This window comes from Hemiscyllium ocellatum, chromosome 4 (assembly GCF_020745735.1).
Source record: "Hemiscyllium ocellatum isolate sHemOce1 chromosome 4, sHemOce1.pat.X.cur, whole genome shotgun sequence".
In the NCBI taxonomy this organism is placed as follows: domain Eukaryota; kingdom Metazoa; phylum Chordata; class Chondrichthyes; order Orectolobiformes; family Hemiscylliidae; genus Hemiscyllium; species Hemiscyllium ocellatum.
The window spans coordinates 86,826,807-86,896,636 of NC_083404.1; the positions used below are offsets into that span (position 1 = coordinate 86,826,807).

At 39.2% G+C, this 69,830-nt stretch overlaps 1 protein-coding gene across 1 annotated transcript; it reads right to left on the reverse strand.

Moving 5' to 3' along the window:
• Window positions 1–680: 680 nt before the first annotated feature.
• On the reverse strand, window positions 681–57,994 carry usp14 (ubiquitin specific peptidase 14 (tRNA-guanine transglycosylase)). Its single transcript, XM_060824375.1, has 16 exons — window positions 57,888–57,994; window positions 52,522–52,667; window positions 50,817–50,849; window positions 43,766–43,870; window positions 38,888–38,991; window positions 35,378–35,436; window positions 28,174–28,304; window positions 23,978–24,052; window positions 22,777–22,856; window positions 19,535–19,649; window positions 19,187–19,252; window positions 16,692–16,784; window positions 9,942–10,070; window positions 7,324–7,390; window positions 3,294–3,401; window positions 681–1,091 (listed from the first exon to the last, which is right to left on the reverse strand). The coding sequence occupies exons 1-16, from the start codon at window positions 57,901–57,903 to the stop codon at window positions 940–942; spliced, it is 1,479 nt and encodes a 492-aa protein (XP_060680358.1). The 5' UTR covers window positions 57,904–57,994; the 3' UTR covers window positions 681–939.
• Window positions 57,995–69,830: the final 11,836 nt, after the last annotated feature.

Consider the following 69,830-nt stretch of genomic DNA (forward strand, 5'->3'; position numbering starts at 1 on the left):
ATTTTGCTATAGTTTTATTACAAAAATTAGAACCTGATGACAACAAGTTTGGGGAACACCCAATGGCCTACCTGAAGCTTGAAAGGGTTTAGAAAAAGATTTACAAAGGATGTTGCCAGGGTTGGAGGCTTTCAGCCATAAGGAGAGGCTAAGTAGACTATTTTCCCTCGAGCGTGGGAGGCTAAGGGGTGACCTTATAGAGACTTATAAAATCTGAGGGGAATGGATAGGGTGACTCGCCACAATCTTATCTCACTGGACCAAAGTGGTCTGTTTCCATGCTGTACCGCTCTGTGACTCTTACAACAAAAAAAAGTAGACAGGAGTAAATCGAACAAGACCATGCTATTTTAGACTTGAGAGAAAAAACAATTTAAATTCAACTCATTCCCCTACTGTCCATGACATTCAACCACTATGTTTTAGTGAAAAGTTTTAAAATTTATATTATGTAGTACAATATGGTCTCAGGCAAAATGGTTTTGTGTGAGGCAGCAATATGGACTATTAGAACTTGGCACAGTGTAAAATTTACAAATGGAAGGTTTACATTTAAGTGTTTTTTAATACATTATGAAAAAAAGTGTTAATTGTGGTTTATGCAACTGTAGTTGTGATGCTGTACAAAAGAGAAGCAGTCATGATTGAAAACATTTAACAAAAGGGAAAGCACAAAAGAATTATGGATCACCTTTTTATTCCACATTGAGAAATGTCAGAAATAAGACTAGATCAACTCCACAGGCTTTCCTCAATGAACACCCAATTTGTTTGCAAAAGGTATGGTAGATGATGTGAAGCAGTATCAGAAACACAGTTGAGGCAATACCTTCCTTTTTCAGTTTTACTTAACGTCAGCTACAAAAAGTGAAGGTATCATAAAACATTAATAGCCATGCAGGTTAACAAAAATTAAGCTAGTTGTGCTCAATCATGACATCATTGTGGGGTTTCATCTTCAATTATTTCTAGTCTACGAGGACCATATAGTAGAACATAGGCTATGTGCCAGTCGCCTCCACCAGACAACTTCAGAATATCTTCAGGTGCCACAACACTGACTTTATCATCATCGAATTTGATCCACTCATCTAAAAAATAACAAGAAATGGAAACCTTCATATGCAGGTATACACGACATATAATCCCTTCTTGTGATGTATATTTGTATGTAACAGGGCAAGGCTTTGAAAACCTTTGGCAGTTCTCCTGCACGTCTACTCAAATTGACTAAGTAAAGAGAGATAGCTATAGACAAAAAAAGCCTGCCAAAAGATCACCTATAGTGTGGAGGTATTATGCTGAGTTTTTTAATTAGTACTGGAGAGGAACAAAAATAGTATCTGTTTACTTAGTTTTTTCTTTAAAAAAAAGAGTAGGAAGGTTACGAGTCTGACATAATGCTCCACCTGTAGCTGCATTTATGGGAGGATATGATACCACCCTACAAAGGAAGAAAAGCAAGTGGAAATGCTGTGCCAGGAGAACATTACTGCTAACCAAAGGAGGTACTGAATAAGATCTAGAAGCAAGATTTCAGAAAACAAGTACAGTAGAAATGTAGTATGAGCTTGTTTTTCTTTAAGAAAGATTTAACACAATGCCCTTATGACAAGTTTTCTCCTTCCTGAAGATGCCAAATTGTAATCAAGTTTGTTTCCACAAGCATGGTAGCTATCTCGCACTTTGTCCACATTTGTATTATAAATGGTGGCCGATGAACAACTGAGGGCTGTTCAGCAATATGCAATACAGACACATCATGAGTAGCCTCAACTCTACTCCCTGTTCCCAAAGGTTTTCAGGATTAAGTGTTTAAGTATTCAATGTTAGATTTCTGCATTAGAAGAACAATATTTCAGAACAGTGTAAAGCTTTTAGATTTAAATGTTTGTTTTGTTTCTTTCTAAAAATAAAAGCACTTAGCATCAATTCATTGAAGCATGTTTCATCTCTTGACTGAGCATGTACCAAAACCTATAAATTACAGACACTGAGAAACTTGAGAATGTCATTGCAAATTATTTTTGAATCATTGATTATGACCAACATGAAATCATTTGGAACAGTGCTAGAAATCTCCATCCTGTATACAGCTCTTTTCAATTAATGTTTTGCAGTCTAAATTTCTATTTCACTGGAGTAGAGAATAACTTAAGATTTTCATTTTCACTTAGCAATATTAAACCAGTGACAAACAAAGAAAGGGGAATATATGATGGCAAATTCATCAGAGAGGCTGTCAAAGGCGAGCCTTGGAATAGATTTAGAACATCTAAGGGAAAAAGGCAAGACGTTATATTTTGTAGGAATGAAACTGCAGTTTATTGGTTCAGCAGCAGACTTGCAGAAAGACTCTCTAATCCCCCAAACAAAGTTTCTCAAAAAGGCTGTGGATGCAGAATCCTGAAGCTGAGGGAAATGGGCTGAGTAGCAGAGACAGAGTAACTAGCAGCAGCTGCTGATTGCATGGATGTGATATCGAAACATAATTACATGCCTCTTATTATTTTCTTGATTGGATAGGCTGGTGAGGTAAGTGTGGAATGGCAAAAGGTTTTATTATGAAAAAGCTTTTGTCAATTTGAGAGTTCCTTATCGAAGTGAAATTGATCTAACCTTTGTATACAGCCAAACTAGTTTTCAATCCCAAGGTAGAACAATGACTCTGCTACTGAGGATTCTGTGCCAAGAGCTCTCCATTCTATAAAAGCTGTTTGTTTCATAAATCTGCTGCTTCCTCACTTTGACCTATGCACTAATGACAGCTTTCTGGAAATAAAACAGATTCAAAAGTGCTACCAGAATTCTATTCACTAGGTCATCTCATATGTAACTTGAATAAGACAATGAGCAGGCAGATACTCACCCAATTTCTCCATGGATTAGTTGCTAAGTAATGCAACTCTACTCATTATATTTAATAGTTTCTCATTTAATGAAAGCACCTTTGTTTTATTAATCATTTGGTAGTAAAGAACTTGAGCATTGTTGAAAGATGACATTTTAGTGCAGTCTCTCATCTTGATATCATCAGGATTGCCCATTAATTGTCAGTCAATAGCATTAATGGGTGTATTCACCATGGCAATACCTCTATCAATCAATTGGAATCCACTTGCCAATCAGTACTCCCCCTCATGCAGTATAAATATTGGTTTTTCCCTTAAATTTTCATTCGCAAAATGTCCCAATGAGTGCAAGACAAAATGTGTCAACAAAATGTGTCATTTTCAGCGAAACTTTATTCAATTAGTTTTGATGAGAAGGGAGTGTATAAAACAAGAAAGTACCTGATTTTCTTCTCACCCAAGCTACATAATGACCAGATGAACTCGACCTGCCTTGATGTGTTAGCACCGCCATTAGATCATAATATCCACTGTTGTTGGAGCCTAAATCTGTGAAAACAAAACCAGAATTTATTTCGCTGTAAAGGTCTTAAGCAGCATATGTGTCACAACTCTACAGTGCTAAGTTAACCATCTCTGTGTAGAAAGTCACAAGGCATAGACTAAGTATTATGTTAGTTAACTGTCAACTGAAAAGAATATTTTAAGGATGGGGAAATCTATCAGCCAGGTTGCAGACAATAGGTTTGGAAGCAGAGGGATTCTAGAAGTAACAAAGATTATAAACATAAGTTCTCTTTTTAAAAAGCATTGCAACCCCACAATTGAGGGGTGACAAAATCATCCACTTGTAGCATTATTCTTAAATAACTGATGGTATAGAAATTAAGCAAAATACAAAAGGATCCTGTATCAGCTTGCTCAGTTGGTCAGTGTGGCTAACTGGAGTGTAATTTCAAGCATCCCAGCATGGCCACAGCTTTCTACTTAAGATGAAAAGAAATTCAATGGCTAAAAAAAATTAGCTATTTGCATACTAAAACTGTTATATATTTGGACATCAAGCCAAATCTGACACATCAATATCAACAAGTTTACAAGTCCCTCAGGCAGAAGCAAAAATAATTGGACCAATACCATGATAGTGGAAAAACCTACTAAAAGGTATAACTTACAAAAATTATATGCATCTTTTACAGTCTGTTGAAGTCCAACATAGAGTGGTTAATTGTTATTTGGATGCATGGCATACCAGAACAAACCAACCAATCATTAGGTTGCAAAGACTTAATACATCACGTGATCTTCTCCTAGCCTACTGTGTGATCCCCAAAGGCCTATCAATCCCCAAATCCCCACTACTTCCAGTTGATCTGCGCTTATTTGAAACTATACATTAATCTTATGCTCAAAACTCATGGCTTAGTGGATGAGATTTTATTACAAGCAATATTGTAAAATGCAGGTAATCTACATTTGTTCATTTATCATCTACATATTATAGGACGGCAAAGTCATATAATTAGTAGTAGACCTCTGACAGATGATCAGCCACCCAAATGGATTTGTCTTGAACGCAAATCTAAATGATAGTATTATTAAAAGGGAGATCAACAGATAGTACAAACTGGAATCAGGATTAGCTGTAACCTCTAACATGACAGTTGATTTAAAATAAAAACTCTTTCATGGGAAATGGGCATTGCTGGCAATGCCAGTGTATGTAACTCATCTAACCAACTTTGAAATGGGTGGCTAGCTAGGCTATTTTAGAGTTAAGAATTAACCACATTGCTGTGGATTCAGTCACAAGCCAGCCAGACCAGGGAAACACTCCAAAATTACTCTGCTAAAGGACATGAATGATCCTGATGGGTTTTTACTAACAATTGATGATAGCTCATTACCGTTACTGAAGCTAGCTTTCAATTCCATATTCATTCGTTCAAATTCAAGCATGTTTCTTCTTGCCAAATGGCGAAAATACAAAATGCACTCAATCATCCACTTGGCTATCTGTTACTTGGTTTCTAGTTTGCCTAGGATTATTATATCACCAGAAGCATAGCTTTGGTAATTTAAAAAAAAAATGCTCTTTTAAATACCCAAGTAATTTAGATTTCTGCTAACAGCAGTTGAAAATGTGTTGCTGGTTAAAGCACAGCTGGTCAGGCAGCATCCAAGGAATAGGAAATTCGACGTTTCGGGCATAAGCCCTTCTTCAGTCCATTTTTGACTTAACTTATGAAAGGGTTAAGCACCATTTGCTACTAGTTCCAGGTTAATTAGACATACTACCTGGTCAGAAAGCCAAATCAAAAAATCTCAAATGATATGGTTTTCCATTTCAAAGAATTCCACAAATTAAAATTAAAGGCAGAACTGCAATTTTATATGCAAGAAACCGAATCACAAGCTAAATTCAAACCATAAATATATGTTTTTTAAAAATTTCATGGTATTTCCACTGATCACAGACTAAATATTTTTTCTCAAAACTACATCATACTCCTCTTTGACAAGATGTATAGATTTTTTTATTAGATTCCCCACAGTATGGAAACAGGCCCTTCGGCCCAACAGGTCCACACTGACCCTCCAAAGAGTATCCCACCCAGACCCAATCCTCTACATTTACCACAGACAAATACACCTAATACTATGGGCAACTTAGCATGGGCCAATTCACCTGGCCTGCTCATTTTTTGGATTGTGGGAGGAAATTGGAGCACCCAGAGGAAACCCACGCAGACACAGAGAATGTGCAAGCTTCACACAGAAAGTCACTTAAGGTAGGAATCAAACTGGAGTCCTTGGCACTGTGAGGCAGCACAGTGAGCCACCATGCCATCTTTAGTGACCAATAGTCTAGTTAGGCATAGCAAGATCCAAGATCAAAAATTGACAACCTCTTGTGATTCACAGGTTACTGAAAAACATCATATGCTATTTCACAATTTTCTCTGAAAAAGAAACTCAATGTTTACTCAATCATACAGTGATAGAGATCTACAGTATAGAAAAAAAAACATCTTTTGGCTTCTAGCCTCCAGTCAGAAAACATCTCTTAATTATTCTAACTCCATTTTCCAGCACTCAGTTCATTTGCCTTTGCACTGCAAGAGTGCATCTAAATACTTAAACGTTATGAGGGTGTCAGTCTCTGCCACCCTTATAAGCAGAGAGTTCTAGAATTTCATCAATCTGAATGAAAAAGATTTTCCTCACACCTCCTCAAAACATGCCTTAACTAACATGTAATACAGCTCCAGCAGATACTCCTTGCTCTTAAATTCTATGTCTCAGTTAATAAAGGCAAATGTACCCTTTGCCTTCTTAAACATGTTATACATCTATCCTGATATCTTAAGGGATTGGTGTACATGCACATCAAAGTCCCTCTGATCCTCAGTACTCCACCACATATGTATTGCCTTGCTTTGTTTGTCCTGCCCAAGTGCATCCCCTCACATCTGTCAGGATTGAATTCCATTTGCCAACGATTAGCCCATTTGACTAGCCTGTCTATATCCTCCTGTAATCTAAGGCTATCCTCCCCATTTCTTTCCACTCCACCAATTTTGGCATCATCTGCAAGCTTGCTCCTACGGTCAAGTCTAAATCATTTACATAAATCACAAAATAGCAAAAGCCCCCAACCTGACCCTGTGGGAGCCCACTAGAATAAGGCTACCAGTCAGAAAAACATCCCTCAACTGTCACCTTTTGCTTCCTGCCATTCAGCCAATTCTGGAACTGTTTGTTAAATTTCCTTGGATCCCACGAGATCTTACCTTTCATCAGTGTCTCATGTGGGGCCTCAGCAAAAGCCATGCTGAAGGCTATGTATACTACATCAAAAGCACTGTCCTCATCTGTACACCTGGTACCCTTATTAAAAAAGTCATAATTTGGCGAGACGTGGCCTTCCCTTAAATAAAAACCATGCTGATTGTTCTTGATTAATCCCTGCTTCTCCAAATGCAGATTAATTGTGACTCTCAGATCTACTTCAGTAGTTTCCCCACCACTGATGTGAAGACTGCCTGCCTACAGCTTCCTGGTTTACCCTTTGCTTCCTTCGTGAACAATAGTACCTAGTCTACCCAGCCTCAGTTCCTGAAATAATTTTTTTAAAAAAAAGAAAATCAGAAGACTGAATAATATATGATATAAAAGTGAATCATACATACCATTTTCTTTCTCAAACTATTACATAATTAAGATCTTTCTTCCTTTTTAAAAAGTATACTTTAAACAGGGAAAAAAAGCACCAGTAAGAGACAATGCTGATAGTTAAGACATCTAATTAGCAGACACCTCATCAGTAGCCCTTTCAGATAGCTTTTTGAAACAGAAGTTACTTAAATATACCCTAACAAAAATTTATTTAACTTCAGTAATGATTGTTTTATTCATTCTACAGGATACATGAACCTGTTGCATATTGCAAACCAGATTATCTACTCACCATCAGGGAAATAAAATGGTGCGTATTTGACCTCTTTGGGTTCTCCACTTCCATTCTTATTGTCAGCCTAACAACAAAAATGAATGTGATGTTATCCAAAAAAAATTAAGTCAACCTTCATGATTAAAGTGACCAAGGTCCAAAGCGGGGAAACAGAAAGCAACAGGTCATAATTCTGGTAAATGGTCATCAACCAGAAATGTTAACTTAGTTTCTCTCCATGGATATTACTTGATCTATTCAGAGTATTAATTTTAAAGAAAAGAATAACAAATGTTTTCCAACAATAATTTTAATGTTCACATAGACTGAATGAATCAAACTGGCAAATGGAGTCTGTGGCACCAGCTCAAAGAATGCACTTCAGAACATTTCCCAGAATAATGTGTTGTTGAGTCAAACAGAGAGACGGCTAATAAAAAGTAACAACATACAGTCAGAGATGTACAGCATCGAAACAGACCCTTCGGGCCATCCTGTCCATGCCAACCAGATATCCCAACCCAATCTAGTCCCACCTGCCAGTACCCCGCCCATATCCCTCCAAACCCATCCAAATGCCTCTTAAAATGTTCCAATTGTACCAGCCTCCAACACTTCCTCTGGCAGCTCATTCCATACAAGTACCATCCACTGTGTGAAAAGGTTGCCCCTTAGGTCTCTTTTATATCTTTCCTCTCTCACCCTAAACCTATGCCCTCTAGTTCTGGATGCCCTGACCCCATACGCTTATTTACCCTATACATGCCTCACACAATTTTGTAAACCACAAGAAAGTCACCCCTCAACTTCCGACGGTTCAGGGAAAACAGCCCCAGCAAGTTCATCTTCTCCCTATAGCTCAAATCCTCCAAGCCTGGCAACATCCTTGTAAATCTTTTCTGAACCTTTTCAAGTTTCACAACATCTTTCCGATAGGAAGGAGACCAGAATTGCACGCAATATTCCAAGTGGCCTAACTAATGTCCAGTAATGCTGTAACATGATCTCCCAACTCCTGGATTCCATACTCTGACCAATAAAAGAAAGCATACCAAATGTCACTATGCTTCCTTCTTTTTCTTAACCAAACTTTCAATTTCTTTCATCATCCAGCATTCCCTACACCTACCAGCCTTTCCTTTCACCCTGACAGGAATATACTTTTTCTGGAGTCTTGTTATCTCATTTCTGAAGGCTTCCCATTTTCTAGCCATCCCTTTACCTGCGAACATCTGCCCCCAATCAGCTTTCAAAAGTTCTTGCCAAATACCGTCAAAAATACCCTTTCTCCTATTTGGAACTTCAACTTTTTGATCTGGTCTATCCTTTTCCATCACTATTTTAAACCTAATAAAATTATGGTCACTGGGCCCAAAGTGTTCCCCCACTGACACCTCAGTCACCTGCCCTGCCTTATTTCCCAAGAGTAGGTCAAGTTTTGCACCTACTCTAGTAGGTACATCCATGTACTGAATCGGAAAATTGTCCTGGACACACTTAGCAAATTCCTCTCCATCCAACCCTTAACACTATGGCAGTCCCAGTCTATGTTGTTTGGAAATTTAAGATCCCCTACCATAACCACCCTATTATTCTTACAGAGAGCTGAGCTTAGTGGGCGGCACAGTGGCACAGTGGTTAGCACTGCTGCCTCACAGCGCCTGGAGACCCGGGTTCAATTCCCGACTCAGGCGACTGACTGTGTGGAGTTTGCACGTTCTCCCAGTGTCTGCGTGGGTTTCCTCCGGGTGCTCCGGTTTCCTCCCACAGTCCAAAGATGTGCGGGTCAGGTGAATTGGCCATTCTAAATTGCCCATAGGGGTGGGGGGTAAATGTAGGGGTATGGGTGGGTTGCGCTTCGGCGGGTCGGTGTGGGCTTGTTGGGCCGAAGGGCCTGTTTCCACACTGTAAGTAATCTAATCTAATCTAATTCTATGTTCTATGTCCTTACAAGTTTGTTTCTCAATTTCCCTCTGACTATTAGGGGCTGAAAAAAACAAAAAAGGCTGAAAAAGTTCAGCAGCCTTAACATCTATTTAGGGATTGAAACAGATCATGTTTCAGGTCTATCACCACACAAAGGTTATTTTACTGGATAGTATTGTTTAATGAGAAAGGGACAATCAATCAGCAATCTCAAAGTTAAGGGTCCTATAGAGCAGAGTGATCAAAATGATAGTTTCACATCAAGTTTGAAACTTACATTAATTCTGAAAGCCCAAAACAAGACTTGAATGCAAATAAAGGCAATGAAATATATATGGATGAGAATCAGTGAAGGTTAATTGAAATAATATCTTGAGTATAACTTCAGATACTCCGTGCAAACCTTTGAAGAAGTAAATCAATTCTACAACTAAACAGCACTCAACAATTTGGAAAATATTAAAAATGTATTCTCGTCATGAATATTTATGGTGGCATCCCACATTATAGTACAGAAATGCTTTACTTTTATAACAGATATTCATCAAAGCCATATAATATTTTGCACTAAATAATCTCTTTCAACACACTGAATATTAAGTGCACTGCAAAATATTTTGACAGATGAATTTTAAGTCACTTATTTTCTCAATCAAGTAGCAGCAACAAAAGCTATTGGCCAATCACAGGAGAGGTCCCTTCAAAATTACCTTCATTGTCTGCATATTGACTTTCCGGTCTTCTTGTTCCTTGAATTTTGATCTGTGTGGAATCATTTTTTCTTGTAGCTCTGGTACACATAGCTCATACACATCCAGCATTAGAGGAAACTTGACATCCTGAAGAGAAAAAATAAAATCAACTTGTTCAAGGGCTGTTGCAAAAACTATATGAAGTTGTTTCTTTTAAAGGCCTTCTGCTAGAAAAATCACAATATGATCTGTAATGCTGGAGGTCCCAAGTTACTTTAGTAAACAGCAAATTACAAAGATGGTGACAACTGGTCAAAGATTACAGACACAGACACAGACACATTAAAACTAACTCCTCTTAACAACTGGCACCCAAATGGCAGGTGGTTTTTTAAGAGACATTTGCAAATAAAAATAGTTACAAGCAGATAGCTTTTCATGGCGCAAAAGCACTGTAAAGAGAGAGAGAGAGAGAGAGAGAGCGAGAGAGAGAGAGCGGGAGAGAGAGAGCGAGAGAGAGAGAGAGAGGAGTATGAGGCAAATTCAGCACTGGCAGTATGGCTGCTGAAATTTAAAATTTCATTCATGGAATTAGGGTATCGCTGGCTAGGCCTGCATTTATTACCCAACAGCAGGTTAGAGTCAAACACATTGCTGTGGCTCTGGAGTCATACATAGGCCAGAACAGGCAAGGATGGCAGTTTCCTTCCCTAAAGGACATTAGTGAACCAGATGTGATTTTTTTGACAAATCAACAATGGATTCATGGTCATCAGTAGACCCTTTAATTCTAGATTTTTATTGAATTCACATTCCACCAACGGCCAAGGCAAGATATAAATCCGGGTCCCCAACATTAAGTGGGTCTCTGGCTTAACAGTTCGGTGATAACATCACTAGACTATCACCTCACCTTAAAATAAGCAAGTTTAATTGAAATAGCAATTCAATTGTAACAAAACATTTATTTTTAAGTCTTGAGAGGTGAAAACACCATGCAGGTTCCCCTCCAAGTCACAGATCATCCTGATTCAGAACAATATATCGCCAACCCTTCACGGCCAGTGGATCAAAATCCTGGAACTCACTTTCTCACAGCATTGTGGATATCCCTCTGCCACAAGGACTGTGCAGTTCAAGGTGACATCTCACCACCATCAAATCAGGAATCAGGTATAAATGTTACCCAAGCCAGTAACACACACATCTCATGGATGATTAGCAAAAACACAAGGATAGAGTTAGGGTTATGATTCCTGGTGAGCCTTTTGAATTGGAGTTTATTTAGAGACACACAGACCACTCCAGGTCAGGACAGCAGGATTTCTTACCTGAAGCACAATCGTTAAGTTGGTTAGGCTTTAATAATATTCTAGGAGAAAGTGAGGACTGCAGGTATTGGAAATCAGAGTCGAATAGTATGGTGCTGGAAAACACAGCTAGTCAGGCAGCATCGAGAAGGAGAATCAACATTGAGCATAAGCTGATGCATTCCTTAAGAATGGCTTAGGCTAAAACGTCGATTCTCCTGCTCCACAGATACTGCCTCATGGGCTGTGCTTTTCTAGTACCACACTCTTTAATAATATTCGAACAACATAATAAGTTGCTTTAGGCTAACTTTTTAATTTCTATTTTTAAAGACAGAAAATTAAATTAAAACCACAGTAAAATTTAAATTTGAAATCTCTAGATTATCGTACATGTGCCTGGACTAGTCCAGGACTAAATAATACAGTGCAGTATGCATAGGAACAAGAAAAGAAACAATACTGAATTTTAAGTTGAAGCGGTGGCATGCACTGGAAGTGTACATTTAGATTCACTAAGGTGTTACCCTGGATAAGAAACTATAGTTATCAGAAGATGCTCAACCAAACTCTCAATTTACTTTCCATTCTCTATTCATTTTCACTGAGGCAGAGGTTGAAAGGATTTGGATTTTGTTTTTATAAGTGCTCATGCTTTTGTACAATGCACAACCACAACTGGATCACTTTTCCCAAGGAGACTAAAATTACACGTTCAAAGCTCTGCACATTTGTAATAGGACTTAGTTATTTTTGGACTACAACCCTCTCACAATTACTTCAGAATAATCATACCAGAAATAGTGGGGGGGAATCATGGTGCAACGGCAGTGAGGAACTAAAAATAATTAATGTTAACAAGAGAAGGTCTTGGAAAAACAATGTGACCAAAACCATAGGCTAAAATCTAGGGTTTCAAATGAAATGACTGCAGAGATATGGATTCATTTTGACCTTAACAAACTGACAGACTCTGGAACAACCCTGGTGATTTGGAAAATACGAAATGGAAAACTACTATTAAAGAAAAGGTGAGAGAAAATAGACTAACTAACTGACAGTTCCCTGTCATCAGTTAATGGGAAAATGCAAGAATTGCTTATCAAGTATTATATTGTTAGTAAAAGAGTACATAATATGATTAAGGAGAGTTAGTATGGTTTGTCGAAGAGAAATAGTGCTACAGTATTTTTAGAGAATGTAACTAACATGGTAAAGAGAAATCCACAGTTGCAGTATATTTACATTTTCAAAAGGCATTTAAAATGTGCCATAGAGGCTGTGACATAGTTCAAGGACTCCTGGGGTAAAAGATAACAAGTTAGCATGTACAGAGTTCGGTTAAAATACATTAAATAGAGAATGGAAATAAATGAATCATCTCCAGATTGGCCGGCTGTTTCTATACGAATGCTGAAAGGATCAATACTGGAGCCCAGTAATTTGCAAACAATTACATGAGGGAACCAGTTTAATTTATCTAAGTTTATGAATAAGACATCATGGTTGGAAAGTAAACTTAAGAATATAGTATGATTGTGAGATGACAAGAAAACAACAGAGCATAAATATGGGAAAATGAAGTTATGCACTTTAGTAGAAAGAACAGAAACAAAAGAAGTGTGCTTTTCAAATGATGATAACTATTAAACACTGGGCTACAGAGGGATTTGGACATCACTATACAAGAACCACAAAGTTAACACGTAGACACTGCTTAAAAACAAAAAGCAAATGATAAGTTGTGCTCCAAACCCCTTGCAATCAAGGCTAAAAAAATCTTGTTACAGTAGTGTAGGGCGTTAGTGAAACCACATTTGGGACACTATGAATATTTGGGCTTACTTCTAAAGAAGGATTGCTTCCATCTGGGAAAGGCTATAATTGCCTTAATGTAGGTTCACTAGATCGATTCCAGGAATGAGATGATTGTCCGAAGAAGAGAGATTAACCAGAATGTGCCTAAATGATCTAGAATTCGCACAATTGAATGGGGACCTAAACTTTGGGAGGATTCAACAGGATAGATGCCAGGATCGAAGTGGCAGAGTGCCAGGATCAGGAGTTCACCATTAACGACTGAGATAAGGAAATAAGACCAGAATTGCACGCAATATTCCAACAGTGGCCGAACCAATGTCCTGTACAGCCGCAACATGACCTCCCAACTCCTGTACTCAATAATCTGACCAATAAAGGAAAGCATACCAAACGCCTTCTTCACTATCTTATCTACCTGAGACTCCACTTTCAAGGAGCTATGAACCTGCACTCCAACGTCTCCGTGTCCAGCAACACTCCCTAGGACCTTACCATTAAGTGTATAGGTCCTGCTAAGATTTGCTTTCCCAAAATGCAGCACCTTGCATTTATCTGAATTAAACTGCATCTGCCATTTCTCGGCCCATTGGCCCATCTGGTCAAGACCCTGTTGTGATTTGAGGTAACTCTCTTCTGTCCACTACATCTCCAATTTTGGTGTCATCTGCACACTTACTAACTGTACCTCTTATGCTCGCATCCAAATTATTTAGGTAAATGACAAAAAGTAGAAGACTCAGCACTGATCCTTGTGGCACTCCACTAGTCACAGGCCTCCAGTCTGAAAAACAACCCTCCACCACCACCCTCTGTCTTCTACCTTTGAGCCAGTTTTGTATCCAACTGGCTAGTTCTCCCTGCATTCCATGAGATCTAACCTTGCTAATCAGTCTCTCATGGGGAACCTTGTCGAATGCCTTACTGAAGTCCATATAGATCACATCCACCGCTCTGCCCTCATCAATCCTCTTTGTTACTTCCTCAAAAAACTCAATCGTTTGTGAGACATGATTTCCCAAGTACAAAACCATGTTGACTATCCCTGATCAGTTCTTGCCTTTCCAAATACCTCATGATTCCCTCCAACAACTTGCCCACCATCGACGTCAGGCTCACTGGTCTATAGTTCCCTGGCTTGTCCTTACCACTCTTCTTAAACAGTGGCACCATGTTAGTCAACCTACAGTCTTCCGGCACCTCACCTATGACTATCGATGATACAAATATCTCCGCAAGAGGCCCAGCAATCACTTCTCTAGCTTCCCACAGAGTTCTAGGGTACACCTAGATCAGGTAGTGGGAATTTATCCACCTTTACCTGTTTCAAGACATCCAGCACTTCCTCCTCTGTAATATGGACATTTTGCAAGATATCACCATTTATTCCCCTACATTCTATATCTTCGATATCATTTTCCACAGTAAATACTGATGCAAAATACTCATTACATACCTCCCCCATTTTCTGCTGATCCACACAAAGGCTGCCATGCTGATCTTGGAGGGGCCCTATTCTCTCCCTAGTTATCCTTTTGTCCTTAATGTATTTGTAAAAACTCTTCGGATTCGCCTTAATTCTATTTGCCAAAGCTATCTCATGTCCCCGTTTTGCCCTCCTGATTTCCCTCTTAAGTATACTCCTAGTTCCTTTATACACTTCTCAGGATTCACTTGATCTATCCTGTCTATACCTTACATATGCTTCCTTCTTTTTCTTAACAAACCCTCAATTTCTTTAGTCATCCAGCATTCCCTAAATCTACCAGCCTTTCCTTTCACCCTAACAGAAATATACTTTCTCTGGATTCTTGTTATCTCATTACTGAAGGCTTCCCATTTTCCAGCCGTCCCTTTACTTGCAAACATCTGCCCCAGTCAGCTTTCGAAAGTTTTTGCCTAATACCGTTAAGATTGGCCTTTCTCCAATTTAGAAATTCAATTTTTAGACCTGGCCTATCCTTTTCCAGAGTTTTTTGAAGAAGTAACAAAGAGGATTGATGAGGGCAGAGCCATACATGTAATCTATAGGGACTTCAGTAATGCGTTCGACAAGGTTCCCCATGGGAGACTGATTAGCAAGGTTAGATCTCATGGAATACAGGGAGAACTAGCCATTTGACAACAGGATCTTGACCAGATGGGCCAATGGGCTGAGAAGTGGCAGATAGAGTTTAATTCAGATAATGCGAGGTTCTGTATTTTGGGAAAGCAAATCTTAGCAGGACTTATACACTTAATGGTAAGGTCCTAGGAAGTGTTGCTGAACAAAGAGACCTTGGAGTGCAGGTTCATAGCTCCTTGAAAGTAGAGTCGCAGTTAGATAGGATAGTGAAGGAGGTGTTTGGTATGCTTTTCTTTGTCGGTCAGAGTATTGAGTACAGGAGTTGGGAGGTCATGTTGCGGCTGTACAGGACATTGGTTCGGCCACTGTTGGAATATTGCGTGCAATTCCGGTCTCCTTCCTATCGGAAAGATGTTGCGAAATTTGAAAGGGTTCAGAAAAGATTTACAAGGATGTTGCCAGGGTTGGAGGATTCGAGTTAATGGGAAAGGCTGAACAGGCTGGGGCTGTTTTCCCTGGAGCGTCGGAGGCTGTGGGGTAACCTTCTAGAGGTTTACAAAATTATGAGGGACATGGAGAGGGTAAATAAGCAAAGTCTTTTCCCTGGGGCGGGGAGTCCAGAACTAGAGGGCATAGGTTTAGGGTGAGAAGGGAAAGATATAAAAAAAAAGTGATCTAAGGGGCATTTTTTTCACACAGAGGGTAGTAAGTGTATGGAATGAGCTGCCAGAGGAAGTGATGGAGGCTGGTACAATTGCAACATTTAAGAGGCATTTGGATGGGTATATGAATAGGAGGGATATGGGTTGGGTGTTGGCAGGTGGGCCTAGATTGGGTTGGGATATCTGGTCAGCATGGACAGGTTGGACAGAAGGGTCTGTTTCCATGTTGTACATCTTTATGACTCTATGTTGTCGAAGCTTTTAATTGTGCACTTATCAGGATAATTTTCAATCGTCACAATTTATACCACAGTACCAAAGTACAGTGCAAGATTGCTTTCTTCATTACATTGTCATGGCTGTTGGATACCAAGAATTTTCCAAAGGTCCTGGATAATTCACAAAAGCTAAGAGGCCCTTTTATTTTCAGAAAAAAATACTTGATCTTACATATGAATATACTTTCCTTCAAAAATTACCCACACAATGAATTCAACTGATTATCTTAAAAACTGTTGTTAGTGCTCTATTAGCAAACACAGGATTGTTCAGCAATCAACTCAGAATCTCACCGCATTAAGTTTGAAATTTGGTACTTTTATGCCTGTCCTTGTGAGTGTAAGATAAAAAAATATTTTTTCATGAACAATTAAGATCTGTACTACTGAATGGCAGCTATATGAATAATATTCATTTTTTTTACTAGATATTTGATTTATTTCAGAAGAGGTCCCTTTTGGAAGATTTCAAATTTGGTAGATCACCTAACCTTGCTGCCTGGTATGCAACAAAAAAAAACCCAGGAAAATTTAGGACATGTAATCTGCGAAATGGGCACCAAGAAATCAAATGTACACATTTTTTCAAACAATTTATTGACAGGCTAACACTTCTATGTAACACATTTACAAACCTTGAGAACTTTGGCATTTACAGACTCTTTTTCCTTGTAGAAAAACCTCACCATCTGAACCGTAAGGTATGCAGGTAAACGCTGAATTTTAGACTAAATGAAACAAAATTAAATGTCAATGAGAGTGCATGAAGGGTTATCGATTTTGTATTAAAATTCATCCCAGAACTATTCTACTCTTTACAGCTGCACAATGATTTCCAATATACATACATGTACACAGTGTATTTTCACAAAAATCTACCATATTAAAAATATAGTGTACAAAGCTGACCTGTGACAACGTCACATTTATCTAAATTATAATCTGCCATGCATGTATGAACTGACAACATGTCCTATTCAGTGAAGCATCTTTGCAGACGACACAAAGCTGAATGGGAGGGTGCAAACTTGAAAACGTTACATTTATTCAAATCATCTAAACCATGAATATATATTGTTAAGAGTTGGGGTCCAAGAGTGTGGAGTTTGCACATTCTCCCAGTGTCTGCGTGGGTTTCCTCCGGGTGCTCCGGTTTCCTCCCACAGTCCAAAAATGTGCAGGTTAAGTGAATTGGCCACGCTAAATTGCCTGTAGTGTTAGGTGCAGGGGTAAATGTAGTGGAATGGGTCTGGGTGGGTACACTTTGGCGGGTCGGTGTGGACTTGTTGGGCCGAAGGGCCTGTTTCCACACTAAGTAATCTAATCTAACTGATTCCTGCTCACCACTGGCGGTCAGAAAATGATCCGTTTATTTCCTTTGTTACTCTTGGTTTCCTGCCTGCCAGCTAGTCCTGTATGCATGTCAGCACTCTAATCGCAATCCTTCGTATTTTGATTTTAAATGCTAACCTCTTACGTGGAACATTATCGCAAGTCTTCTGAAAGCCCAAAGATGCAACAGCCACTGGCTCCCCTTTTATCTACTCTACTAGTAACATCCTCAAAAATTTTCAGTAATTTTTCAAGCACAATTTCCCTTTTGCAAACCCACAGTGACTACATGATCCTGTAACTTTTTCAAAAAGTCAGAAGTCACACAACATCAGATCATAATCCAACAGATTTATTTGAACTTCATCTGACAAAGAAGCAGTGCTCCAAAAGCTTGTGATTTCAAATAAACCTGATAGGGACTATAAGCTGTTGTCATGCAATTTCTGACCTCGTCCACCCCAGTCGAACACCGACACCTTCACATCTCCACTTTTTCCAAGGTCATGGCTGATCAAACATTACGATGCCTTCACCACATCTCCAGAACCCTGTACCAATTTCCAACTCTACACTAGAAGACTGAAACTCTACAGTCTTCTGTGATTGGAATTCCAAACATTCATAAGATTAAAATAATTTCTTTACATCCCAGACTGAGGTGGCACCCCCCGCTTATTTTCTAAACTCCCCAGCCACAGGAAACATCTTACCTCCATTTACCCCATCTACCCCTTTAAGTATTTCATATCTTTGAATGAGGTCACCTCTCTTTCTTTGAAATTCTAGAGAATACTAGCCTATTCGCCCAAACTTTCTTCTAGCCCAGGCACAAGTCTGTTGAATCTTCATTGCTTTCCTTCTACAACAACAGCATCTTTCCCAAGATATGGATACCAACGCGCCCAGATGTGATCTAATCAAGCTCCTATACAAAAGCAAGACTTCACTACTCCTTTACTCTTATCTACTTGCAATAAGGGCAATAAGATACAGGAGCAGAATCAGACCATTTAGCCCAGTTAGTCTGTTCTGCCATTTGATTATGGGCGATAGGTTTCTCGACCCCATTCTCCTGCATTCTCCCCGTAACATTTAATTTCCTTTCTCATCAAGAACATGTCTATCTCTATCTTAAATAAACTCCATGTCTTGGCTTTCACAGCATTCTGCAGCAATGAGTTCCACAGATTCACCTCCCTCTGTCTAAAGAAACTCCTCTTCATCTCAGTTCTAAAGGTTTGTCTTTTCACTCTGAGGCTGTACCTTCGCATCCTAGTCTCTCCTACTAGTGGAAGCATCATCTCCAGGTCGACTATATCTGTATTCTAAGTTTAAATGAGATTCCTCCTGCCACATCCTTCTAAACTTCATTGACCACAGACCCAGCTTCCTCAACTGTTCCTCATATCACAAGCCCTTCACTCCTAGGGTCATTCTGTGAACCTCTTCTGGACTCTCACCAAGACCAGCACATCATTCCTTAAACAGCTTACAATATTCAAAATGCAGTCTGACCTGAGCCTTATGCACCCTCAGCAGTGCAGCTCTTCCTCATCTATTCTTCTAGCTTGTCCCAAGTCCTTCTGCAGCCTCCCTCACCTCAACATTACCTGTTCCTCCACCTATCATCTGCAAACTTAAAGGCTAACATGCCATTAGCCTTCCTATTTCCTTTCATATATCCAACATCTTACCATTTAATAAGTACTCTACATATCTTAAATTACTAGCAACTTATAAATGCACTTTAACTATATTCCCAAAATGCAGTCATTAATACTAGAATGGTACTTACAGATTTTATGTACAAAGCATTTCTTTGCAATGTAGGAGAATGTTTAGTAATCTCTTCATGAAGACGCTAAGAAATTTAAAAAATTAAAGTTACATAGCTGACTTCAAACAGTGAATGCAGTTTCTGTTAGTTTTGAGCAAGCTTTTAGCTTTCAATTTTCTCCATTATGTTAACAATGTTGAACATAATAAAATGAAGTACACTGTCATTTAAGGTAACAGTAAATCTGATTATCAGGCAACTTTCAAACCAAAGAAATATTGTAATTTCATACATAAATCTTCACCTGCACAAATCTTCTTTTAAAGCACTTAAATATCAATTCACTTGACAAGTTTGGGTACTCACCAATTTCAGGCCTGTAAAAAGATATTTAACTTCCTGATTAATAAAACAACTAAGTTGAAGCTGTGTTTCTTTGCCCTTTGTTACTTCCTCATCATCTGTTTCAGTGCACTTCATGCTTTAAGGAAATTATTAAGGATGAATTCATATGAAGCCAGAACTGATAAAGTAATAAATGGATTTCTCCAATACCATAATTAAACAAGATTAAAATTTGGATCACACAAAATCTGAAAATGGCAGAAACAAGTCAAGTAGCATTTATGGAGACAGAAACAGAGTTAGCAGTTCAGATGATGACTATCAGAATTGGAGGGGGTGGCGGGGGAGAGGAGGGGTGTAATTGTTGTTAAGCAAGTACAAAGACGTGTATGTGTGTGTAAGAGAACAAAAAAAAGGTCTGTAATAGGGTGCAATACAGGAGCAATTAAAATGACAAAAAGGTTGGTGGTGGAAGGCTAATGGGAGTGATCAAATGTCAGAAATGTCTACAGGAAATGTGAGTAGCAAAATAATGAACAACAACCATCCAACAGCAAAAAGGAGAGAGAAAAACCAAGTCAGTAAAAGCTAAAACTTCTTCCAAAGAAAAACAAAACAAAATGAGACTGGATGTTCAACAACATTACTACCACTTAATCCCTCACTATCAACATCCTGGCAGTTACCACTGACTAGAAACACAGGTCCAAGGCTAAAAATAATGTTGCAAAAAAAGTGTCCTATCTCCCCAGTGCCTTGTTGACAGACAGGCACAAAGTCAGGGAAGTACTGGAATATACATTCAAGCAAATAGAATGAAAATCAACACAAATCAGCATCCAGGACAAAGCAGCCCACCTGGTTGACATCACATCCACAAACTTAAACAATTGTTCCCTTCACAACCAGCTCACAGTGGGACCAATACCATCTACAAGATATCCTGCAGTAACTCAAGGTCCTTCTGACAGCACAATCCAAATCTGCAAATTTATCACAAAGGAGGACAAAGACAGCAGATATTTGTGAACAAGTTTCTCCTCAAGTCAAACACCATTCTGATTTGGAACTATATTGTAATTCTTATCGCAAGTTCAAAATCCTGGAACACTCTTCCTACACTCTCCCTACACTCAAAGGACTGCAGCTCTCAACCACCTTCACCACGGAAATTTGGAATGGACAATAGATGCTAGTCTAACCAGTGACATCCATATCCCAAGAATGTCAAATAAATGTTGAAAGTCCAGAAGTCTTCAAAAATGTCTAGTCAAAAGTTGGAACACTGAAGGAAGTGGAGGACAAAAGTCAGAATGGTAGAAAGGTAGAAAATTACAATGACAACCAACTGGAAATTCTGTCACATTTGCAGACTGAATGCAAGTGCTCCAAAAACTGGTCACTCAATCTGTGACAAATCAGGAGGGGTCTTGTAGTACAGGGGTAGTGTCCCTATCTCAGAACTGGAAGGCTCAGGTTCAATTTCCACCTGCCTAGAACAGGTTGATTAATCACACTGAACTGTGACTACATTCACTTACTCTATATTAAGTCAATGTGGATTTAAAACTTCATGACAGGCTAAATTATCAGAAGTATGTAAGCCACTGATCCAAGCGAAATTCCCAGACTTACAGCATTAGTATTTTGCTATTTAAATGTTCTATTAATTTTAATTTCAATATTAGCAAGTGTTGATGGTCACTGACATATATTTAAAACATGCAAGTAGATTTCAGATTTAAGCTCACACCCCAGAGGAATATGCAGCTTATTTAAGATTCCACATTAGAGCTGTAACAGGTCAGTGGAGGGGCCTGGACAGGTGGAGGAGTGGGAAGGCTGGCCTTTCTCATTGTGCAAGTGGAATCTGATGTCACATGATATTCCTGAGGGATAGAGGTAAACCAAGCAAAAAAACCCTGAAATGATTGAGAGCAGCATTGTCAGTTATTTCAATAACTCCGGATATTTTGCCAACCATGTCAAATTCCACAGAAATACATAGGATAAAAATACACAAAGTTCACAGATACAGAAGTTACAATTGGTGACTTCAGTTTGAACCACTTCTAATAGTCATGCCATGGTTATAAAACTGATTAGAAAATCCAGACATGGAGTTGGCAGAAAACGGAGGTTGGAGATGGGCCAATCATTTTTAATGAGAATAAAAGGTTGAGAATTCAGTTTGAGGATTTTTTTGGATGAGACTGTAGTTTTGAAAATGAGACCAGCAATACTGGAGGATAGGAATCAACAAATAAAAACAGAAAATGTTGCAAATACTCAGCAGAACTTTGCAGCAAGTGAAACGGAGTTATTGTTTCAGAAGTGATACCATTAAACATTTTAGATCTCCAGCATGCTCAATTTTTCTCCTGAATCATATACAATGTTAGTTATTATGGGACCCCAAAAAAAAAAAGAGTTCTTCAGTTTCTTCTGGTCTGCAGGTGATTCTCAAATCTCAACATTGTTTGCAGTTTGAAGCAGATATTAAATCTAAGTAGTCATCAATGCTCGCTAATATTGCTACAAGAGGTGAGCCTCATGGACAAGATAAACACTGAACAGCATGAAAGAAGAGTCATTATGGGGAAGGTTTAGTTGGTGGATAAAGATGAAGGTTAGAGAAAGGAAGCAGCAAGGGGAAGTGAATGGATTGTTTAATCCTTATCGATAAGAAAATAGCCCATGAACTAATATGTTAAGAGATTAGGGTGAAATCGTCAATAGTGGAGAAAACTAGAAATGAACATAATCATTGGTTTCAAGGATGATTTCTTGAGTAGTGTGTGGCTTTCAGAGGAGAGCAGGATCCATAGCATGTGATGTTATCCAGCTGGATCTGAAGGTAAATGTCTGAATGAATTTTGATATGCAATCAACTGAGAGTACTGGATTCAATAAAGCAGATATTGCCTGTAGCAGGCGGGATGTAATGGAATGCTGGGTACAAAGTAAATTAATCTTTACACATTTTATCATGAGATCGATCACTTCATAGATTGGAAGAGAAGCCAGATGTGGAAATCAAATTTTGACAGTTTTCATATGTTGCTTTGAATAATCTATACTCAAATTGAAAGGAAACTAAAGGGAATATAGTGTTGAGGTGATTTTGGAAATTGACAGACAAAATTAAAGTACAATGCAATATCACACCTAAACATTAATGTAAAATAACTGCTTGATTCCTCGAACAAATTTCAACAAACAAAGCTTTCCATTTGCTTTTGTATTTGCAAAGTAAAGGATACGATGTTTCATATTCTACGCCAAAGAATTGATCAATGAAATTTTTCTTGGTGGTTGAAGCTGTTGCACCCTCCGAATTACTCTAGGAGAGAGAAAAATCAAACATAGTTTAACTAACAAAATTACAAACAGATTGGGGGAGAAATAAACTAAGGGGAGGATGAGTGAAAAGAAGAGCTCTCACTCAAGCTGTCATCTATATATAAAATTCACTTTTGCAGAAAGCAATGGAGTTTGGGTCATTGAATTTATTCAAGATGTATTTAGATTGATTTTTTGATTGAAAAGGGAGCAGATATGAAAGTGGAAACGTGACCATAAACACATCTGATCAAATGGCAAAACAGGCTCAAAGAGATCAATGGCACAGTTCTGCTCCTAATTCCGGTGTTCCTTTATATAAATACTGTCAAATCATTTGAAAGGTTCTGCATTTTGCTGGCAGGAAAGGATATCACAGTTTGTTACTTCCAAAAATCCACTACAGCATTTGGAAATTATTTTACACAAAGCATTACACAGAATGTATAGCATAACCTCTTTTACTGTATGGAGAATCCAATTTAAATTCTTATTTTCTAAGGAATATGTTGTGTCTTTACTCTTCCTATTTACTTATACATAAAATTAAATTCTATGAACAATGCCAAATCAGTTGAAAGAATTCAAGTTCCAATTAAAATCTAGCAATCAAGTATAACTGTCACAGACGGTCAATGGCACAGGGTGTTTAAACAGCGAGTAGCTGGTACAATGTTATTTATGATGATAATGAAGCTACAATTGGCCCACTGCAGCTATATTAAAGGGGAACGTGTAGAGATAAGCTGGACTTGTTACTTCTGAACATTATCTATGTTTGGAAATAGGAGTTAACATAAGCTAAAAGGTTGCATTCACTGTTATTCTTCATGCTCAATTAGTCACTAAGAATCAAATTCACTGCACTGCTTATGGTCACTAATGTGATGATTCAGAGTGCATCTATTTAAACAATCCCTCGGGAGAAGTCCCAATGGCTTAAGAAAAGGTGGGATAAAAAAAAACTAGAAGTGCATTAATGAGATAAAATTGTATTTATGTTTAATGCAAACTTCTTAGGAACTAGTTATGAAACAAGTTAACTTTGTTAGCCACCATGAAAAGATAAGAGAAAAATTATCCAAAACAGAATAAAAGCATTTATGTTAGCTGCATCTTTACCTCCATTGATGATTCTATAGGATCAAGTTTCTGCTGTAGCACTCTCATTATCTGTATCCAACACTCATTAGCATCCTGAAAAGGGGGAACAAATAGACTATTACATATTTCAAAGTCATCACAAGCTTCTGACAGACACTTAAACTTTAGATTGCATTTTTACCAACTTCATTTATTTTGTCCCTTTAATTCCTCTAGAAAAAAAACTGATGGATCAACCAGACTCATGTTATTAAAGAAAAAAAATAATTTGTTTTTATAAAATTATAGAATCTTATTGAAACATAGAAAATAGAACCAGGAGTTAGCCATTCAATCTTTCATGGGTGCTCACCACTTAGTATGGTCACGGCTAACCATCCATCTCATTACCCTGTTCCCACTTCCTCTGCACTCCCTTTGATCCTTTGTGCCCCAAGAACCAGAAAGTTGTATGAAACGAAAGGATTCATAATTTGCAGTATTAAAAACTAGAGTATCATCATTGCTGTTGCTAACTGCATGGAGTGTCTTTATTTGTTCATGGGATACAGGCATCATAGTTCAGCAGGTATTGCCCATCTAATTGGTGGTGGGAAATTGCCTTCTTTAACCACTGCAGTCCTTGGGCGTAGGTCCTTCCAGAGGTCATGGGTTTCAAGGTACTGTGACAGGAGCTGTGTGCATCACTATAGAGTATCTTGTAGATGAAAAAAAGTCAGTGGTGGATGGGGTACCAATAAAACAGACCACTTGTCAAGCTTGAACAACAGTGGCATACATCCTGGCAAGTGGACAGAATTCCAGCACAATCCTCACTTGTGGTTCAGATGGTGGACCAGTGGAAAGCTCTCACCACTGAATTTCTAGCTTCTGAACTGCATTTGAAGTTAAAGCAGTTACACTGATGGTCCAGTTCAATTTCTGGTCTATGGTAACCCCCAAGGTGTTGATTGTGGGGGATTCAGCAATGGTAATACCATGGGGGTATGGTTAAGATTCTCTCTTGTTGGAGATGGTCATTACCTGGCACTTGTGTGGCACAAAGTTTACTCACTATTTACCAGTCCAAGCCCAGACATTGCCCAGATCTTGCCTAATATGAACTCAAACTGCGTCAGCAGCTGAGGAATTGAAAATTGTGCTGAACATTATGCAATCAGCAAACATCTGACCGTATAAATGGAGGGAAGTGCACTGATGAAGCAGCTAAAGATGGATGGAGGACATTATCTTGAAGGACTGTACCAGTGATGACACTTAGCATTAACCACAACCATTTTTTTTGGTCCGTCAGATGCTTATCAGCAAAGAGCTTCTGCAAATTTTCATTAAAAAAATGTTGCAATACTCAGTCAAATGCTGCGATGACATCAAGGACAGTCACTTTCTCCTCATCTCTGGAGTTCAGCATTTTTATACATGTTTGGACCAAGGCTATAATGAGGTCAGGAACCAGAAACCTAGACAAAACTCAAGCTGAGCAGAGATCAGACTAATCTGTTGCAAATACCACTTGAATAGCACTGTGAAAATCCTTTCCATTATTTTTCTGATGATTGACAGCAGGCTGATAGGACAGTAAATAACCCATTTAATTTGTCCTGTTTTCTGTGTGTAGGACAGACTTGGACAATCTTCCACATTGTCACATAAATGCCAGTATTGTAGCTGCACTGCACAGACAGTGGCATAGCTAGTTCTAGAGTACAAGTCTTTAGTGTTATTTCTGGAATGTTGTCAGGGCTCAGACTTTGCAGTATCCAGTGTCTGCTTCTGGATATCATGTGGATTGAATCAAATTGGTTGAATATCGGCATCTGTTACGATGCTGACCTGAAGAGACCTGGGTGGATCAACCACTCCGCCATATTTGTGGAGCTTCCACCTTCCATTACATTTTTAATTGTCCACAACTAGTCACGATTGAACCTGATAGGACAGTAGCACTCGGATCTGATCGGTTGGTTGCACGATCACTAAGCTCATCTATTGTATGCTGCTTCTGTTAGTTGGCATGCAGATTTTGTTAACAACTCTGTACTTTGCTACTGTTCAAGATGGCTAGCATGTATAAAAAAGGAAATTATTGGCCTGCTAATCGAGCATCAATTGTAGGGATGTTACTAGAATTTGTCAGGTATAAGGTGACTCAGCACTGGAACAAGTAGGAATTAATCACAGAAATCCAATTAGGGTGTGCAATGAAACAGTCATGTCAAACAAACCTTGCTGAATTTTTTGAGGTGGTAACAAACATTGCAGATAAGTTATTTCTATTTGTATGGACTTCCAGAAGGCACTCAATAAAGTTGCACATAAGATTGACAAAAATCACAAAGTGTGAAACTGAAGGCATCTTATTGATGTGGTTGGGATTGAAGTTGGATTAGGGATCAGACAGTAATGACAATGGCCATGTGTTCTAATTGGCAGGAGGTGATTAGTGGTGGCTGCAGGGTTCTAATTTAATTTCACTACTCCATAAGTGACTTGGAAAAAGCAGCAGACAGTCCTTTATCCAACACTGTTGTTGGCATCAAGTTAATTGGCACAGTTAATAGTGTAAATGGAAGCAGAAAGTTTAAAAGGCATAGTGAAGCATGAAATGTGTGAGCAAAATTGTGGCAAATGGTGCTCTTTGCAGGGCAATGTGATGTCAAGCACTATTGACCTGAGAAAGATTAAGTAGTTATTTGCTAAAATGGAGTGTTAACTAGTAGCTCTGAACAAGCAAAGAAAATTACAGATAGAAATGCGGAAGTCACTAAAAGTTGGATTCAAAATAATAATTTAAAGGGTAATGAAATGTTGACCCCTGACCGAAGCCTGTTAAACCCCATTTAGATTACTCTGTTAAGTTCTGGCCTTGAGGGAGCGAAGTGCATTCATTAGAATGATGCTGGAGCTAAAAGGGTTAAATTGAGAGTACATATTGCAAAGACTGGCCTTACATTCATTTGAAGATAGATGATTAAGGGGCAATGCAACTGAAGGTTGTAGCATAATTAAAAGGAATCAATAGGATAGGCAGGCAGAAACTATTTCCACTAGTAAGGGGATAGCATGATGATAAAATTGAAGCTCAGGAATTTAAAAGTAATGTCAGAAAGCAATTTTTTTTAATATGGATTTATCCCCAAATATTTGGTGAGCCTGGATCAATTATAAATTTGAAGCCTGAAATTGATAGATTGTTATGTAGATATATTAAGGAATACAGAAACAAGACATTAATGTATAGTCTAGCCATGATAATTCCTAATCCTAGGAGAAGCCAAACAGAGACATGCATGAGAATTCCTAGAAGCACAACATTCCAACCGGAACTATCAACAAACACATTGACTTGGATCCCATTTATCACCCCTGAGAAAAATAACAGGAAATGATGTCACCCACACAACGAAACCAAAATACAAACAGAAAGTGGGCCTTGCCACCAATGCTTCATCCGGAGGCTCACTAGTGACAAAACATCTGAAAACAAACCTTCCAGCTCAGCGAGCAAACTTACATCTGAATGATGAAACCTGGTCAAGAAAATAAATGACCTATCATTGTTGCTAGGTCCCTGTAGCCAACCACTTCAACTCCCCCAAAGTCATGCAAATCCTGGGCTTCTTCCACTGCCAAATCAATTGGAGGAAAAAAATGCCTCAATTCCGCCTCAGGACCTTATAATTGCACAGCATCAACACTGACTTCACCAGTTTCAATTCTCCCCTCCTCGCACCTCATCCCAGATCCAACTCTCCAATTCGCACCACCCCCTTGACCTCCCCATCTTCCTTCCCACCTATCCATTCCATCCTCTCCACCAACCTATCAAAATTACTTCTTACCTGCATGCACCTATCACTGTCCCACCTATCTTCACCCCAGCCCTCAGCCCCCAACATTTATCTCTCAGTCTTCTTCCTCCTCCACATTCCTGCGACTCTTGGGTGCTGCCTTTTTGACCCTTACTTCCACCACAATAACTGAGTAAAGATCTACTTGTTTAGATTGCCATGCTATTTTTAAATAGCATTGACCAGAGGGATCATGATACATCTCAATTAGGGGGAGAAACGAAGGCAGCTATGAGTCCAAACCAGGTGAATAAAAAAAAAAACAACATCCCATCAGAATTTAGTTATTTTGTCAAGGTTTTGTCAAAATTAGATCCTACTCTTATTAGGGAAAACATCTAGAAATGCTTTTAAGTAACTAACCTGTTGAAGATATTGTCCTTGATCCCCCTTTTCTGCAAATTGTGGGAAAGCCATGTGAAGAAACTGAAGTAGAATTATAGGTGGAATGCTAGAGGATGTTTTATCCATTGAATCAAACAAGTCTCGAAAAGCTGCAATAAATGCACAAATAATACAACTTATTCTTTTTATTACCATTACGGATCTCCCATCATATTGTTCTTGATAAATTGAAGGGTATGGTTGAAGCAAAGGGGAAAAAGTATGTAAGACAGGAGTTTAGAAACAGATGCGAATAAAATGTAAAAACAACATAACCAAGGGTTATGTGCTGAAAAATATTTAAGGAATGCACCTGGATCAGTTCAATGAAATAAAACTTTGTTGGGAAAATGAAAGAAGGGATTGATTCTGAACAAGGCTAGGGACTTTCAGGCGAGGAGCTATTTTGAAAATTTGAATCAAGTAGGAAACAAGAATGGGGAGATTTTAAACAGGTGTTAAAGTTGAAGACCTGCTGATGCTGGTTAAGCCTATTCTTTGCAACAACAAAGCTGGGACACAATCAAGATTACCCTTAAATGGCAGTACAAAGTTGTATTGTACTTCCAAAAATAAGAAAATGTAAATTACAATTGCTGAATAGTTTTAAAATCAGTGGTGGAGAACAGTCCCAGTTGACATGCAACCTTAAATTAAAGGGAAAGAAATCTTATCAGCTGAAAAATGTTAACAAGGTAGATGCAATGTGCTAAGCAATACCCAGAAGGGTTGAAGCAGTTTTGTGATGGGACGGACAGCCAATAATTTACAGCTTGCAATTATACAGTGACAGTTCAACACTGTACTTAAAGTTAACAGCCGTTATGTTTACTGACAGACACAGCTCTTTTTGTAAATCTTGATGAAAAACATAACTGAACCATGGCATAGGTGTCAAGCCAAGGTGGCGATAATATGGAACAAGTCAGATCCCAAAATGAAACTGGTCTTGATAGATCATCATAAAAGCAAAATACTGTATGCTGGAAAATGTCAGCTCAGAAGTCAGTTCTGAAGAGGAATTATATCAAACTCAAAACATTAATATTTTTCTCTTTCAACAGGTGCTGAAAACCTGCTACAATTCTCCAGCATTTCCTGTTTTTGTGATAGATCACAAGTTTTATTTTTGCAGTTGGTTACCATGGCAGTTAGTCATCAAATATTTTCACGAGGTTGCCAATATTCTTTTAACACAGAACATGTTTATTCCCAAACAAAAAAAAGTTATATGTATACAAGTAAGGTGTTAACACACAAACAACTAAAACATAGATTCAACCTCACATACCTTAACTCGCATTTCTTTCTTAACTGCTTACAGTTTTCTTCTTGGACTAATAAAACAGTTTTAAGACTTATGTCCAGTTCCCATAACCTGATCTTTAATATATGATGGCCGAAGTCTCATTTCAGTTAATGACAATTTGAACATTTTTGTGCAAATTAACATAGCTTGGAAACCTCAAATAAATTTGCCCTTCTGCTAGGATGAAACTATTCTCTGAACTTAAAATATTCTTCTGCTAGAATTAAACTGAAACCCAATTCTTTTTGAACTAAATGTAATTCACGTTTTGTCTCAGAAAAAAAATGAAAATTGCATTTTTCATTGCTTCTCTGGCTACAACCTGACCTTGTCACACAGCTCGATCCAAATTTGGCAGATGCACTTTTAGCCAAATTTATGACCAAATCAGCTGCTTGCAATCAATCGAACAGTTCTTTCAAGTGGTCTAAGTGTTCTTCACAGGTTTGGCTGAATAGAACCAAATGGACGCAAACAACACAACTACTTGCGTAACATTCAATGACTTCCTTGGTTAACCTGTGAAGTTACTTATGCATTTTTCATTCCAATGCACAAGACCATAAGACACAGGAGTGGAAGTAAGGCCATTCGGCCCATCGAGTCCTCTCCACCATTCAATCATGGCTGATGGGTATTTCAACTCCACTTACCCGCATTCTCCCAGTAGCCCTTAATTCCTTGTGACATCAAGAATTTATCAATCTCTGCCTTGAAGACATTTAGCATCCCGGTCTGCACTGCACTCTGCGGCAATGAATTCCACAGGCCCACCACTCTCTGGCTGAAGAAATGTCTTTGCATTTTTGTTCTGAATTTACCCCCTCTAATTCTCAGGCTGTGTCCATGGGTCCTAGTCTCCTCACCTAACGGAAACAATTTCCTAGCGTCCACCCTTTCCAAGCCATGTATTATCTTGTAAGTTTCTATTAGATCTCCCCTTAATCTTCTAAACTCCAATGAATACAATCCCAGGATCCTCAGCCGTAATACCATTACATTAATAAAATCCTTCCTAACATTACAAAATCTGATATTTCTTCAGCTCTATTAGACAATTGAACTTTTCAATATCCCTTTTAAAGGATCATTTTCCTAAGAATAACATGCAATCTAATCCTCAATGCAAATTTCCAATAATGGAATTGGATTCAAATCCACCTTTACTACTGCACTGCATTTATGCTAAGTCCTTGTAACCCATCTGGTTTCAGCACCATCACAAAAGGTGAGCTCTAACAACTATGACTCATTCAATAATCAATGATGGTCTCTTATAAATTTGATCTTTTTCCTCACTTGAGCTAATATCTCTAGGTTGAATCAGTAAAGCTATTGATGTATGAATAATGCATCACCTCCATTAGGATCATCTTTGGGAAAGACATTTTGTCCTAGCCTATTCACACAAATCAACTAATGAGCCTATAATACACTTTTCATTGAATATTATGCTATCAAAATGACTTATTAGATTAGATTACTTCGGCCCAACAAGTCCACACCAGCCCGCCGAAGCGCAACCCACCCATTCCCCTACATTTACCCCTTTACCTAACACTACGGGCAATTTAGCACGGCCAATTCACCGAACCTGCACATTTTTGGACTGTGGGAGGAAACCGGAGCACCCGGAGGAAACCCACGCAGACACGGGGAGAATGTGCAAACTCCACACAGTCAGTCGCCTGAGTCGGGAATTGAACCCGGGTCTCTGGCGCTGCGAGGCAGCAGTGCTAACCACTGTGCCACCAAATCCTCCAGAAAATCTTTAAGCATCTCTATATTATCCAATCTGATTACTCGGAGGTCAACTTGTAAATTTTCAATTTCTGATTCATTCTCAAATAATTCTGACCTTTAAAAATATTTAATTCCCTATTTCTTTCACCACTTTAAATATGCTGTACATAACACGTATTTTTTCCTTCCTGTCAGCTCAGAATTTCTTTGATTTGATATGGTTCAGTGAACCTAATTTTTAATGGTTCTCCCAAAACTGATAACAATAATAACACCTCATAGCCAACAACGAAATGTCTCATCAATAGTCACAGGTGAGGTGCCAGAAGACTGGTGGTACCATTATTTAAGAAAAGTGGTAAGGACAAGCCAGGGAACTAGAGACCAGTGTGCCTGACATCGGTGGTGGGCAAGTTGTTGAGGGATTCCTGAGGGACAGGATTTATACGTATTTGGAAAGGCAAGGACTGATTAGGGATAGTCAACATGGCTTTGCGCATGGGAAATATGTCTCACGAACTTAATTGAGCTTTTTGAAGAATTTATAAAAAGAGGATTGATGAGGGCAAAACAGCAGACATGATCTATATGGACTTCAGTAAAGTGTTTGACAAGGTTCTCCATGGGAGACTGAATAGCAAGGTTAGATCTCATGGAATACAGGGAGAACTAGCCATTTGGATACAGAACTGGCTCAAAGGCATAAGACAGGGGATGCTGGTGGAGGGTTATTTTTCAGACTGGAGGCCTGTGACTAGTGAAGTAACACAAGGATCGGTGCTGGGTCCACTACTTTTTGTCATTTATATAAATGATTTGGATATGAACAGAGAAGGTATGGTTCCTAAGTTTGCAGATGACATCAAAATTGGAGGTGTAGTGGACAGCGAAAAAGGTTATCTCAGATTACAACGGGATCTTGGATCAGATGGGCGAATGGACTGAGGAGTGGCAGATGAAGTTTAATTTCAATAAATGTGAGGTGCTGCATTTTGGAGAAGCAAATCAGAGCATGATTTATACACTTAATGGTAAAGTCCTAGGGAGTGTTGCTGAACAAAGAGACTTTGGATGCAGGTTCATAGCTCCTTGAGAGTAGAGTCACAGGTAGATAGGATAGTCAAGAAGATAGTTGGTATGCTTTCCTTTGTCAGAGTATTGAGTACAGGAGTTGGGAGGTCATGTTGTGGCTGTACAGGCCACTGGTTAGGCCACTGTTGGAATATTGCATGCAACTCTGATCTCCTTCCTATCGGAAGGATGTTGTGAAATTTGAAAGGGTTCAGAAAAGATTTACAAGGATGTTGCCAGGGTTGGAGGGTTTGAGCTATAGGGAGAGACTGAACAGGGTGGGGCTGTTTTCCATGGAGCATTCTCCCTGTTTTCCCGGGGTGACCTCATAGAGGCTTATAAAATCAGGAGGGACATGGATAGGATAAATAGATAGCCTTTTCCCTGGGGTAGGTGAGTCCAGAACTAGAGGGTATAGGTTTAGGGTGAAAGTGGAAACATATAAAAGGGACCTAATGGGCAATATTTTTACATGGAGGGTGGTGCATGTATGGAGTGAGCTGCCAGGGGAAGTGGTGGAGGCTGGTACAATTACAACATTTAAAAGGATGGGTATACGAATAGGAAGGGTTTGGAGGGATATGGGACATGCTGCCAAATGGGACTAGATTGGGTTGGGATATCTGTTAACATGGACAAGTTGGACCAAAGGATCTGTTTCTGTGCTGTACATCTCTATGACAAAACTATGAGCTTTGGCTTGTTTATCAGTTCTAGTTTTCACTATTTGATGAGAATATTTCAAATGCTTTTCACTCAAGCTTTGGTTAATTTCTCTTGGAAATGACATAGGTTGGAAGTGTCACGCTGATCTTTGGGTTCTAATTTTTTTTTTCTTTAATCAATGAAGAGGCCCTCTCACCTCATGTTTGCACATCAGTTCAAAAGGGTTGAAACTTGTGGACTCTTCTGGGTATCCCTAATGGCAAACAGTATCAGAGGGTTCCTTTATCCAATCATTAAGACATTCCTGACAATAAGCTTAATGATGACCTTTAAAATTTGATGCCATCTTTCCAAAGCTCTGAGATTGTAGATGATAAACTGAAAAAAAGAAATGGCTTTTGTTTTCAACTATTAATTATTTCTTTAAATGGTTGCTGGATCAATTTTGAACTTTGACTGAAATGTATCCTTTTATGTAAACTGTACTTTGCAAGAAAATATTGAACTCTCTAATACTGTTTTTTGGCATATCTCCCCAAAGGCACAGTTTCAGGAGATCTTGTCAACACATCCATAATTATGAAAAGACACTGCTTGCCACTCTTGGTTAGAGATCCTACACAATCTATTAAGACCCCGCTGAACATTTCTTCAAAACCTGGTAACAGAATTAAAGTCACAGGTTTGATCGATGGTTGGCATTTCCCCATTACCTGAGATGGGGGGGGACAGCACTGTGGCTCAGTGGTTAGCACTGCACCCTCACAGCGCCAGGGATCCGGGTTCAATTCCAGCCTCAGGCAACTGTCTGTGCAGAGTTTGCACATTCTCCCAGTCTCTGCGTGGGTTTCCCCCGGGTGCTCCGGTTTCCTCCCGCAGTCCAAAGGTGTGCAGGTTAGGTAGATTGGCCATGCTAAATTGCCAATAGTGTTAAGTGTATTAGTCAGAGGGAAATGGTCTGGGTGGGTTACTCTTCGGAAGGTCGGTGCAGACTTGTTGGGCTGAAGGGCCTGTTTCCACGCTGTAGGGAATCTAATCTAATGTATGGGCAGTCTGGAAACATTTCACCACATATTAATATAATCTTGGCCAAAAGAAACATTTTAATATTTTAGCTTCTGTTTTCCTAATTCCCAAGCGACCTGCCATTAGGGTTTTGTAAGCCACTCTGATTTTTTTTAAAAAACAATACTCAGATGGAACTACCAGCTGATGGGCTATTATCCATTCCTCCTTCCTGGTATTTGAGGTGGCCTTGATGTCTTCATTAGCACTTGGTCTTTCAAGAAATAATACGTGGATATATTGTTTCTGATTCAATCTTGGAGTCAAAATTCAAGACCTATGCTGAAATTCTATGAAGGAAGTGGAGTAAAAAAATTTAACCTGATTGTTTTTATTCAAATTTTGGAACATATTATCAGATTAAATTAATTTCCAAGTCATCTGTGTTTAACTAACTCCCCTTCTTCCTATCCAATTCTATGAGCCCAAAATCCAGTGACATCAATAAGAAATCACCCACGATATTCCTCATGTACAGTCTCAGTTTCTTTCTTCTGGCTATTCCATCACCCACCCCACTATAAAAATCAATTTCTTCCAGTGCCTCACAATGTCTTTGTTAGCTCACCCCCTGGATTAGAAGACTAAAGGAAATATCTCTCCCATTGAAATGAAAAATATTCAGAACCTCTCCTGAGAATCAGATCACTGTCAATAATAGAGGATAATTTTCTTGACAGTCCAGAGTCACCTTTCCCTTCCTAGTAGGATCTGAGGGAATATACTAAACTTATTTGGAGAACTACATGAATTGCAAAAGTTTGGAGGAATATGGGCCAGGAACAGGCAGGTGGGACTAGTTTAGTTTGGGATTATGTTCAGCATGGACTGGTTGGACTGAAGGGTTTGTTTCTGTGCTGTATGACTATTATTATACTTGTACTGTAGGTTCCACAAACTCCTAGTAATTCAATAAAAGCATAGGATTTGACCTTTATAAGGTTCCCAGAGAACAGGTCCCTATAGCCACCAAGTTGCTATTCAACTTAATTTAAAATAATAAATACTAGCAGATGATTCAACAGAAGAAGATATTACAGCCAAACCCAACAATGATATCCCCAATATATATGTTTTCTAGCAAGGGTTATGAGAAAACAGCCAAATGTTTGCTCTTTCTCTCCCAAGACCAAAGTGGATTCTTAATGCCACCTCCACTGACCAAAACCAAATCAGATGTGACACCATGCACTATGGTCATATGGTGGGTAGATAGAGAGATGTAATTTTCTCTTGCTTTCACATGGAAGGGGAGAAACAGGTCAAAATAAGTTGCAGGAATTAAACTGATTCTTTTCTTGGACAAAGTATTAAGACAAAACTACTCACCTGCTGTGATATATTGTGGCGGAGTCATAGCTACTGAAGTTCTCAAGGCACCTTTATATCTAGAAAAAAAAATGAGAAAATAAAGGAATATTTTCAGTAAATTGATTAAAAATGAGCCAGGATGGTAGATGGAGATAATTGTTAGCATGCAGTGAGAACTGTTTCATTGCATTCTGAAAAATTGACAGACTCTCCACTACCAAATTTTGACACATCATATTTTATGCATGTATGTAAATTCCATTAATGCAGGTGGCTAATGTCTTGATTACATTCGATGGCAGCCTTTTGAAGTTTGACTTCTCCTTTTATGAAAGTACTGCAGTGGCATTTGGATACTTACAAAATAATTACATTACATCTCAATGAAACATGGGTGATTGCATGATTGGGAGCAGTGAAGAACAAAGCAACAATTTTGGGGATGGTAGAGTGAAGGGACCTTGGGTGACAAGGGTGACATTCAGTCAATTGGAAGAAGGAAGCTTATGGTGGAGGATGCAAGAATCAGACAGGGCTCTAGAGGGTTACAAAGGTAGCCAGGAAAGAACTGAAGAATGGACTTAAGAAAGCTAAAGGGGGACATGAAAAAGCTTTAGTGGGTAGAGTTTAAGGAAAATCTTAGGGCACTCTACACATACAGAAGGAACAAAAGAAAGGCCAGAGTGAGGGTAAAGCCAATCGGGCATAGTGGAGGGAACTTGTACCTGGAGTCGGGGGAGGTAGAGGTGGTCCTTAATGAATACTTTGCTTCAGTATTCACTACTGAGAGGGACCTTGACATTTGTGAGGATAGTATGAAACAGGCTGATATGCTAGAACAGGTTGATGTTAAGAAAAACGATGTGCTGAAAATTTTGAAAAACAATGACAGATAAGTCCCCTGAGTCAGACAGAATATACCCAAGGTTACTACAGGAAGCGAGGGAAGAGATTGTTGTGCCTTTGGTGATCTTTGTGTCATCACTGTCCACTACAGTGATGAGTGAAGGGTGGTAAATGTTATTCCCTTGTTCAAGAAAGGTCATAAGGATAATCCTGGGAATTACATATCAGTCTGTGAAGGGCAAATTATTGGAGAGGATTCGGAGAGACAAGATTTATGATAACTTGGAAAACCTTAGACAGTCAGCATGGCTTTGTGAGGGATGTCATGTCTCACAATTATTGAATTCTTTTGAGGACGTGACAAAACACATTGATAAAAGTAGAGCAGTGGATGATGCGTTCATGGATTTTAGCAAGGTACTTAATAAGGTTTCCTATCACAGGCTCATTCAGAAAGTAGTTGAAAATGTGTTGCTGGTTAAAGCACAGCAGGTCAGGCAGCATCCAAGGAATATGAAATTCGACGTTTCGGGCATAAGCCCTTCATCAGGAATGAGGAGAGGGTGCCAGGCAGGTTAAGATAAAAGTAGGGAGGAGGGACTTGGGGGAGGGGCGATGGAGATGTGATAGGTGGAAGGAGGTCAAGGTGAGGTGATAGGCTGGAGTGGGGTGGGGGCGGAGAGGTTAGGAAGAAGATTGCAGGTTAGGAGGGCGGTGCTGAGTTGAGGGAACCAAGCAGACATGGGATACAGGGAACTTTGGCCGTCTAGATACAGAATTGGCTGGCCCATAGAAAACAGAGGGTGGTATAGATGGAAAATATTCAGCCTGGAGCTCAATGACCAGTGATAGTCTGCTGTTCTAGACATCTGCTCTTTGTGATTCTTATAAGTGACTTGGATGACGAAGTGGAAGGTTGGGTTCATAAGTTAGCTGATGGAGTCCAACCTTGAAAAACGTGAAGTGATTTATTTTGGAAGGTTGAATTTGAATTCAGAATATAGGACAGGATTCTTGGCAATGTGGAGGAACAGAAAGATCTTGGGATCCTCAAAAGTTGCCAGCCAAGTTGATAGGGTTGTTAAGAAGGTGTATGGTGTGTTGGCTTTCATGAGCAGGGGGACTGAGTTTAAGAGCCGCAAGGCTATGCTGCAGCTTTATAGTGCCCTGGTTAGATCACACTTGTAATATTGTGTTCAGTTCTGGTTGCTTCATTATGGAAAAGATGTGGAAGCTTTAGAGAGGGTGCAAAGGAGATTTACCAGGATGCTGCCTGGACTGGAGGGCATGTCTTATGAAGAAAAGTTGACGGAGCTAGGGTTTTTCTCACTGGAGTGACGGATGAGAGGTGACTTGATAGAGGTGTACGAGATGAGGAGAGGCATAGATAGAGTGAATAGTCAGAGACTTGTCCCCAGGGCAGAAATGGCGATAACAAGGGGGCATAATCTTAAGGTGACTGGAGGAATATTTAGAAGAGGTGTCAGAGGTCAGTTCTTTACAGAGTGGTGGGCGCATAGAATGCACTGCCAGTGATGGTGGTAGCGTCACATACATAAAGGACATTTCAATGACTCTCAGATGATTGTAAAATGAAGGGTATGTAGGTAAGTTTAGAATAAGATTAAAAAGTCAGCACATCGAGGGCTGAAGAGCCTATATTGTGCTGTACTGTTCTGTGTAACTTCTCTGGAATCTAGTTAGCCATTTATCTTACTTGAAATGACTATTTTAAATGTTGTAAATGTGCAAAACATAGCAGAACAAAATTTTAATCATAATTGTAAGGTTCAGCAATTTTTGTGAATTATATTAAAGCTGGCAGTATGTAGATTGCTAAGGTTATCAGGCTAGTTAATGCAAGAATAGAGTGGCACAGTGGCTCATTGGTTAGCACTGCTGCCTCTCAGCGCCAGGGACTTGGGTTTGATTCCAGCTTCAGGCAACTGTGCGCATGGAGTTTGTGCATTCTCTACTTCTGTATGGGTTTCCTCCAGGTGCTCCAGTTTCTTCCCAGTCCAAAAATGTGCAGGTTAGGTGGACTGGCCATGCAAAATTGCCCAGTGTGTAGAGATGTGTAGGCTAGGTGAGCTAGCCATGAGAAAGGCAGGGTTGCAGGGATAAGTGAGTGTGATGGGATGGTATTCGGATGGTTGGTGTGGACTCAATGGCTTGCTTCCACACTGTATGGATTCTATAAATATAAATTGTATTACATGACTGTTTAAAAACCCGTACACCAAATACATTAATACTTACATTGTGACTTCAGTAGGAATATTTATCTGTCTTCCTCTGGACCTCAGAACATCTTGTAACCGAGAAAAGCATCCTAAATCATATTAGCCTGTAACACCATGTTGGTCAAGTGACTTTCTGTGTAAAGCCATCTAGCCTCTTATATAATCTACAGCAATGCGGACTTACTCTTATTCATCAACAATTGACATGTTTAATTATTACAATTGTGTCCTTTTATTCATTAATTTCCTAGTCAAATCTGTGTTTTGAAGTAGACCTGACTTCAAACAATGTATAAATAAGGGAAGCAACATTAGTCCAATTTAAATGTTGTTGATTTTGATTATATTGAACAATTTTTAAAAAATTGAAGAGGAAAATTACTATACAAATGTAAAGCTCTAAATATTCTAAATCCTGCTGGAGTCTTCTGCCACCTACCTTTTAAGAGTGTCCCTGAGTTCAGGCACTGATCGTAGACATTGAACTGTGGCATTCATATAGCAAGTGTTTCCAAGATTGGTGAGCCCACATGGAAGGTCCATCTACCAACAAAAAACATAATAGCTGTAAAGAAAAATTGGGCCTTTATTAAAACAATACTTTTTTTTTAGAATGGGTATAGAAATACTCAATAAAGAATTATATGGATAGAAGGCCATTTTAGCAGAGGAACTATTTTCTTTTTGTTACAACAGACAGAAAACCAAACCAAATCAGCCTTGCTATCTCTACAATCTCAACACAGTAAAATCAAAACCTTCAAAAGGGTTTCAAAAATTGACCCACAGACTTTTGAACAATCAAGCCCAGACTGAGAATAGTGAATTCCAAAACTCAATTTGTATCTTAAACAAACGACTTAGTAAGTTATTAACAACACAGAGCAAAAAAAAGTAATCTAATTGGTCTATACTATAAACCCGAAAACTTTTGTTTTTCAGCCTCATTCACATAAAACACGGATGAATCAATAAACACGGTTAAGGGATAAACAAAATAATAAGACTGGCCAGAGTAAGCGGTTTTCACAACATGTTGTTCCACATGCTTAGATGACGGTTTCTTAGTTGATTTTCTGAAGATGTTGATCAAGGCCACTGTTTCAGTTCACTCAGATAAAGGCAATAACACTTTTAACCTAGTTTTCTATTCTCTGGGCTTTCGAGAGCTAGTCATGGGAGGTTAGGCGGAGAACTTCCAATCTTTCATGCTGCAATACTAACAGTCAAATTTCTTTTCTTTTAAAGAAAACAGAACAAAAATGTCCAAAATCCAATTCATAATCTACCCACTTCTTGACAGACTGACTGTCTGCTCCATGATGTCCCAGTTACCATTCAAAATCTTTGTGCTTGAGCACAAAGTCTTTTCTAGACTTGCTAAAACCAATTCCCAGGTAATAGCAGAAGTTGGCTATTAATGAGGCTATTTGTTTAATCATAATGCTCTTCCTCAGTGATGAAGCATCTGCAGAAACTTTTTTTTTAAAACCAGAAATCAACCTACAATTAACTTCCAGGCCTGGCCTGACAACTAAACAAAAGCTTGTTTGCTCTGTTTTCCTTTTAACAGAATCTGTTACCCACAATCCAAAAAAAACATTGTTAGCTCACAGTTCAAAGCTCCAAATCAAACTCCAAATAAAAGAGTAAAATAAAAATAATGAAAATCATTGTGGGTTCTAACATTTTCCTCACTTTTCCCTAGAGGCATTTTTATCATTTGGATTATCCTACCATGTTAATATTGCAAGGTGCTAGGATGGCTCCTCATCCATCCTTGAACTATGCAGATGTTTAGAAACAGCCAGGAGATGTGCCTGGTATAATGTAAACTGATCTCAAGCTGGGAGCTGACAATTCTGATAGCTGAATACTTGCACTGAATTTAATGGACAGAAAGATTTAACTGTGTGATTTACTCAAACTACCAGTTCATAGAAATTAAGCACATTAACAAGTGCTCAAAGACAGGGAGCAGTTTTCTCCATCAGCTCCATTCTTCATAGTCACAGAGCTGCACAACATGAAAACAGTCCCTTCAATCCAACTCATCCATGCTGACAGATATCCTAAATTAATCTAATCCCATTTACCAGCATTTGGCTTGTATTCCTCTAAACCCTTCAGATTCATAAACCCATCTAGATGCCTTTTAAATGTTGTAATTGTACCAGACTCCACCACTTCCTCTGGCAGCTCATTCCATATCCACACCACCTCTTTGCTGGCTCTTGGTCCTTTTTAAATCTTTCCTCTATTACCTTAAACATGTGCCCTCTAATTTTGTACACCCCTACTCTGGGGAAAAGACCTTGGCTATTCACCCTATCCATGACCCTCATGATTTTATAAACTTTATAACATCACCCCTCAGCCTTCGACACTCCAGGGAAGATAGTCACAGTCTATTCAGCCCTTCCCTATAGTTCAAACTCTCCAACCCTGGCAACATCCTTATAAATCCTTTTTGAACCCTTTCAAGTTTCAGGAAGTTTCTATAGCAGGGAGACCAGAATTGAACATAGCATTCCAAAAGTGGCCTAACCAATGTCCTGTACAGTCATAATGTGACCTGCTCCCAAATCTTATACTTAATGCACTGATTAATAAAGGCAAGCATATCAAACGTCTTCTTCACTATCCTGTCTATGTGCAACTCCACTTAAGGAATTTTGAATCAGCACTCCAAGGTCACTTTGTTCAGCAAGTGCCCAGGACCATACCATTAAGTATATAGTCAGTTCCTCTACAACACGATGTTTGCATCTTTGTGCAACCCAGTGTTATAGAAAAATTGCACTTTAGAAACGATTTGGAGGTGCTGTTGGACTGGGGTGTACAAAGTTAAAAATCACACGACACCAGGTTACAGTCCAACAGGTTTATTTGAAAGCATTAACTTTTGGAGCACTGCTCCTTCATCAGGTGGTTGAACCCAATGGATTATATAACTGTAAAAAGAATCTGCACAAAAACTCAAAGCATGCCTATAAAAACAATTCTAACTTTGTATTTGGAATCTTAGTTGCTCAGTCTATCAGGTATAGCTACAGAAAAGACAGTCATTCGGCAGTTGTGTTCCTCTGCAACCTTGCATTACAGAAAATCACGCTATAGAAATTTGGCTGTAGAAGATCGCTAATAGAAAAATCACTACCTATTGTGGACAGTTTGTGTTATCTAAACAACATCCACAATTTGTCAATCACATTATAGCCAATTCACGCTGATGAAACATGCATTACAGCAGAATGACCTATATCTTTCTTCCCTCTCCTATTTCACAATTCCACACAGCTTGCCAACTTAAAGGGGCTGATGCAATTGATCAAATCTAAATAACACATTCATGCATAAATTTATTTGATGATTTAACAAAGAAAAAACTGAGGAATTGCTAAGTAGTCAGACTTAAACAGTGTATAAACATATATGCGTTGCCGTAGGGAGTGCTGCTGAACAAAGAGACCCGGGGTGCAGGTGTATAGTTCCTTGAAAGTGAGTCGTAGGTAGACAAGGTGAAGAATGTTTGGTATTCGTCAGAATATGAAGTATAGGAATAGGAATGTCATGTTGTGGCTGTACAGAACATTAGTGAGGCCACGTTTAGAATGCTGCATGCAATTCTGGTCATCCTTCGATGGGAATTATATTGTTAAAATCGAGATGATGCAGAAAATATTTACAAGGATGTTGCTGCAATTGAAGAGTTCGAGTTATAGGGAGGGGCTGAATAGGTTGGGGCTTTATTCCCTGAAACATTGGAGGTTGAGGTGTGACCTTATAGAGGTTTATAAAATCATGAGATGCATGGATAAGGTGAACAGCCAAGGTCTTTTCCCCAGGGTAGGGGAGTACAAAACTGATGGCATAGGTGTAAGTTGAGAGAAAAAAAAACTTAAAACTGACCTAAAGGGTAACTTTTTCACGCCGAGTGGTGTATAGAACAAGCTGCCAGAGGAAGCAGTGGAAGCATGTACAAATACAACATTTAAAAGGCATCTGGATGGGTATTTGAATAGGAAAAGGTTTAGATGGAAAATGGGCCAACTGCTGTCAAATGGGACTAGTTCAGATTAGGATATCTGGTCGGGACAGGCTTTTGGAATGAAGAGTCTGTTTCTTTGCTGTATGGCTCTATGTGGCTATTGCTCAGGGCTCCAATTTTATCTCCAATATCCCAGATTTTCCAATAGCCAGACAGTTGTTATTCCAGATATTGAGTTGCTTATCGGGAGCACATACAAGTCGCATCATAAAACACTCCAAGAGAATTATCTGAATATTCTGTCAGGCAATTCCCATAGCAGGCAGCCAGAAGATTGGATGAACACAGCAAGCCAGGCAGCATGGGTCCTGAAGGGTTACACCCGAAACGTCGACTTCTCCAATTCCTGATGCCGCCTGGCTTGTTGTGTTCTTCCAGCCTCCTTCCTGTCTATTTTGGATTCCAGCATCTGCAGTTTTCTTTTGTCTCTAGACAATTCCCATATGCCTGTAACCCTCTGAAAGCGTCATTTAAATCTGAGAATTGAGAGATTTCTAACTAAATTAAATAAATAATTACCCGAGAAAAGGCAGACTATGAAATACATATTACGCCTGACTATGTAACTGTGCTCATACTTTAGTCTCACACCTCCAACTAAATGCCTTCAGACCACTAACACACTGAATTGACACCCCCAGCAGCCAACTCCACTACCCTTTTCACACAATCCCACTAATCCCCATTTCCATGCTCCAGACTCACTCCCCACTATACAACAGACACTTCTTCCCCTCAATCCTGTCCTCAACACGACCCCTTCCACTTTAGACTTCATCTGCCTCCACCTCACCCAGGACCCAGCTCCACCTTTTCCCCTGCTTCAGGCCTGTTCTTTCTCCTTCACCCACCCTCCCCTGACGTGATATGCATTCTGACATACTCTAAACACTGCAGCATTTAGCTGGCCCCCAGCATCTTACCCACCTCCCCTCCCAGCAATCCAACCTCACACTTGTCTAATTTGACAGCAGCTATCAAAGTGACTGTTTGAGAGTTTGAACCTTGAAATTCCAGAATATAGCAGGTAACTGCTGTCAGAATAGAGCTCTATCCTTTCATTAAAAATACAGGCAACCTGTGCAAGATTGCCACTCTTCAGAAAACCCAGCCCTTTACTACTGAGGTTTTAGCCCTGACTCATCCTTAGCCTTCAGACTTCTGAACATCAGAGGGCACACGTCGGAACCAGCTCAAAAGCCCAACTACATTTCCACAACAGCATTGTTGCGCTAATGTAGCTTGTTATATATAAAAAAAACTTACAGCTGAAGCAAGCTGCTCTTCTGTCATGTCTTCCATAAAAGTCGGACGTACAACTGGTTCTTCAGGCAATGCTTCTGCTGATCCCATCATTAACAAAGTCATTCCCTGTAAATTTTCACATTAAAGATTTGGTGTTAGACAAAGTTTTTATTCCAGCAGGTAAATCAAAAATTTCTCTCCTCTAAGGTCTCATTTTATGCTAAATGAACATTACTTTTAAATGTAAGGAAACAGGTGAAAATTGACACCATAAGTACTGAAGTAACATGAAAGTTTATTTTAAATCCTAAAAAATTGGGTGTGAATAATGACTGTGAGGATGTTGCATAGTTTTAAGGTTTTTAGGAAGAATAGATTCGAAGTTAGATTCTGCAATGACAAATCCTAATTTATTTAGTGAGTTCTCAAAGAAAGAAAGACCTTGCTTGTATACAGTATTTTTGCACAATCACCGGAGTCTCAAGACACTTTATAGTCAATGAAATAATTCATTGATGTGATACAGGGAATAGAAAGAGAGCAGGAGGGCACTTTTGAAGTTTATAAGGAGCAAAAAGAAAACATCTCAGGAACTTACTATAGCGAGTGTAATTAGAAAGCAAAGGTTACAGCAGAAAAATCAGAGGATTCAGAATATCTTTTGTACCTTGTTGCAAATTAGGACAAAAATTTCTGTTCAATGAAAAATGTGACAGTAAACTGCTCCTCTCTCCATCGATAAGAATAATAGCATGTTGGATATATCTCTGGACTAACAATCCATAAATTCAAATTTCAATCTCATCATGGCAGCTGGGAATTTAATTTAAGTTAATAAATTAGTGCAAGTTGAAAACTTAGGACAAGTAATTATGACAGACTGGTGTAAAAAGAATACAGACGTTCTTTAATGAAAGGAAATCTGTCTCCTAGGAGACTCTAGACACTAAGCAATCTGGTTGGCCTTTTAAAGGGGCTTCGCATGGCATCCAATTAAAGGATAATTAAGAACAGGCAATAAACACTGGCCTTGCCATTTCCACAGTCTGATCTGCTGAGCATTCCCTATGTTTTGTCTTTATTTAATTTGACCCTAGTGGAAGAGTAAAATATGTTGTAGTTGATAAGCATTGGGCAGATATTTAAGGAAATATTCTATTCCTCCCAACTAAATTAAATTCTAGAAAGGAAGAAAGATTGCAAGCAAGGCAGAAAACATCCGGGCTGAGCAAGGAAGATAAAGATAATATAAAGACAAAACTTAAGGCATCCCATATTGCAAAGGCCAGTGGCAGACTTGGAAGATTGGAAAACTTTCAAAGATCAACGAACAGTTATGATAGATGTAATAAAAAGAGAAAGAAGTAAATTAAGAAAGAAAACTATTGCAAAATATAAAAAACAGATAGCAAAAGCTTCTACAAATATACAAAAAGATTGAATGCAATTAAGGCGAATGCTGGTCCCTTGGAGGAGAAGACTGGGGAGTTAATAGTAGGGAACACAGAAATGGTGAAGACACAATCAATATTTTGCATCAGTTTTTAATGGTGGAAAACAATAGTACCATGCTGTAGAAAGGGAGAAACTTAGAAAAATTGTCTCCAGGGAAAAAGGACTGAGCAAACTATTGGGAATGAAAGCAATGATGATAGATTAGATTAGATTAGATTTACAGTGTGGAAACAGGCCCTTCGGCCCAACAAGTCCACACCGACCCGCCGAAGCGCAACCCACCCATACCCCTACATTTACCCCTTACCTAACACTACGGGCAATTTAGCTTGGCCGATTCACCTGACCCGCACATCTTTGTGACTGTGGGAGGAAACCGGAGCACCCGGAGGAAACCCACGCAGACACGGGGAGAACGTGCAAACTCCACAGTCAGTCGCCTGAGTCGGGAATTGAACCCGGGTCTACAGGCGCTGAGGCAGCAGTGCTAACCACTGTGCCACCGTGCCGCCCACTTGCTTGAAAGCTAATGGAGATCATTTTTCTTAATGATATAGAAAACTTTAACAGAGGAGAAATTTAACTTGCAGTAAGAGATAGTATGAATAGAATAAATTAGTTGCCAGTTCAGAGCACAAATTGAGGATAATGAAAGAGATAATGTCAAAACCAACATTCTTAATGGTGATCAAACTCTGGAAATAAAAAGTAAATAATGACAATCATAAATCAGAATTAAGCAAAGGGTGTGAGACCAAAAGCTGACAAGTGCCCTGAATTTTCCAGCTTATTTTCCTAAAATTTGGGGTGGGGGGGGGGGGGGGGTGGGAAGAAATGTAGCTATGAAAAGAGCATTTGTTCTATCTTCCAGAATTTTGGAAGGGTAAAAGCTCAAATCAAATGTTAGATATGTGTAAACAGAGCATTTACATTATAACATGATCAAGCAGAATAATTTAAAGAAGGGATACCATGTTTGCCAAAGTAATTATTTGAGAAAAAGTAACTAGCAGGATGGATTAGGGAGAACCACTGGGTGTAGGGAAGCAAAAAAAGAGCTATTCAGCCCTATTTTAGTACCCAATGTTTAGCCCCTAACCTCATGGGTTATAGAATCATAAAACAATTTTGTACATGCACTTCACAGCCTCAACACAATTTCATGCATTAAGTTTCAGACCTTCATCATCTGGGTTAAAATATCTCTCCTCAATTCAATTCTATTTTTTCTGCATTTTTCTTTACACCTAAACTCTTGTCATTGACCTATCTACAAAAAGAAATTGGCTCTTCCTATACACTCTATATTAGACCTTCAGTTTTAAAGCTCGGCTCAGTCTCCTCCGAAATAGCTAGCTATAAACACAGATAAATAATTCCATAACCAATATGTCAGAACCCTACCACATCTAGTCATGAATGATAGTGAACAAATTAAAGAGCTAGCAGAAAGAAGGCTTCAAAAACATTCCCATCCTAGATGAGGAACAGCACAGTGTATCAGTGCAGATGACAAGACATTGTCAACTTTAACCACAACTATCAAGCATATGAGCCATCAGAGGCTTACCTGGAGGCTCCCAACATCATATAATATACCGTCAGACAATTTGACTAACTCCATGCAATATCAAAGGGACAGCAGAAAGCAAGAGCTTCAGCAAAAGCTACAAGGTAATATATCTCAGCAATACTATTAAAAACCTGTGCTCCAGAACTCGCCACATTCTAAAGTCTAATATAGCTACATTGACATCTATCCAATAAGTTTTTAAGAAACTGCCCAGTTATGTCCTGACTGCAAAAGCAGGACAAATTTAATCCAGCCTAAGATTGCCCGATTTGCTTATCTCAAATCATCAGCAAAGTAACAGATGATGTCATCAATAGTGTTAATCAAGCAGCATTTACTCAGCAACAAGCTGGTCACAGATGCTTCGTTAGGGTCTTGTCAGGGCCACTCAATCACAGACCTCATTACAGCCTTAATTCAAACATGGATGGAACAGCTTAATTCAAGATGGGAGGTGAGGATGACAATACTTAACATTAAGGAAGCAGTATCAAACAAAACATAAGTTTGGGGAATTGAGATAGAAAAAGATCTCCAAGGATTAGAGTCACAACTAGCACAAAAGATAATGATTGGTAGTTGTTGGATGCCAATTATCTCAGCCTCAGGACATCCTAGGCGCAATCCTCCTCAGCCACTTCCATCAATGGCATTCACTCCAACAAAAGGATAGAGATTGGGATCCTTGTCTAGTGCTGCAGTATTCAGCATCATTCACAAATCCTTGGATACAGAAGCAGTCGATGCTGCATTAAATAAAATCTTTACAACATTTAGGCTTGAGCTGATCAGAGCATAGAAATACAATTCCAAGACAATTACTATTTCAAGTAAAAGCAAATCTAAATATTTCCCCTGAACATTTTTTTGCATTATCATTCCAGAATTCCCCATCACCTACATAGTGACAATTAACTAGAAACTTAACTGATACAACCATATAATTACTGTGCCTACAAAAGCAGGTCAGAAGTGGAAAATCTGCAACAGACAACTCACTTCATAAGGTCCCAAAGCCTGTTCATCATCTACACACATTGCCAGCAAACCACACACTATCTTGACTCAGAACTCTATTAACATTGCTTCATTACCACTGGTCAAATTCTTTAAGCTACCTCCCTAACAACAGTACAGGTACACATATAGGTCATGAACCATTTATAAAGAAGGTGACTCAATATCAACTTCAAAAAGGCAGTTATATGTCTGCAATAAGTGCTGGCTCTGTCATCACTATTGCACAGTGGCAGCAATGTGTACCATCTACAAGATATACTTCAGCAATTAACTAATGCTCCTCCCGAACGAAATGGTATTTACCAACCAGAAAGGCAGCAGAGCCTCACAGCGCAAGAGACCTGGGTTCAATTCCCGCCTCAGGCAACTGTCCGTGTAGAGTTTGCACATTCTCCCCGTGTCTGTGTAGGTTTCCTCCGGGTGCTCCAGTTTCCTCCCACAGTCCAAAAATGTGCAGGTTAGGTGAATTGGTCATGCTAAATTGCCCATAGTGTTAGATGAAGGGGTAAATGTAGGGGAATGGGTCTGGGTGGATTGCTCTTCGGAGGGTCGGTGTAGACTTGTTGGGCCGAAGGGCCTGTTTCCACACTAAGTAATCTAATCTAACACACAGCAATACTACCATCTAAAAGTTCCCTCCAAGTCCCACACCATTCTGATTTGGATCTACATTACCAGTGTCGTTGGGTCAAAGTCCTGGACCTCCAAACACAACAGCAATACAGCATACCCATTCCTCTAAGACTGCAAGAATTCAAGAAAGCAATGTTTACACATCCAAAGAACAGGTGTTCTTGAAGTTAGCATAAAGGGCACCAAAAGTACTACACTTTAGAAAAATTTTTTAGCTCCACAGATAATTCAACTCAGTAAGACATGAAGTTCCCTTATCAAATTTATGCTGAACTGTCCTTAAATTTGTCCCTTGCCAAATTATGATTTCTAACACTCATTCTTTTTCCCAGAACAGAGGACAGACTGATTGGCTTTTTATGACTTAATCTATCTAATCTTTTTCTTTTACCTTACAGGAACATAGTTGATAGACTGAATTCTGGAATAAGCGAATTGTCAGATGAGATGATGAGGAAACAAGGCTTTTGGGGAGTTTAGGAGAATGAGAGGTAGTCAAATTGAAATACAAATTTTTCAGGGACTCAATAGGGTAGCCGCTGTGAGGGTAGGTGTTCCTGTTAGCTCGGAAATCTAGATTTTGGGAATTAGCTTCAGAATAATGGATCAGCTCCTTTGAGATGAGAAATATATTTGATCAGAGAGTCATGAACCTTGGTATTCCCTACAAGAGACCTGTAGATGCTTAGTCATGGAGTTCATTCAAGTCAAATATCAAAAGATTTTTTGATACTACAGCAATCAAGGGATATGGACATAATACAGGAAGGTGTGGCAGAAGATCAAAGATTAGCCATGATCTTATCAAGTGGCAAAGCAAACGTTGGGGGGGGGCCTCTCATTCCAATTTATTCTGTTCACTGTGAGCTTTCACATAGATTGCAGTTAAGGTTGGAGAAAAATTGGTTCATTTGCTGTTCAAGGATGGTGATAGATACTGAAGAGGATCACAGAAACAGCCAAGTTATTTTTGGCAAAGCATCATATGAAGTATGGAAACCTTTCACTAGAGAAATGTTTTCTCCTTCAATAATTATCCAGCTACATTCAAGTAAGTCATAATCTAATCTGCCTCCACCAACTCTCAGGCACTATATTCCTGAATGCCTGCAGCTCCAACACTACTCAAGAAGTTGGACAAAAGCAATCCACTTGTTTGGCACCCATCCACCACCTTCAACATTCACTCCCTTCACCACTATTGCACAGTGGCAGCAATGTGTACCATCTACAAAATGTACTTCAGCAACTCACTAATGCTCCTCCCAAACTAAATGGTATTTACCAACCAGAAAGGCAGCAGATACATAGGAATATTACCATCTGAAAGTTCCTTCTAAGCCACACACGATTCTGATTTGGAACTGCATCACCAGTGTCGTTGGATAAAAGTTCTGCATCTCCCAACACAACAGCACTCCAGTGTACTTTTTCCTCTAAGACTGCAAGGGTTTAGGGTGGTACTCACTACCAACTTCTGAAGTGTAATGAGGGACAGGCAATAAATGCTGATCTAGCCAGCAAACTTTCACTCCAGGGAGGAATTAGAATTCCAGATCCTAACCATGTGCTGCATAAAGAAAAAAATGCTTTTTTCACATTGCCTTTAGCAAATAATCAAAGCATCTTAAATCGGTGTCATTAGGTTCTTGGCCCTTTTATAAATAGAAACAAACAGTTTCCCCTTATTTATTTGTCCAACCCTTCCTGATTTTAAACAACTATCAAATCTCTTCTCAATTCTTCTGAGAAGAACAACCTCAGATTCCCAGATTTATTCATGGATCTGAAGTTCTTCATCTCTAGAAACATTCTCTTAAACCTTTTCTGCATCCTTTCCAATGCCTTCAAACCTTTCCCAAAATGTGCTGCTCAGAATTATTGAGATCAAATTGGCATTTCATAAATAATACCTTGCTAGGCTTTGTAGGTTTTGTAATCTATGTCTTTAGTTATAAGGCATATGATCCCTTATGTTTTATTAACTGCTTTCTGAACCTACAGCTGCCTTCAATACTTTGTGCATATATACTTCAGGATACTCTTCCAATTATCATTGTTCGAGTACCTTCAACGTGCTCTTTAACTGCATCATGTAAACTTCACTTCATTGGTTGCAACAATCTAACAGAAAGACATGCTACCATTTGCTCAGAATTCAACTGATTTTGGCTTCAAGAACAGCGAAATCCCAAGAATGAATATAACTTTAATAGAAAATTAATCAAAAATGACACCTTTTCTGCAATTGAAATTTAATTTCAAATTCAGAACAACTTACTAAAATGATAATTATTTTTACTATTTAAATCAACAGTACCAGGATTAATGGCTTCATTTTAAAAAAAAATTAGTACTTAAAATATTATAATAATTTCTCATCTTACTTACACTCTTTATCTTGATGCTGCCCCATTCATCATCCTAAAAGTGAAGCAAAAAATCTGGTTATCAAAGAAATATTGTTGAGGAAATTTAAACAGACTTGATAAAAGATTGGCTTACTTTGATAACCTTGGTTGAAAGCAATTGTGGTGTATTTCAAACAGGCTTCAAACCTCAAGAAATTACAAAGCTTCACGGAAGACCAATACGTTTGCAATGCATTAGGCTTGTTGCTCCCAAGTTGCAATACGAGTACATGTGTCTGGGGAACTTAGCTATTGGGGTCGTAAAATAAGGGAAGGTAACAGATCCATGGAGACAGGAAATTATATATAAACTAAAATTACAAAATAAATTTCTGTCTCTGATTCAGCCTAAAAGTAAAGAAGGTACTCATCTTATAAGCAAGTAAGATGCTCTTTCCGATTGCTTCCACAATGAAGCAAATTATCCAAAAATAGTGGGTAGAATTAGATTGCCATTAGGCTGCTCCTCTACAATATTTAAATTACAATGCCTCTCTATTCAGTTCAAGGTCCCAAAACTAACTTAAAATTACAGTCCATTCAGCCAGTGATATACAGGGAAAACAGTAAAAATAAGACCTAATTTATGAAGGAAATATGCTTAAACATCAGTGCAGAAGAAACAGAACACCAGGGAGGAAGTGCTGATTAAAATTAGGAAGACTAGATGTAAAATTTAGAAATATGACTGTAGTCTTAGTGGTGTGTCTCAATTTTTAGACTGAAATTTGGAGGCCAATTTATGAGCAAGTGGGGGTATGCTACATTTTCTATTGATGGATTAATGGAGAGAAGCATATATTAATAGCAACTTAATTGGAAGTCATAGTTCAAGAAAATAATCTTTAAAGATCTTGAACAAATGTTGTCTTTGTTAACAAAATGCTAGCACTAACCTTAAAAAAAACATAGCAATTCACTTAGGCTAAAACTTGGTGAGCCAACTGAAAAAGGAAATTGCACTTGTTAATGATAAAGATTAAATTGAAATACTTATAGGGGCACATGCTGCAGCGGCAGTGTCCCCAACATCTGAGTTTGAAGACGTGGGTTAAGTCCCACCTGTCCCAGAGGTATGTGATAATACCTCTAACATGTCAATATAGAAAATATCTTCCACAGGCCTAAAACTATCTGAGTGAAAATATCTTTGAAAACTACAGGTGGATTATCAGTTCATATTATGGCCTCTTTGGCACCACACTTGTCTGTGAATCACAAGAACCAATGTCCAATGTCCAAACCACGATTGAGAGGTTGAACACAAATATCAAGGTTGAAATTCATATTAGTACTCTTGTCGTGCAGTAACAGTGTCCCTACAGCTAAACCTGGCAACAAGGATTCAAGTCCCACCTGCTCCAGAGATACAGATGAGAACAGGCAATTCAGTCAAAGATACTTGAGAATACAGCTTTCAACATAATTTTAACGTTCTGGCTTCAGTTTTAAAAAAGGGACCAAAGTAATAAAGATAAGCAGAGACAAAGTGATTCCACATGAGGAAGGAAATCTGGCTAGTTTTAGATTCTTCCTGGAGAGCATACTGTTGATCTGTTTTCTGGGTTTCAGGTAACTAGGGGTAAGGAAGAACATGAAATGTAAAATAATTTAACATGAGTTATCCTCATAAAAACAGTTTGGATCAAACTACCCCATATAGCATTAATACAAAGAAAACTTACCTTTAGTGTGCCTCCTTTAATCATAACCTTCTGCCTTTCAGGCTGAACTCCAGTTAATGCAAATAACTGTGCTTTGAAAACTACAGGTGGATCATCAGTGTTCAACTCTAATCCATCAAATTTCTCCTTCCCCCATTTGACATTTACTGAAAAGCAAACAGAAATTCTCATTCATTCAATAAGAATATTATCCACAGTAACATTACAGGTCATTTCTTAGAGCTTGTCCATCATTAGATATGACCACAACTGATCATCCCACTCAGTCCCGTGCTCTTGCCTTTGCCTCTTGAAATCATTCAATGTTTCATGGCAGAGAATTCCACAGGCTCACCACTATCTGAGCGAGAATAAATTTCTCCTCACCTGAATTCAAAACAGACTATCCCATATCTTTAGACTGTGACCCTCGATTCTGGACTCTAAGCTATCAGAAACATCCTTCATGCATTTACTTTGTTACATTTTATATGTTTCTCATTCTCCCAAACTCTAGAGAATACAGTCATAACCAATCCAGATTCTCTTCATACATTAGCTCTGTTATCGCAAGAATTAGTCTGGTAAACCTTCGATGCATTCCCTTCAAAGTGCAGAACATATTTCCTCAGATAAAAGGAGACTAAAACTATATCAATGCTCCAGGTGTAATCTCACCAAGCCCCTGTACAATTTCAGCAAGATATCCCTATTCCTGCACTCAAATCATCTTGCTATGAAGACCAACACACCACTTACCTTCTTCACTGTCTGCATGTTTACTTTCAGCGACTGGTGCAAAAAGACCAGGTCTTGTTGCATCTTTCCTTTTCCCAATTTATCACCATCCAGGAAATCTGCCTTCCTGTTTCTACTACCAAAGTGGGTAACCTTATCTGCCAAGCATCTAACCATTTGTTCAACTTGTCTAAATCACATAGAAGCACCTCAGCATCCTCTTCATAGTTCACCCATGCATGCAGCTTTGTGTCATATGCAAACCTGGAGATATTCGACTTAGATCCCTCATTTAAGTCATTAAATGCATACTGTGAAAAGCTGGAATCCAAGCTCCAATCCCTGAGGTAGGCGACTGGTCACTTTCTGTCATTCAAACAATTACCTGTTAATTCCTCCTTTGGCTGCTGGCTACCAACCAAGTCTCTATCTATGTTAGTATTCTATTCCCAATCTCATGCACTTTAATTTAAATGCTAAGCTCTTGTGTAGGAGCTTACTGAAATCGTTCTGATAGTCCAAGTAAACAATATACATTGATTTCCCCTTATTAACTCTATTAGTTACATCCTCCAAAAATTCCAACAGATTTGCCAAAAATGATTTCCCTTTCATAAAACAATGTCCAATCCTGTCAATACTTTAGTGTTCTGCTCTTACAGCTTTTATAATGGACCCCTACATTTTCCCTATGATGCCAGGCTAAACAGTCTATAATTCCAACTTCTTTTCAAATAGTTGGGGGGGCATTTACATTAGCTACCCTCCAATCCATAGGAACTACCAGAGTCAATGGAATTTGAAATATGACCACCAATGCATCTACTATTTTGAGGGATACTTTGTTATGTATTCTGGGATGTACATTATTGAACCATGATGACTTGTCAGTCTTTAATTCCAATTTCCCAACTAATATGATTTCTTTCAGTGCCTTTCTCAGTAGACCATCCCCAAAATTTTTGGGGTATTATTTTAAGCCCCAGTGTGAAGAGAGAACCAAATATATATTTCACTGGCTTAATATCTTGGTTCTCCATTATAAGTTCTGTTTTCTCACTGTAAGGGACATTTGCTCTTCACATACAGATTATAAAAGCTTCTATAGGTATGTTCACTACAAACTTATTCTTGTACTCTATTTTTCCCCTCTAATCAATCCTTTAGTTCTTCTTTGCTGAAATCTAAGGTCTGCTACTCTTGTTTAGCCAATTTGTATGCCTGTACTTTGGATCTAATACTAGCACTAATTTCCCTTGTTAGTCATGGTCAGGTCCTTTCCAGTTTTACTTATGTGCTAGACAGAGTGACCATAATATGGTGCAATTCTTGACTAAGATGGAGTTGACTCTGAACTACAACCACGAATTGTTGCAGTTCCTCCATGCACTCTTTAAAATGTTTATCTATCCACTTTCGGTAATTCTCCCCACTTTATCACAGGTGGCTCACACCTCATACCAGTGTAACCCCCTCTATTTAGAATCAGGACCTAGTGTCAGAGTCAATTCCATCTTAGTCAAGAATTGCACCATGTTATGGTCACTCTTTCCCAAAGGATCGTGCACAGCTAGATTGCCAATTATTCAATTTTCTCTCCCTAGCGCACAAACATCATATTGATTAACATTTCCTAAATTGTTCATGCAATATGGAACTGCTAAACATTTAGTTGACACAGATGTGAAGTAACATCTTCACAGCCAATGAAATTACTGCCTCAGGATTAGTTAACGTAATGTACTTAGGTTACATAAACTTAACAGGAAGACCATCTAAGTTATCACTGTGAAACATTCATTTTCTGACATTAGTCATAAATGTGCCTTTCAGCTAGTCTACACTTGATATCCGGAGTAAGCATTTTCATTTCAATTAGTATCTTCCTTCTGTGTCAGATCCACTCATTTGCCTTCTCTGAACTTTCTCAATACACTTCAGATTTAATGAATCACAAAGTTATTGCATACAATGAAAATACTGTAGCTTGGGAGGTCATGTTGCAGCTGTACAGGACATTGGTTAGGCCACTGTTGGAATATAGCAGGTCAGGCAGCATCCGAGGAGCAGGAAACTCCTGATCAAGGGCTTTTGTCCGAAACGTAGATTTTCCTGCTCCTCGGATGCTGCCTGACCTGCTGTGCTTTTCCAGCACCACTCTAATCTAGACTGATTTCCAGCATCTGCAGTCCTCACTTTTGCCCACTGTTGGAATATTGCATGCAATTCTGGTCTCCTTCCTATCAGAAAGATATTTTGAAACTTGAAAGAGTTCAGAAAAGATTTACAAGGACGTTGTCAGGTTGGAGGTTTTGAGCTATAGGGAGAATAGGCAAGGGTTTGTTTTCCCTGGAGCATCGGAGGCCGAAGGGTGACCTTATAGAGATTTATATAATCATGAGGGGCATGGATAGGATAAATAGTCAAAGTCTTTTCCCTGGGGTGGGGGAGTCCAGAACTAGACAGCATAGGTTTAGGGTGAGAGGGGAAAGATATAAAAGGGACCTAAGGGGCAACTTTTTCACACAGAGTATGGTACGTTTATGGAATTAGCTGCCAGAGGAAGTGGTGCAACATTTAAAAGACATTTGGATGGGTGTACGAATAGGAAGGATTTGGAGGGATATGGGCCGGGTGCTGGCAGGTGGGACTAGATTGGGTTGGGATATCTGGTCGGCATGGACAAGTTGGACCGAAGGATTTGTTTTTGTGCTGTACATGTCTATGACTCTATTGCAATTAGCTGTAAAATGAAAACGCCTATTAACTGACAAGTCCTTGAAGGACCATTGACAATTAAAAGGAAAAACCCACAAACTAAGCCACAACATTCCAGGAATTACTAATTCTCCTGGGTTTTAATTCAGATAATATTTAATTGGGAATACCCATCAGGATCTTCGCTAAGCAATTTTTCAACTTTTATTTACTATCTCATAACCATGGACGACTCAGCTGGTTGATCTTTGCTGGCAGAATCCAGACTGCCTTCTCAGTTTCCAGGTTAATTCTACTGACTACTTTCTGCCACAAGGCTGAGGGCTGCTTATATTTCTTCTCCTAGCTACAAACAAGGTAAACTTTTGATCAAAACCATACTTTCCTTGAGCCCCACCCATAATATGAATGATACAAAGTCAAGATACAAAAGCAGATGAAGACCACTTAGCTCATAGAGTCTGCTTGTCATTTAGTGATATCATGCTTGACCCAATAATGATCCTCAACTTCATTTTCCTGCCTTTTCTCAATGTCCCTAGATTCCCTTGTTGATTTAAGATCTGTCCCTCAGCCTTATATGTAGTACATTTTCTTTACTTAAAGTGCAGGTCTAATTTACAATCAAATGTTGACACTCTTAAAACAGTGAGATATACACCAAATCAAAAGTGAAATGACCTGCATTGAAAAAAATCTTGTGCTTTCACAGTCCATGTCTATGACAACATGGGATGCTTAAGATGGTCTGAAACTGAAATGTAATCAAATTATTTTGCTTCAACACAACTCAAACACTGCAACTCATATTGCTAATAGAGTTCATGAACTATTCTCCAGAATTACTCCCAAGGTCAAGGGACTCTTGTTTTCAACTGGCTGTCAGTTTACTTTCATCCTGGAACAACATGAACAACTTAAATCTCTTGAACTAATGGTGACCCTTCTGAATCACTTTAAGCCTAGGGATAGATCACTCATTGTTCACGTTTTACATTTTATCCTTTGGTAAACAAAAGATCAACATAAAATCGTTGTTAATTACAACTCGAAAGCTTGAAGTATATTCCTTGAGATGATAACTAATTATTAACCAGATGTCCTCGCTTATCTTATTAACTGAAATACTTTTGTTTCTCTTATATTCTAAAGCATATCCAGTTTTAATTCATATTTGACATAGAACATTGCTTTTTGAATTGTTATTTGACCTTTAATATTTAAATCGGACCAGCAAGTGAATATCGGCTGAATGACAATCCGAAGAAAATGCAGTCTCGTTATTTAAATCTTCATTCGCTACAGTATGCATGCCTGTAAAGTAACTGCAAAAATGAATATTTCACCTGGCATAAAAACGTCACACCTCGATCATTTAATTTAAAAAGTTACTCAATTCATGTTTCATTAAGTTAAAAAAGTTTTAATTAACATCTGAAGTAAATTTTGAATGGAATTGTTTACACATAAAACGATGAAACTTCTTGAAATCAACATTTAAAAGTGATCTGGGGGAACTGAAGGGGGCAGTAGCAGTGGCGGCCACCGGCCCAGCTTTCTGCACAATCATTGCAGCAGCTTTTATTTTTGCAAATTGTACGCAGTATTGCCCAGCTCCATACAACAACAACAACAAAAATCAGAGCAAAAATAGAAGAGAAAAGGGAAACACTTTCCATTTTCATCTCCAGAAACTCGACACGTTATTTAGACACGATTGCTTCAGATGCGGCCCAAGGAGCCAACAACCTCCATCCACCTCATTGCTTTCAGCTGACACCGCCTCCAATTCGCACAGGGCCTGCACACTGATAATGAACAAAGCGCGGTTACATTGATCAGTCCAGCCTGGGGATCCTGAGACCCCGGGGCACACGAATCATTTTTACTGCGCTAAGGCAATGCAAGGGGAAGCGGCGGACACTAGCTACCTGTGAAGACCGGCATGTCGCTGCTGCTCCTGCGATCCGACGAAAGCTCGAGCCCGGCCTCGGCCTCATTCAAACCCTGCCCCCAGCCCGCGCGCCATCGCGCCTGCGCATTTCTTCGCTCAGACTGACTGTGGTGGAGCTTTTTGCATCAATTCTCAGTAACTGGCTCTCCAACTTTGGGCCAAAGAACAATTTGAAAGAAGTGATTATAGGGAATGAAGGTAGTCAACTTCGTGGCGAAACATATAGCCTTTTAGATCGAAAACCGTCAAATTAACTGGCTTCCCCCTTATCATATCTTTCTAAAAGATGGCTGTCTGAAACACGTAATATACTTCCAGACGCATCATTAGAGCAGCCTTCGTGAAAAGCCCAAACGATTCCTTATATTACCGAGTGTAGTCGGGAGAAAGGTCACGGTTTAAAGTCTTACAGTCTGAGCGAACTGAGGGTTTACCGATGAAAGAACCCTCAGCCTGTAGATACTTTTCTAACTTTATTTTGTTCGGAAACGGTACTAGAGCAGGGGAGAGACTTTAAACATCTTGAAAAATGTCCATATCACAGAAGAGGAGTTGCCGGACGTCTTAAAATGCATAAAGGTGAATAAATCCCCAGGACTCGAACAGGTGTATCCTGGCACTTTGTGGGAAGCCAGGGAAATGACTGTTTGGCCTCTTACTGTGATATTTGTATCATCTATAGCCACAGGTGAAGTGCAGAGGAGGATGGCTAACGTGGTGCCACTATTTAAGCCAGGTTGTTAGGAAAAGCCAGGGAACTGTAGGAGGGGGTCCTGATGGACAAGATTGACGTGTATTTCGAAAGGAAAGGACTGATTAGGCATAGTTAATATGGCTTTGTGGGAAGTCATGTCTCACTAATTTGGTTTAAGTTTTTGTAACAAGTAAAAAAAGGGGATTGATGAATGCAGAGTGATGGACACGATCTATATGGACTTCAGTAAGGCATTTGACAAGGTTCCACATGGTAGACTGATTTTTCACGGTGAGATCACATGCAATACAGGGAGAACTAGCCATTTGGATACAGAACTGGCACGACGGTAGGGTAGTGGTGGAGGATTGCACTTCAAACTGGAGTTCTATGGCCAGTAGTGTGCCACAAGGATCTGTGCTGGAACCACTTCTTTTTGTCATTTATGTAAATTGTTTGGATATGAACATAGGAAGTAGGGTTAGTAAGTTTGCAGATGACTCCTTAATTAGTGGTATAGTGAACAGCGAAGAAGGTTACCTCAGAATACAACGCAACCCCTTGATTAGATGGGCCAAGGAATAGCAGATGGATTTTAATTTAGATAAATGTGAGGTGCTGCACTTTGGAAACACAAATCGGGACAGGACTTATACACTTAATGGTTAAGTCCTGGGAGGTGTTGTTGAACAAAGAGACCTAGGAATACAGGTTCATAAATTTCTTGAAAGTGGAGTCCCAGGTAGGCAGGATAATGAAGAAGGCATTTGGTATATTTACCTTAATTGGTCTGTATATTGAGTATAGGAGTTGGGAGGTCATGCAGGACACTGGTTAGGCCATTTTTGGAATACTACGTGCATTGTTCTCTCTGCTATAGGAAGGATGTTGTGAGATTTGAAAGGATTCAGAAAAGATTTACAAGGATGTTGCCAGAGGCTGAATAGGCTGTGGGTGTTTTTCCTGGAGCATTGTAGAGTGGGGTGGGTAATCTTACAGAAGTTTATAAAATCATTAGGGACATGGATAGGTTGAATAGCCAAGGTCTTTTCCCTAGGGTAGGGGAGTCCAAAACTAGAGGGTATAGGTTTAAGCTGAGAGGAGGCTGCTACAATTACATTTAAAAGGCATCTGGATTGGTACATGAATAGGAAGGATTAAGAGGGATGTGGGCCAAGTGTATATAAATTTAGAATGTCTGGTTGGAGTTGGATGGAAAGATCTGTCTCTATGCTGTACAGCTCTGACTCTAAATGCCTGTCACTGAATGTGTGTGGCAAATGTCACATATATGATAATTGGCTTTAATTTTTTTATTCAGAGACATTATTAGAGCAGGGGGACCTTAAATGCCTGTCACTGAATGTCTGAGGTAAATGTTACATATATTACAATTGGCTTTAAGCACCTAAGAGTACAACAAATGCAATTAAGAAAAGTTGTATTTTGTTTCACTTCTATAGTATCCATATTTGAAATGTACGTAGGAACATAGAAACAGGAGTAATCATTCAGCTCCCCAAACCTACTCCACCTTTCTAGATAATGGCTGATCATCTCTTCCCTTCATGTTATTATTCTCCAGAAACCTATATCTTTTTCCATTGAAACTATTCAATATTTGAGCTTTCACAGCCTTCCAGGGTAGAGAATGTCAAAGATTCACCACTCTCTGCCTGAAGAAATTCTGCTTCATTTCAGTCTTAAATGGTCTGCCTTTCATTCCGAGGCACCAGCCAGAGGACACATGCTCTCCAGACCCACCTTATCACACCCTGTTAAAAAAAATTGTATTTCAATGAGATCACCTCTTGTTCTTTTGGATAGTTTATGAATAAAGTATATTTTTCCGAAAAATAAAATTGACCATAGTACAAACAAGCAGCAAGAGATAGCTTGGTTGGTGGCAAGAGACACCTTCATGTCAGATCCTTATTACATGCCTGGAATATCATCCCCTCCTCTAAATGCCTTCAAGGTGGTTATGTTGGAGAAAAGTTGTTGTCTACATCTTTGTGGAGTATAGCTTGGCAAATAAGGTTGGGAGAGAGATATAATGGTTTATGTCAAGGTTCATGCTGAGCAGTCTGGGATTCAGGATTCTGTTTTACACACTGTGCCCAGGGATGTAACTGAGAAAAATAAATTGGAGGACCATCACCTTTGGTCTGCTTAAACCCTACAAGTATTCTATTGCAAAGAGTTGTCCTTAACTGAGTGTTGCAGACTGGTGCACTCTAAGGATCAAGACTGCTGAGGGACACATTAAAGTTTGGAGCAACTGCTTCAGCAGTGCAATGGGGAAAAGTCATTGCCTAGACTTTTCAGCCACAGTACAGCAAAGGGCTGGAAATTGTAGTGCTGCCCCTTGGCTGTATGATTTACAAAGAATACACATTATAAACAAGAGTATTGAAAATGTTTTGAAGCTCATCAGAGAATAACATTTGAACATATTAATAAGGAACAAGAGTGGGCTACTCAGCATTTCGAGCTGCTCTGCTGTTCAGTAAGAGCATGGCTGATCTATTCTAACTTGAACTTTACATTCCTGCATATCCCTGATAATCTTTCATAATCTCAAGAATGTATCTATCATGGCCCTGAAGTTATTTGGAGATTTTGCAGCCACTGCCTTTTGAGGAAGGAAATTTCAAAGATTCATAACGTTATTTATAGAATTGTAGAAACTCTACAGTGTGGAAGCAGGCCATTTGACCCATTGTGTCCACTGACTCTCTAAAGAACATCCCATCCTACGCTATCCATGTAACTGCATTTCCCATGGCTAATCCATCTAACCTACACATCCCTAGACACTTTGGGCGATTTAGTATGGCCAATGCATAAAACATGCATATCTTTGGACTAAGTTAAAAATCACAAACAACAGGTTATAGTCCAATAGGTATATTTGAAAGCACTAGCTTTCGAAGCACTGCTTCTTTGTAACCACCTGATGAAGAAGCAGCACTTCAAAAGCTAGTGCTTCCAAATAAACCTGTTGGACTATAATCTGGTGTGGCGAGATTTTTAACTTTATCTGCCCCTGCCCAACACCGGCTCCTCCAAATTATATCTTTGGACTGTGGGAGGAAACCAGACCACCTGGAGGAAACCTATGCAGACATGGAGGGAATGTACAAACTCCACATGCACAGTCACACAAGGGCTGATTGGAACCCAGGTCCATTTTCCCTTTTATATAGTTCTAGAAGCTTTTGCTATCTATTATGTTTTGCACTAGTTTTCTTTACTCCTTTGCTCTTTGCTCATTGTTGATCTATAAAAGTAGCCCAATCTTCCAGCCTACCACTTGCCTTTGCAACATGGTATGCCTCCGTTTTTGTCTTTATATTATCTTTAACCTCCTTGCTTAACCATGGGTTTTTTTTCACTCTTCCAATCTTTCTTCTTTTCTGGAATATATTTTAGTTGGGACCAATTGAGTATCTCCTGAAATATTTGCCACTGCTCATAATCTGTTTTATCTTTTAGGCTTCCCACCCAAACTCCTAGGGTCAAATTTGTCCTCATGCTTATGTAGCTACCTTTTATTTAATTCCAGAATGCTACTGTAGGACTTCAGTTTCTCACCTTCCAACCTTCCTTTGAAATTCTAGCATGTTATGATCACTCTTCCCGAGACGATCTTTACCTATTAGATCATTAATTAATTCCATCTAATTACACAATTCCAAATCCAGAACAGCCTGCCTTCTAGTTGGTTCCCCAACATATTGCTCCAAGAAACAATCTCTACTATATTCAATGAATTTTCCCGTAAGGCTACCCCACTACTTGATTAATCCAATCTATATGCATATTAAAATTACCCATGATTATTGCCGTATTATTCTTACTAGCCCCAGTAATTTCTTGATTTATACTGTGCCCCGCTATGGAACAACTGTATGAGGACCTATAGATTACTCCCTCCAGGGACTTCTTTCTCTTGCTATTTCTTATTTCTCCCCAGACTTATTCTATATCTTGATCTCCAGTATGACAATATTTTCTTACTACATTACTACAACCATGTCTCAGTAATCACCATCAAGTCATACCCATTGTCTCTATTTTTATTCTAAATGCTTCATGCCTTTAAGTTTATCCTTTTATTAAATTTTCTTGCTCATGTACAATCCGTTCATGCAACTTAATGTTCTCACATTCTGTTCCTTTCTTTTCAGATAACCATCAGACTCATCACTAACCCGCACCTCCACTTTCTTCTGTAAATTTGATTTTCTAATTTTTCATTTAACTGAACCCTCCCACTATCATTTACTTGTAAGCCTTTCTGCAGTCCTAGTTATGCAATTTGCCAGGACTCTGGTCCTAGAATATTCAAGTGGAGCCCATCCAATTGGATCAGCTCCCTCCTCCAAAGTACTGGCACCAATGTACCATGAATTCAAACCTATTTCTCTAGCATCAATCTTTGAGCCAGGCATTTACTGCTTTAATCTTATTGACCTCGTGCCAATTAGCTCATGGGTTAGGTGGTCATCAGAGATTATTATCTTTGTGGTTCTGCTTTTGAGTTTAGTCACTAGCCACTCATTCTCCCAGCAGAAATCCTTCACTTGTTCTACCTATATTGTTGCAACCTATGTGGACAATGACTACTGGATCTTTCCTCTGCAGCCCAGTTGAAATATCCTGAACCGAAGCACCGGGGAGGCAATACAGTCTTCAGGACTCTCATTCCTAGCCAAAGCAAGAATACTCATGTTATGTTGGGATTGATTGATTTTATTCCTTTTATGTTCTGCAGATTGTAACACATCTTTGGTAAGAGACCTCTTTTGCTATAATGACCCCATTTTGGTAAAGGCTGGACAGTTTTGTCTTCACTGATGTGGGATTTTGGAACAAAAAATGTATGGGGTACTGTAGTTTTGGATTGTTTAGGATTTCACATTGATGTTGTTACTTGTGTTCAAATGAGGTTTCTGTCTTCTCTGGCTAAACGTTCTATTGTGTTTTGAGTTGTCAAAATGCTGTGTAAAGTGTTCTGCATTAAATGGAACTTTTGCTGTAAAATGCTTCTTGAACAATTTTTTAGACTTTAAATCCTATTTGGATTTCTCATTCTAGAATTGCAACCTCTTTTGATTAAGAAGTTCACTGATTGGTTTAATGAACAGTCTAATGACAATTCTCTCAAAACAAGCTCTTGTAGTAGATTTCCATTGTTGCATGTTTGAGATAGTTTTTTTTCGATGTGTATACTATCTACAGTTTCACCTGAAAGTTGACATCTGCTATTGAAATATTATTTGACCTTGAAGTGAAATATTGGTCAAAGGTTGTTAGGAGCTTGCCAAACATTATTTGTTTTTCATTGATCTGTTGCCTGTGCGTTATATGATCTGATTTTCACATGTAGTAGAAAAGTGTGCTTATCTGTTCTAGATTTGATTTAGTTTCCATTGTCAAAGCTGTATGAGTAATGGATATGGTGTCATGGTAATGACACTTGACCAGTAATCCACAGCCACAACAGATGGTGACACTTGGCCCCTACCTGACCTCCATCACCTCGATTGTTTGCATTGACCTTAACAAGCTTTGAATGTAAATTATTTAATTGGGAAAAACAGGTGAGTTACTGCTGGTGCTATATATATATTTTTAAAAAGTGATTTGGTGATGGAGACAAAGCACTGTTCAGTTGAGTGTAAGAGCACTTCTAGATATAAAAAATGTTGTGGCTGTTTGAAATTTTCATAATTTGTTTTCCGCATTTGTTAATTTGTTGGTCTATTGAATGGCACTCAAAGTTTAAACTTTTCTGGTTTGGGGGAATTTTGACGTGTTGTTTGATTGTCTTGAACTTGGTTTGCCTGACTAGTATTAGGATCTTGATCTTCTTATACTAAACTCATTTTGTTACCTTATTGCATTCTTTGTTGACCGAAGATTTTGTTGAACTTTTCTTGTTGCACAGATTGTTGCTATAGCACTAAAACTGATGACTGTTGAAGTTTCTACACTTGTAAAAGTGGAATTCAAAGTAAAGTTCAATCTTCCTTTACCAAAATAATGTCTTCATTGAGATAAAAGAAAATGAATTTTTTTTTACAAAATCACAGAAGCACGGAGGTGTTATAATGCAGATGGAGGCCATTCAATCAATGCATTGGCTCTTTAGGTGAGCATCATCATTACCTAGTGGCAACCTCTTACTTTTCCCACAAATACTATCGCATTATTTCTCTCCAACTAATTGTTCAAAGACCTCTTCAATGACTCAATTAACCCGTCTCCACCATACTACGAGGCATTCTTTAAACTAACTTCTCGTTCTGTGAAAAAAATTGTTTCTAACAAAACATTTGCTCCTTTTATTAATTATTTAAAATCTATACTCTCACTTTTATCCCGCACGAAATGTTTCTCCAAATCCCATTAATCCAGCCACTCATGATTTTGATTTCTAAAATGGCTAAAGGATATTGGTTTCCTAAAATGGCTTCACTTAGTAAGAGTGAATTATTAATTAACTTGCATCAAAGGTAGTGAAATAACTCCAGGAAGGTTGGTATCCTGTCACCCAGTCACCCTTTTACATGTGCATAGTACAATGCAGATTTTAGATTAGAGACTGTTTCATATTCTGTTGCATTGTTTTGGAACTTTGGAAAAAAAGTCAAAACAACAGCAGTTTTAAAAGGGACAAGAACAGACAAAGGAAGCACATGGTGAGGTCATTGCAGGAGAGAGAGAGAGAGAGAGAGAGAACGAGAACCTGCACAGTTACTGCCTTTGATGTTTGAAATCGTGTTTCACTGGACATCAGAATGCATCTAGGAAAATGATCAAACAATGAAATTCACAACTTTTCTTGGAGGAACTGTTGGGCAAAGTTCACAGCACAGAATCAGATAAGTTAATCATTGTTTTAAGTGTGGCCTACAGAGAATCTGCAGTAGTGAATAGAGTAGGTTCTTTCTTGATTATGTTTTTGGAGATATGTCGCTTGATGAAACTTAAAATATAAGCCATAACTATTAACTTAACCTGGGGCAATGTTTGTAGAAGAATAAGACGGTTTATTTTCTGGGTCTGTAGATTGTGAAGGGAAAGAAAATGGCCTTTAATAGAGTGATATGTACTTTTTGTCAGATGTGAGAGTTTGAAGAGAGTTTAAGGGTTACTGCGGATCACATCTGCCATAAATGCTGCTGGCTGCGAATCTTATCAGATTGAGTTGTTCGGTTGGAGAGACAGATAGAAGCGATGAGGAATTTGCAACCGCAACAGTACGTGATGGATGGCAGATATAGGAAGGGGGAAAGTCTCAAATACAGTCACATAGATGGATTAACTCCAGGAAGGGTAAGAGAGGTAGGCAGCTAGTGCAGGTGTCTTTTGTGGATAGACCCATTTCAAACAGGTATGCTGTTTTGGAAAATGTAGGGGGTGATGGATTCTCAGGGGAACGTAGCACGAACAGTCAATGAGGGCTATGTCAGCTTCCAAGAGATCCATTGTGTTAGGGGATTCTCTAGTCAGAGATACAGATAGACGTTTCTGTGGCCAGCAGAGAAAAAGCACAATGGTGTGTTGTTTCCCTGGTGCCAGGATCAAGCCTGTCTCAGAGAGGGTGCAGAATGTTCTCACGGGGGAGAAGGAACAGCAAGAGCTCATTGTCCACATTGGAACCAAGGACAAAGGAAGGGAAAAGGTTAAGATTCTGAAGGGAGATTACAGAGAGTTAGGTAGAAATGTAAAAAGGAGGTCCTTGAGAGTAGTAATATCTGGATTACTCCTGGTGCTACGAGCTAGTGAGGGCAGGAATAGGAGGATAGAGCAGATGAATGCATGGCTGAGGAGCTGGTGTATGGATGGGGATTCACATTGTTGGATCATTGGAATCTCTTTTGGGGTGGAGGTGACCTGTGCAAGAAAGATGGATTGCACCTAAATTGGAAGGGGACTAACATACTGGCAGGGAGATTTGCTCGAGCTGCTCGAGAGAATTTAAACTAATAAGGTGGAGATAGTGAGGAAAGAGATCAATCTGAGACTGGTACAATTGAGAACATAAGCGAGTCAAACAGTCAGGGCAGGCAGGGACAAGGTAGGACTAATAAATTAAACTGCATTTATTTCAATGCAAGGGGCCTAACAGGGAAGGCAAATGAAGTCAGGGCATGATTAGGAACATGGAACTGGGATATCATAGCAATTACAGAAACATGGCTCAGCGATGGGCAGGACTGGCAGCTGAATGTTCCAAGATACAAATGCAACAGGAAGGATACAAAGGGAGGTAAGAGAGGAGAGGGAGTGGCATTTTTGATAAGGGATAGCATTACAACTGTGCTGAGGGAGGATATTCCCAGAAATACATTCAGGGAAGTTATTTGGATGGAACTGAGAAATAAGAAAGGGATAATCACCTTATTAGGTTTGTACTGTAGACCCCCTAGTAGAGGGAAATTGAAAACAAACTTGTAAGGAGATTTCAGCTATCTATAAGAAAAATAGGGTGATTATGGTAGGGGATTTTAACTTTCCAAACATTGACTGGGACTGCCATAGTGTTAAAGGTTTAGATGGAGAGGAATTTGTTAAATGTGTACAAGACAATTTTCTGATTCAGTATGTGGATGTACCTACTAGAGAAGGTGCAAAACTTGACTTACTGTTGGGAAATAAGGCAGGGCAGGTGACTGAGGTGTCAGTGGGGGAGCACTTTGGGGCCAGCGAACATAATTTTATTAGATTTAAAATAATGATGGAAAAGGATAGATCAGATCTAAAAGTTGAAGTTCTACATTGGAGAAAGGCTACTTTTGACGGTATTAGGCAAGAACTTTCGAAAGCTGTTTGGGGGCAGATGTTCGCAGATAAACGAATGGCTGGAAAATGGGAAACCTTCAGAAATGAAATAACAAGAATCCAGAGAAAGTATGTTCATGTTAGGGTGAAAGGAAAGGCTGGTAGGTACAGGAAATGCTGGATGACTAAAGAAATTGAGGGTTTGTTTAAGAAAAAGAAGGAAGCATATGTAAGGTATAGACAGGATAGATTGAGTGAATCCTTAGAAGAGTATAAAGAAAGTAGGAGTATACTTAAGAGGGACATCAGGAGGGCAAAAATGGGGCATGAGATAGCTTTGGCAAATAGAGTTAAGGTGAATCTGAAGGGTTTTTACAAATACATTAAGGACAAAAGGGTAACTTGGGAGAGAATAGGGCCTCTCAAAGATCAGCAAGGCAGCCTTTGTGTGGAGCCACAGAAAATGCAGGAGATACTAAATGAGTATTTTGCATCAGTATTTACTGTGGAAAAGGATTTGGAAGATATAGACTGTCGGGAAATAGATGGTGGCATCTTGCAAAATGTACATATTACAGAGGAGAAAGTGCTGGATGTTTGAAATGCATGAAAGTGGATAAGTCCTCATGATCTGATCAGGTGTACCCTAGAACTCTGTGGGAAGCTAGGGAAGTGATTGCTGGGCCTCTTGCTGAGATATTTGTATCATCGATAGTCACAGGTGAGGTGCTGGAAGACTGGAGTTTGGCTAAAGTGGTGCCACTGTTTAAGAAAGGTGGTAAGGACAAGCCAGGGAACTGTAGACCAGTGAGCGTGACGTTGGTGGTGGGCAAGTTGTTGGAGGGAATCCTGAGGGACAGGATGTACATGTATTTGGAAAGGCAAGGACTAATTAGGGATAGTCAACATGGTTTTGTGCGTGGTAAATCATGTCTCAGAAACTTGATTGAGATTTTTGAGGATGGAACAAAGAGGATGGATGAGGGCAGAGCGGTAGATGCAATCTATATGGACTTCAGTAAGGCGTTCGACAAGGTTACCCATAGGAGACTGATTAGCAAGGTTAGATCTCACAGAATACAGGGGAACTAGCCATTTGGATACATAACTGACTCAAAGGTAGAAGACAATGTGTGGTGGTGGAAGGTTGTTTTTCAGACTGGAGACCTGTGACCAGTAGAGTGCCACAAGGATCCATGCTGGGTCCTCTACTTTTCGTAATTTACATAAATGATTTGGATGCGAGCATAAGAGGTACAGTTAGTAAGTTTGCAGATGACACCAAAATTGGAGGTGTAGTGCACAGTGAAGAGGGTTACCTCTCATTATAACAGGATCTTGACCAGAATAGGCCAATGGGCTGAGATGTGGCAGATGGAGTTTAATTCAGATAAATGCGAGGTGCTGCATTTTGGGAAAATAAATCTTAGCAGGACTTATACACTTAATAGTAAGGTCATGGGGAGTGTTGCTGAACGAAGAGACCTTGGAGTGCAGGTTCATAGCACCTTGAAATTGGAGTCGCAGGTAGATAGGATAGTGAAAAAGGCATTTGCTATACTTTCCTTTATTGGTCAGAGTATTGAGTACAGGAGTTGGGACGTTATGTTGTGTCTGTACAGGACATTGGTTAGGCCATTGTTGGAATATTGTGTGCAGTTCTGGTCTCCTTCCTATCGCAAAGACGTTGTGAAACTTGAAAGGGTTCAGAAAAGATTTACAAGGATGTTGCCAGGGTTGGAGGATTTGAGCTACAGAGAGAGGCTGAACAGGCTGGGGCTGTTTTCCCTGGAGCGTCGGAAGCTGAGGGGGGACCTTACAAAATTATGAAGGGTATGGATAGGGTAAATAGACAAAGTCTTTTGCCTGGGGTTGGGGAGTCCAGAACTAGAGGGTATAGTTTAATGGGTGAGAGGAGAAAGATATAAAAGAGACCTATGGGGCAACTTTTTCACGCAGAGAGTGGTACGTGTATAGAATGAGCTGCCAGAGAAACTGGTGGAGGCTGGTACAATTGCAACATTTAAGAGGCATTTGGATGGGTATATGAATAGGAAGGGCTTGGAGAGTTATGGGCCGGGTGCTGGCAGGTGGGACTAGAGTGGGTTGGGTATCTCGTTGGCATGGACGGGTTGGACCAAAGGTTCTGTTTCCATGCTGTACACCTCTATGATTCAATGACTGTATGACATGCATAGCACATGGCAGTGGCCCAGCTAGCAACGAGCCAGCTCAGAGAGTGAGCAGAACCTTTGACCTCCTGTTTATATATGTTAACCCCAATCAGGGAATTTGTATTTAATGAGATCTACCTTGCTGACATGATTCCGAATACTGCATCCTTTCCCCTCTTAACTTCTGGGACCTAGGTCAGTTCTTTCTCCTGGGGCATTTTTGCACAATGTCCAGTTCCTCCAACTCTGCCTCGGA

Excerpts from the sequence above, each read along its gene's own strand:
- usp14 (XM_060824375.1), bottom strand. Across the intron at positions 50,850-52,521 it reads TTAAAGGAGGCACACTAAAG|GATGATGAATGGGGCAGCAT; the intron begins GTAAGTTTTCTT and ends CTTCACTTTTAG. Across the intron at positions 10,071-16,691 it reads TAAATGCCAAAGTTCTCAAG|GATGTCAAGTTTCCTCTAAT; the intron begins GTTTGTAAATGT and ends TTTTCTCTTCAG.